General features: G+C 35.1%; 3 protein-coding genes across 7 annotated transcripts; all 3 read right to left on the bottom strand.

The window, feature by feature from the left end:
• Window positions 1-12,286: 12,286 nt before the first annotated feature.
• On the bottom strand, window positions 12,287-14,130 carry LOC125681456 (B-cell lymphoma/leukemia 10-like). Of its 2 annotated transcripts, none has more exons than XM_048921565.2 (3): window positions 13,991-14,130; window positions 13,337-13,616; window positions 12,287-12,917 (listed from the first exon to the last, which is right to left on the bottom strand). In XM_048921565.2, the coding sequence occupies exons 1-3, from the start codon at window positions 14,030-14,032 to the stop codon at window positions 12,727-12,729; spliced, it is 513 nt and encodes a 170-aa protein (XP_048777522.1). In that variant the 5' UTR covers window positions 14,033-14,130; the 3' UTR covers window positions 12,287-12,726. The 2 variants fall into 2 exon arrangements, with proteins under 2 accessions (XP_048777522.1, XP_048777521.1); XM_048921564.2 differs by having other exon boundaries at window positions 13,979-14,125.
• Window positions 14,131-28,864: 14,734 nt separating this feature from the next.
• On the bottom strand, window positions 28,865-51,913 carry LOC125681435 (pancreas/duodenum homeobox protein 1-like). Of its 4 annotated transcripts, none has more exons than XM_048921530.2 (3): window positions 50,608-51,913; window positions 49,694-50,185; window positions 28,865-29,847 (listed from the first exon to the last, which is right to left on the bottom strand). In XM_048921530.2, the coding sequence occupies exons 2-3, from the start codon at window positions 50,169-50,171 to the stop codon at window positions 29,429-29,431; spliced, it is 897 nt and encodes a 298-aa protein (XP_048777487.1). In that variant the 5' UTR covers window positions 50,172-50,185; window positions 50,608-51,913; the 3' UTR covers window positions 28,865-29,428. The 4 variants fall into 4 exon arrangements, with proteins under 4 accessions (XP_048777487.1, XP_048777486.1, XP_048777488.1 ...); XM_048921529.2 differs by having other exon boundaries at window positions 50,856-51,218; XM_048921531.2 differs by lacking the exon at window positions 50,608-51,913 and adding an exon at window positions 50,302-50,588.
• LOC125681436 (uncharacterized) lies at window positions 35,201-38,610 on the bottom strand. The gene has a single exon (XM_048921533.2). The coding sequence runs from the start codon at window positions 36,256-36,258 to the stop codon at window positions 35,383-35,385; it is 876 nt and encodes a 291-aa protein (XP_048777490.2). The 5' UTR covers window positions 36,259-38,610; the 3' UTR covers window positions 35,201-35,382.
• Window positions 51,914-72,089: the final 20,176 nt, after the last annotated feature.

Below are 72,089 nucleotides of genomic sequence, written 5' to 3'. Positions count from 1 at the left end.
ATTATTATGTGTTCAAGTATATTTCTGTTTTACATCAACCCCTTAAATGAAATTTGAAGATCATGTATATAAATCATGATAAATGATAAGTGTCAGGAAACACTTGCTTAAGTTTTATGAAATATTGATTATCCTTGTTAGGTGGTAATAAAATTTTGTCAGATTTTTATAACCCATTCCCGATTTCTTCTGTTGTAAATCTAATACGATGGAACACAAATCAAATTTGCCCTCAACTTCTTCAACATATTTTTACGCCTATTGTGCTGACAATTACATTCTAATGATAGTGTGTCATAGGACAGAAACTAAATGTACATTCAAGAAATAAATTTCATTTTTGAAAATACATACATGTACATGAGAATGAACTTCGACCCTTTACGTCCGCATACTTCACATTAGGGTGTGTCCCCATACCACGTTATGTTATACTAAATAATTTTTTTCAGTGTGCTTAACCAATGGAAATGCGCATTACAAATAAAATTAAATTATTTTCTAATAGATCACGGCCACGGATATGCCCTCATTTACACTATCACTATTTCTTCTGTGTTAGTTTACTTTTTTGCCTTATTCCATTTTTCCACAGATGATATACATGTAACTCCGTTTATTCAGAAAAAAAAAATGTGCTCATTCGCGGGTTCGAACTCGGGGCAGCGCTATTGCTCAGCGAACACGCTGTTTAACTCTATATATCTGCATCACTCAACATTGAAAGTGTATTCGGAGTGATCGCCCTTTGCTCCACGTAAATATCGATCTACGTACATGTATTTTGAAGAAATATAGACAGTCAACATAGTAATCTTTAATTTTACATTTTATGTATACTATGCCTAAATAGTCAGGGTTTTGACTCAAAATAGTGCACTCCCCTTCCGGGGAGCCTACGGCTTCGATCACCAGATTTCCGAAGTTCTTTCTCGGGGGTCAAATGTCCTCAAACCCATTCATTAAATTATTACTCAAGCGTCATCATGGGAAATCCCCATGACTACCCCTTGGACGTAATTGGTTAGATTAGCACGATAAGGTGGCCGCTATTGTACAGGTACAATATCTACACATTGGTATCAGGATAGTTTCTGTGGAAACGGGGGGGGGGGGGGGGGGGGGGGTATTCATATGCGGTCTTTCCTAAAGAAACTAGTATCAGGAGAACTCGTACCCAGTGGTGTGTCCATGATAAGGCTTTGCTGTTTCAGGGTAGTTTATTTCTTAGTAAAAATACAAACCTTGCAACTTGACTTTTAATAAATGTATTATGTAGGTTGTTTGTATTTAATATTAGATTTAAACAATATTCTATTACGTGGAAAACATATTTGGATTGGACAACAGGCATTGCCTATATTCAAGCCCTTTACAAACAAAGTACATAGTCAAGGTCATATAGATGATTACATGTCTGTATAATAGCTGATGAATAATAATAATGAAACTGTTTGGTAACAGCAATATAGGTTGTTTGTATTATGTGACATATCAAAACAATGGACGCATATTGTGAATAATCTTCACCGAATATATCAAGTCCCCATGCTGATGCTTCCATTTCTTCTCTGTCGCATATCACAATTATCACGTGTTCTACTGAGCATAATTAGAAATTTCTTCATTAGGAGAACCCATAGCTTATACTTCTTCCTGTGCTGTAGGAGGAATTGAGTGTATCTAAAGGAATTTCTAAAACACTTGAGTGTTGTTGTTCCGGCTTTTTGTCCCATCATATCTTTTTTAAATGGCATTATGACAATACTGCAATATCGGTTAAATCTGATCTGCTGAATCATATTATTCGCTAATTACAAATAATCGGCGCGTGTATGTTACCGTGTACATTGGTTGTTAATTGTTAAATAGACATTCTTGTATTTCAATACGAGAACATTGTGGAGAAATAAACACAGAACTAGGAGGCGAATATGAAGTAAAACTAGGCTAAATGGTATATATTTATTATCTAATACACGGTACATTTGTAATCTAATGCACGCGTACGGTATGATTATAATTTAATGCACGGTATATTTACAATCTAATGTACGGTATATTTATAATCTAGTGCACGGTATATTTACAATCTAATGCACGGTACATTTATAATCTAATACACGGTATATTTATAATCTAATGTACGGTATATTTTTAATCTAATACACGGTATATTCATAATCTAATGCACGGTATATTTATAATCTAATGCACGGTATATTTATAATCTAATGTACGGTATATATATAATCTAATGTACGGTATATTTATAATCTAATGCACGGTATATTTATAATCTAATGTACGGTATATATATAATCTAATGTACGGTATATTTATAATCTAATGCACGGTATATTTTTAATCTAATACACGATAAATCACGTATTTCTAAAGGTCAAGGGTAGATAGTTTTATATTCGTAGGTTTTAAATGTGTGAAATTTAAGAGAGAAAGGTTGGATGGACTGAGTTAAAACTACAAATAGTAGTACATGTATTCGTATAGTTAATATAAAAAATACTTCACTTTATTCATGAAATATTTACGACATGACAATATGGTTTCCAAAATTTTAGGGATTAAATGAGGATTCCCCAGCTCTGAAAACAATCCCTGTGTTAATGGAGAAAAACATTCCGGTGTATCTGAAAACAAAATATGGACTAGAAATCACCCCTAACACCAAATATTAATCTTAAGTTGAATTTTGATTGCAATTGAATGAATATTCATACTCGACACCGACTGTCTCGACAAAGTCATTCGTTCATTGCTTCCCTAAAAGGCTAGGAATCATTTATCGAAATATCACACTTCCTGTTATTTGCTTCTGGATGCATGTACATATCCAGACAGTAGGAAATATACCTGTTAAAAAAGGAAGTAAATATTCTATAATTCGTGTAAAAATATTTTATCATTCGTGTAAAAATTCTGTAATACGGGTAAAATAGCCTTTTAAAATCTTTGAAAATGTTTGTTATCGTTTGTTGAAACACATCTGTGACAATCGGATTTAATTTAGAGAACTTTACTTTCTATTCTATATCTTGCCACTTATAAATGCGTATCAGAACTGTTACAAATGTAATATCCAGTGAGGGAATTTTTTAAAAGGGGCTTATTTTGAGTTATTTTGGACCTTTAGAGTATAATGCAAGACATTGTTGTCATGCATTAGTCAACAAAAATAATTAAATCAACTCATGTAGGTTATTCGGGGGGTGGGGGTATTCCTCAACCCAAACACCTGTGATCGTTATCTCGGCTGAGATTCGGCTTGGCCGAATACATGTATTTGGACACGCCTTCACCGAATCTCGGAGCTCGCAGTCCTTCATAATTCATGACTGGAAGTTTGTCTGTCCTGTTCTTGACAGCGTAACTCCTCTGAAACCGACAGAATTTCGTGAATATCGGGAAGAAATTCCTTATATTCGTATTTTGTAATACGTTTAGTTTTTATCTTAGTGAAAGGTCGGAGTTTTTGTCGAGAAATAAAGAACACTGAAACGGACATAGGTTGATTTCTGTCTGACAAAACATGTTAACTTTAGGAGACAAATTCTTAAAGTTTGTGTTGAAACGTTCATCTTCTGGTTGAACCATGTGTAATTCATGCAGACAATGTTATATCAGTCAAATGGGGAATTTTTGGCAACAGCTACATGTACGCCCAGCCATATCTTCACTTTGAGAAGAACGTCAATTATGGTACAAATACAGGTATTTACAATATACATATAACGAGCAAGATATATGAAAGGTGAAGATAACGAACAGTGATCAATCGCATAACTCTTATAAGCAATACAAAATAGATGGTTGGGCAAACACGGACCTCTGGACACACCAGAGGTGGGATCATTTGCCTAGGAGGAGTAAGCATCCCCTGTCGACCGGTCACACCCGCCGTTAATCCGAGATTCCTCTGACTCTTACCCCCGCTTTTATATTTGACATGTGCGGGGGAGAGTCAGAGCGGACTCCATATTGAAAAGTGGGAATTCAGCGACACCAGCTGGTGTCGCTGCTTTACCTACCTCTTACAACTTTATTTCGCGGATCTATCTTCCAAGACGTGAGAATTCAGTTAACGGAAGAAAAATCTATAAATAGATCATGATTAATACGATGCTATCGCCGTTTAAACGGCCCTAACACCGACAAATGGAGCATCACTTGAATTAGGTCGCCGCCTCGCCATTTGATTTCTTTGCGCATGATGTCAGCACATGTAAACACAAAATTCCATCGTTTAAACGGCGATAGCATCGTATTAATCATGATGTATTTGTAGAATAATCTTCCGATAACTGAATCCTCGCGTCTTGGAAGATGGGTCCGCGAAATAAAGTTGTAAGAGGTAGGTAAAGCAGCGACACCAGCTGGTGTCGCTGAATTCCCACTTTTCAATATGGAGTCCGCTCTGACTCTCCCCCGCACATGTCAAATATAAAAGCGGGGGTAAGAGTCAGAGGAATCTCGGATTACCGCCGTGAGCCCCATATCCTGATCAGGTAAACGGAGTTATCCGTAGTCAAAATCAATGTGCCAAGAACGTCCTAACAATCGGTATGAAACACGTCAGACAGCATTTAACCCAATGATAGGTTGAATTGACGAACTAGATCGTTATAACGACCATAGAATTTGCGAAATGCTGAATTCAATCGAGACTGTTGAAACCCTTGTACCATTTACTTGTTTGTCAGTAGCTTGCCTCGATTTAAAAACCGACTACACGCAGAGCAAACTCTTGCATATCCAATCAGTTGAGAGATATAAACACCATATGCAGGTGATATTGGAATTTTGCTACATAAATATGGGAAATTGACGATGGAGAAGCTGAAATCATCCCGTTTGTCATTCAGTTGAGTTGTCAATTTGTCGTTAAAGTCTACTCTCAATAATAAAATATCTAAGTATGAAGCAGAAGTGGACGACTCTGTGGTGTCTTTTATTTCGAGCTCACAGGGATATATCGAATCGACATATGAATGAAAGTTATTACATGTATTGTTAATAGACAAAACGTCGTCGATATATCTAAATGTCCAATTCAAGACCACAGCAATATACCTCTCCCGGACTCAAGTCAAGTCGTCTGCTTAATATTCAGCATGTGGTCCTCTTGAAATTTTACTGGCATTGCTTTTTGCATTTGTTTTAAAATTTCAACATTCAAAACTTGGCAACGATCATCTGCAAACAAATATGTCTTTATCGGCACATTATTCATATCCTCGGCCTCGAGTTCTATCATACAATGTTCAGAACAACCTCAGTATTCTTCCCAATGAATCATATAAATATTTGTGCTTCTACCGCGTCTTCAACAATTAAAATATCGAAAAATCTGTAATCGGATATTTTTTGACGATCAGACAGATATCATTTTTTTTGAAAAACCAGGAAATACAATTTCAATTTCTTGTAAATAGGTGCAGCGAATCAGACGAACTCGATTACAAATTGGTATGCCTTAAATTATATACATGTATATCTTACACAATAATAAAGACTACCGTTAAATTGCGTCTAACATGGTGGGCAATAATTGATCATTTTTTAACTTTTTCCAAAGTTTTGTTTGATTATCTTTTTCTTGCACGTTGACATATTTATGTTGCATATTGACATAATTATCTTGCATGTCGACATAATCTATAGAAAAATAACTCGCAAATAGACAGAAATGTGCCACCAGAAAAGCATGATGGAAAAAGTTCGGAAAACTAAGTCGTGACAGAGGAACAGAAGACCAAACGGACTGACGAAAGGACGGATACTTCCGGTAAGATCCGCCGGTAAGGCACTAATGAGTGAACATAAATTGTAGACAACAGGCATATACATAGAAGAATAGTTAATGGTACGTTGTTTATCACCGTGCTTACCTATAGTGTGAATGATATTATACACTATGATATAGTGAATTGTATATGTATTACTAATTTCGTTTTGCAGACATTACATATTCTTAAGGTTATCTGACGATTTTTATCATGTAGGCTGTTCTTTGACTGACATCAAACTTGGTACAGTGGTACATCCTAAGGAGTAGATGACCCCTATTGATTTTACATGTATTATCATTCAACATGGTAATCTGTTCAAAGGGTCTTACTCTTTATATAGGTACGCAGAATCAGGGGGAGGCAACGGTTTTTTTTTTTTTTATTAACATTCATTTACCGTTATTTTTATAATACAAAACTCGTCATTTTCACATACAAAGTACATGTAAGATATATTGGGTGATCTCCTTATTTATAGTAGTGTCGAATGGTAAGAATGTAAGATTGAACTGATGTAGTGAGAAATGAACCCCCCAGTGCAATATTCTCATGGTTTATGGTATTTTGCTTCTAATTTTTGTATGCCAAGATCTCATCGCAATAGTTTTAGATTTTTATAATCTCATTCATGAAATTGTGGAATACTTTTAGTCACATTGTCAAAATTCACCCGCACTCTCGCTTTTTAAATGGAAGTTACTGGTAATCGAAAGGATAACATACTTCATTGGCCATTGCGACATTGGGCTACAATAACCCCCAAACATCTGTATTATCTAAAACGGTGAAATAACTTGACTTACTTGACTTATTCCTGTTTGCTCCCGGTGGAGCATAGGGCTGCAACAACACCACGCCAACGGACTCTGCTATGGGCTGCTCTCTTCAGCTGAGTCCACGCCATTCCGGCTTCCTTCATTTCGCTCTCGACGGATCTTCTCCAAGACTGTTTGGGCCGTCCTACTTTCCTTTTTCTTTGTGGGTTCCACTCTAGTGCTTGTCTTGTGACGTTGTCAGTTGGTTTGCGGAGCGTATGGCCTATCCAGCCCCATTTTCTTTTCTTGGTGTCCTGATCGATCGGATTTTGGCTGGTTCTTTTCCATAGGTCTACGTTCGAGATCTTCTCCGGCCACCTGATGTTGAAGATGTAGCGCAAGCACTTGTTGACGAATGTCTGTATCTTGTTGGTGATGGTGTTGGTTACTCGACATGTCTCGGATCCGTAGAGGAGGACTGCTTTGACATTGGTGTTAAAGATGCGGACCTTGCTGTGCTGGGATAGGGCTCTGGAGTTCCAGATGGGTCGTAGGGTGTTGAACGCTACCCTTGCTTTGTTGATCCGGCTCTTAAAGTCCTCGTCTGCGCCGCCATCAATGTTGACCACGCTTCCTAGACAGACGAAGCGGTTGGTTTCCACGAGGTCTTTTCCGTGTAGATGCAGTGGTTGGTTGAGTCGGTTGTTCATCCGCATCACCTCTGTTTTCTTGGTGTTGATCTTCAAGCCGGTCTTTTCTGCCTCCTCCGCTAGTCGGGTTAGCTTGAACTGGGTGTATTGTTGCTTGTGAGACAGAAGGCTGATGTCATCCGCAAAATCAAGGTCCTCTAGATGTTTGGTGAGGGTCCACTGGATGCCGGTGTTGCTGCCCTCAGTGGTTCTTCTCATGATCCAGTCTATGACGATCAGGAAAATTGTCGGCGACAGTATACAGCCTTGCCTCGCTCCTGTCTTCACTGCGAAGGGGTTGGTCAGCTTCCCGTTGTGGATGATCTGGCAGGTTGAGTCCTCGTACAGCCTCTTGGTGATGTTGAGGAGCTTCTGTGGAATTCCGTAGTGCTGCACCAGCCTCAAGATAGTCTCCCTGTCGACGCTGTAGAATGCTTTTTCGAAGTCGACAAAGGTCGAGTAGAAGGGAGACTGCCACTCTACGCATTGCTCAATAATGATATGCAGAGTGGTGGTATGGTCCGTGCATGATCGCTCCTGCCTGAAACCTGCCTGTTCTGCTCTCAGCTCCTTGTCTAATGCCTCTTTCATTCTCTCCAGGATGATTCTTGTGAGTACCTTGCTGGGAATGGACAGCAGCATGATTCCTCGCAAGTTGCTGCACTGGGAGAGGTCGCCTTTCTTCGGAAGCTTCACCAGGTACCCAAGCTTCAAGTCGGCAGGCACTTGCTCCTGTTCCCATATCTTCACTAGAAGAGGATGTAACAGCTCTGCTGCTGTTGCCGCTTCGACCTTTAGAGCTTCTGTCGTCAGGACCTGCTGCCTTACCGTTCTTCAAGGATTTGATGGCTTTGATGATCTCTGCCTTGGTTGGTGTATTGATGTTGATGCTGAGGGGCTCTTCTGCTGGTGTTATGTCGGGAACTACTTTCGGTAGTGGTCGGTTGAGGACTTCTTCAAAATGCTCCACCCATCTTCTCCTTTGCTCCTCGTCGCTTGCGATGAATTTCCCACTCTTGTCCTTGACTGGCTTACTCGGATTGAATCTCTTTCCTGACAGGGCCGTGGTGATCTCGTACACTCTTTTCATGTTGTTCTGTCTGGCTGCTGTTTCTGCCTCTTCTGTCAGGTTGTGCACAAATTGCCTTTTGTCATGCCTTGCGTTCTTAATTAATTAGAGAATGTCAATTAAACGTACATTGTATGTTTAAGCAACCGTAAAATATCTAATCTTTTACTTGCTTTGATTTATGTACATGTATATAGATACTAAGGAAATATGACTGGTCCAAGTACCATCTGACTTTGTTTATCCAGTGGCGAATCTCGAGAGGGGGTCCGGGTTTGCACCCCAATCTTTTTCGTTGAATATTTTAACAAAAATATGGTCATTTTGCGCTCTATGTAATGCTTCTGTATCTATCACAATAATTTAATTCTTATTGTATCCTTGTCTCTGATTGGTCAAATTCCAATTAAGGAACGCAGGTGTATAACCTGGTTTGGTATGGTGACACACCCCATTGACAACCGGAGCCGGAACTATTTTTTTTTTCTCTCTCTAAATTTACATCGCAGCACTGTTTTCAGCCTTCTGTGGAATAGAAAGTCAACATGTACAATAAGATACTTCGGTTTGATACAGATATTGTTTTCTTGTTGTCAAATTTAGCATCTACTTGTACGCAAATCACTGTTGTAAAACATCTTTCTCTCAATATCTGTATGTATGGTCGAATAATAGATTAAAACAAAGATATTATATTCGAATGAATGATTTGCCAAGTAAGCATTACCCTGTTCATTTTGAAATACATTTCTCACTGGGGAAGGGGGTGTTTTATTGCTTGATCAGTTTTTCAACAAAGCAAACAAAAATTCATACGTCACATTTTTATCACATGACGTCAGACACATTGACATGTGGATCGCAATTTGTCACTTGCTTACATATTTTCATGTAGTATACGTTTTCAGAGTTAAAGCCGCAAATTATTGCATTTTCTGATATTTGAAGATTTATTTTGGGTAGGCCTAAACAATACAATTTCCCGTATTTTCTCAATATGTCGGAGATGAGCGACTTCAAAGTCGATCTTTATCTCTAAAGGGCAGCGAAATATGCATTGCATGCATAGTCTACACATATTTTCTATCATGACAAACTTCTTCGATACAATATTTTGATAAATAGGCTAGGCTCCGTAGAACTAAGATTAAAGATGGCTGCCTTCACAGCTAGATGCTTTGTCGTTGTTGCTAAGTGAATCATTGCGCGGCTCAGTTGACTTGTATTTTTCCGAGTTTATGTACATTTTGATAAACGAAGATTAGGATCTTTGTTTCTTACATTAAATTATAAGGAATAACTTTAATTCTGGGTCTAGTTATACGAATATAACCTGATTTGGGTCAGTTTACTCTTTTTTATAATCCGCTTCGCGGATTATATTTAGCGTAAACTGACCCAAACCAGGTTATACTCGTATAACTTGCCCCAGAATTAAAGCCATTCCTTAAGTAACTGTGTAAATAATGAAATAATTATGTACTGACTGAAGTATATTCTACATATTGTACATTTGCATAAAATAAACAAGTGATTTTGATAAGAATTACTACATATATCAATACGACTCACGGACTTACACATGTTTTACCGTGGATTTCTTTAAGGGAACGCTAGATGTTACTTCAGTTACATTACATTGTACAGCAGTAATCTTCAAAGTCTGAGAAAAAGTTCTCCAACTCGTTCATTTTCAAAGAGATAAAGAAAGAGAGAAAAACATTCAGAATTTTATTGATGCATGTCTGTGACATTCATGAAAACCCTTTCAAGACAATATGCTGAATGTGCATGTAAATTAACTTTAAAAAACACAACCTATTGATAAAAATATAAATGTAAACTAGAAATATGTCTATAAGACATGATTGTCCCGCCCAATGTGACATTTGTAATGCAATATGAAAATAAGAGGTCCATGGGTTACATCGCTCACTTGAGTCCACCTTGGTCAATATGACCATATCTAAAAATCTTCCCTATATATTCACGTGTAAAATTTTGATCCCCTATTGTGGCCCCAACCTACCCCCAGGGGCCGTTAATTCAACAAACTTGAATCTGCAGTGTCAGGAAGCTTCCATGTAAATTTGAACTTTTCTGGTTCAGTGGTTCTTCAGAAGATTTTTAAATGACCCCACCCTATTTTTGTGATTATCTCCATTTTGAAGTGGGCATAACCCTTCATTTGAACAAACTTGAATCCCCCTCACCCAAGGATATAATTTGTCAAGTTTCATTGAAATTGGCCTGTTGGTTCTGGAGTAGATCTTTTAGAACTTGTCAGTGCATTTTCACTATTATCTTCCCTTGGAGAAGGGCATTGCCCCTCATTTGAACAATTAACTTGAATTCCCTTCAATAAGAAGATAAAAATGTGTAAAGTTTACTACAGCAATGAAAAGTTTTCATCAGAAAAACTCAATTGTGTCTTTGGCTCAAGTGAGCTGAAAACCCCAGGAATTTATTGGTACCTTCTCATGGCCCGATTTTCTGCCCCATTCACAATGGAAAATAGGGGTTTTTTTTCATTACGTGGAAAACATTTAAAATACTGAACTTTTTAAAAAGAAAATTATGCAGATTAAGGGTGACCCTAGGGGCAATTGAAGGGGAAATATCTTCCTCATGTGAACAAAACTTATAGCTTTTCAATGGAAAAAGAAAGTTGCTGCACATTTTTTCATTCACCTCTAAAAGAAAAATGCAGTGCTTTTACAATAGTAAATTCACTTTGTTGTGTTAGTATCGGGGGTTTAAACCTTTAGTGAACTTAAGTCTGGTGTGGTGCTAGCCTTTATACAGGTAAATCTGAGTTGTGTTCGAGTCATATCACAAATGTATACAAAATAAAGAAAGCATTTGAAACACTCTTCTCTATTGTTATTTACCCTAAAAGCTTTAATGCAGTTAAATCTCCTTTGTTTACAAGTCATCTCCAACATAAATAAAAAGAAAAATATTTCCAACACTCTCCCTTATCAATATAATGTATTATTTCTATGGCAAAATGAAGTGTTCTAATAAAACAATCTCACCTTTTTTCAAAATGTTTATTTGTATCTTTAAACTTTTTTCAAGTATATGTATCATCCATTCATTTCACTGTGAGTATCACCCATTCATTTCACTGTGAGTTTCACCCATTGATTTCACTGTGAGTTTCACCCATTCAATTCACTGCGAGTATCACCCATTCATTTCACTGTGAATATTATTCAAAGAGGGTGTTGCACGTCTCATGTTAATTTCCCTAAAGGTGTTGCATGAAAGATTGAAAAATTTAAGTTATTCAAATATATGATAAAACCAACTGGAACGTTTATGTTGATTCAATAATTTTTGGAAATAAGTTTAAAAGACATGTATTATCAAAATATTTCGAGTTTAAATCAAGCAATAAGCGATTTATATGATTTTTAGCGGTAAAATGGAGGGGTATTCCTGAATTTCAGAAAGGGGCAAACAAATTCTTCATTAATTACTTAGAAACTGAGCTAACCACCAAATAGGAAATAGTAAAGGTAAAGGTCACAATTGAATAGCTACCCCTAATATGTATCAGTGTAAGAGTTTTCATAAATTAAAATTGTCAATAGTTGCTTTGAAACTGAACTAAATACCGCATACGGAAAAGTGAGGTCAAGGTCAAAGGAAATGTCAACGTCAATAAATATAGATCCAGTTGAATAGACGATACCAATGTGTGGCTGCATACAAGGTTTGATGAAAATATCTTGAATAGTTTCTTTGAAACTGAGCTAAAAGCAAAATGTGACGGAAGGACAGACGGAAGACGGATATGACAAGCACTATCTGTCCCGGCCATATTCATGGGGGGCATAAAAATATGATATCACGGATGCTGTTATTGTTTGGAGTTTTCCTCTAGTGGCATTCTACGATTAGAGAAATGAGAACTTATCAATTGTCAAGACTCAAATAAGTACACAAACAAAGAAAGTACATACAGTATGCGTAATATATTATATTGCAAATACTTAATCAGTTACAGCATAGATACGAATTCTTATGCATGTTTGTAGGAAACGAAAATCTCCCCAAACCACATAAGAGAAAATCTTAAATCTACACAAAAATACCGAAAATTACAATATATCAACAAGGAATACAACATGTAAAATGTCGATTGTTAGACAGTAAATACACAGAGAAGTTTAACAACAGAATTTTGCTGATATAGCATTTTTTAAAGTATATGTCCATCTTGTTGACCATTACTACATTTATATTTTAGTGTAATATATCATACATTGTACGATACATCGGTTTAACAGTTACTCCGTGACCTATGACCATCATTACGTTATGTTGAAAGGAACAAACAGGTAAAAAAAAAAAAAAAACCCTCAAAACAAAAACTATCACATACAAAATTGAATCTAAGCCGTTGAATCTTCCCTGTAAGTTAATTTGTCTGACGTCAGTGAGGAATATTCGGACCCTCCATTTTCCATTGGTACTTTATTTAGACTCTGACACACCATTGACCCCACTGTTGGTATAGGTAAAACTTCTGAATCCACTCCTATATTTGCATTGGGGTCCGGCGGTGTACTACCTGTTAGTAGATCTACAAATACAATGGAAGTTTGAAATAAGGGAACTGCGCTGGACAATCTGTGATCACAACGAAATAAGAGGACTGCGTTGGACAATGTTTGACCACACAGTTGGTACTAGAAAACCGATTTTACTAGTTTGCAACAAACATGCATTCAATGTACATGTAGGATGAAAGCAATGTAAATTTCAAAAGAAATATAAGAGAAAAGATTCAGTGAATGTAAATATATCATAATGAAACGAACATTTTTTGTGGAAGTAATGACACAAAAATAACCAGAAATTGACAGTGGGGGTGGTGGTGCTTGGCAACTACGCATGAAATGCGCGTGCAAGTGACACTTTATACACTAATATATTTGTGTTTTGTCTCATTAGTGTTTGTGTACATGTAGGTCCAAGAAATGAATAAAAATAAAATCTTACTGTGTAGACGAATCTTCTTCTTTTCAAATTCTTTATTAAGTCTTGTCACTAAAAATGTTTGTGTTTTATTCTTTAGAAGAGCGTCCACTAGCGCTTTGTAACACATAGGGCCCTTCTGAAGTAAGATGTCCAAAAACTTTTCTGCTCTTTGCGTCCTTGAACTGTGGGATTTAATTATTTCCTCCTCATCAGCCGTCAACAAGTGCTTAGATCTCAGGTAGGCGAAGTGATTTTGAGGATCGAGATGTTTACATAGATAAAATCTTTGCTCTTCCAATATCTTAAAATGAAGAGAAAACCTTTAATTTCAGAGTATCAACTAAGTGTAAAGTAAATAAAAAAGAATAATCGTTTTGTAAAATGTTCAAATTTCTCTAATACAATGTAGCTATTTGGTTATATGTATGATTGAGAGAAAATGAAGATATTTTGACTGATGGCACGATGCCCATTTTAATATCGAAAAAGTTCACATAATACAAATCTTTAAGCCAAATCAAGGTGATATCATATCACTTATTTTTACCAGGGTAGAACGATTATCATACACGTGGTTTTCCAAAGTTGGTAAAGGTAAACTCAAGTTAACACCGCAAGACCTACGTGTAAATCAATCGAAAGTAACTGTGACATTTTACTTACGTTTAAACTGACCTCATATTGAATTTCTTCCTCTGATATATTGTTGTCATTCATTCTGATTTGTTTATATGAATCTCATTCTGAGAATATTTGATTACCAACACTTCCGTGTACACTGAATATTGAGGTCACCGTGATGTAAAATTAAAAACCCCTCAAAAAATCAAGTGAAGTATTTTAGATTCCGGATTTCAGTCAGTAAGGCTATGTAAATATAGCAATGGCATGCACAAATAAACGACCACCTTTATAATTCATTTAAAGACTATATATTATTTTTTTTTTTCAGTAAAATTGTATAAAATTATTCTTGTATTTTATGAAATCTGTCCAATGATTTTTTTAAACTGGCAGTACTAGCTAGTGTAACTATAAGCTGGTACACGTAATGACAATGCATTGTACATACAGCTATAAATACTCACCATTATCACATGTATCTATAGTCGATTGCAAATGTACTGCTGATTTTATCATGTACCATTTTTCCTTTTCAACATATTCTGAGTTGGGATATCTGATACGTCTCCACCTCCAGGGGTGTGACAACCGCTTTGAGACCCCTAAGCATCTAGGGCAAAAACCTGGTACCCAGGAAATTTAGCCCCAGGAGATTAGGAAGTAAATCTTTAACTGGTCTGATTTTATTTATAAGTTAATTCATTATGATGTCATAGTATATTACTAGTAAAATTGTAATATTACATAAATGCGGGGAAAGGTAAAAAGCAATACTTTGTAAAACTTAATTATGTAGCATTTAAGTAAGGTTTATATTTTTTAATAAATAGTTTTTCTTTGGTTTCAAGTTCTTTTTCTGTTGTGTCTTTGTAGAATTTATGAATTGGAAAAACGGTCAAACTTGCCATGAGTAAGTAAGAGGCGACTAAAGGAGGGCGGAGGTCCTTCGGATAAGACCATAAAGACCGAGGCCCCGTGTCACAGCAGATGTGGCACGATAAAGATCCCTCCCTGCTCAAAGGCTGTTAGCACCAAGCATAGGCCTAAATTGTGCCGCCCTTCACCTGCAAAGGTGACGTCTCCATATAAGTGAAAAATTCTCGAGCGGGACGTTAAACAATACATAACCAGCTTGATACCAATCTGCGTCGTGTCTCCAAGTGAATACAAGGTGAAAAAAGTACTATGAAAAAAGTACTAAAATTTTCGGGACAACCTGTCCCTTCCTCAGAAAAAACGAAATGGTTTACAGATATACAAAAAAACCAAAAACAAAACCAATGCCACTAAGCTACACTATAAATCTACAAACGTAATTACAATGCACATTACATGTTTATTGACTTCAATGGCTTGCTAATCGATGTTTTCTAGGGAACGAATTACGACTCGTCCAATGGGTTGATTCACAAGGTACCATGGGATAGTTTCGCACTATAGGCCCGGTATCAGGGGATAGTTTCGCACTATAGGCCCGGTACCAGGGGGATAGTTTCGCACTATAGGCCCGTTCAACTTTCTTAAAAAATGGAAATACCCCATATTTGAAGTGATATTACATATGTAAAACTGTATGCAATAATTTTAGGATACATGACAAGTGCAGCTGAGTGCTTAATGAAAACGTTACATGTAATATGCAACATGTAGGTGTTACCATGATTCCTAGCATATAGATGGGTGCAAATACGAAATTAAGACACGTGGTCAGTTGAAGAAATTCAGGTGAAAACATGCATGGTCTAGCAAAAGGTGTGCAGGTTTAGCTGAGAGGGAAGGTGGATGTCCCCATATGCAAGGTATATGAAAGGTAGATTTTTAAAAAGGACAGACAGGGTTCTTAATAATGTGCACAGTGTCTAAATCCGCTCACTCAGTACTATGATAGTGTATGGGTGGTGCGGATTAGCCCAAATGAGAGAAAATTAAAGCGTGGTGTATGTTCTATATCTTGTGATGTCTGTTCGATAATATAACCGGATACTTTCGTTACTTCCAACCAATGAAAATTGTCCTTACTGTAATAGAACGCTGTTGCGTCATATTAGCCACAATGTAATTCTTGCACATACATCACATGATATTGAAAATACATCACAAGATATTGAACATACATCACAAGATATTGAACAGACATCACAAGAATATCGCATACATGTATACCACAGGCACTTATATCGCTTGGGGCCTAATTACTATATATAAGAGTATATAGTAATTAGGCCCCAAGCGATATAAGTGCCTGTGATGTATACATCACAAAAAATAGAATATATATCACAAGATTATCGTCTTCATATACATTTAATTTAAACTATATTTTATTCACAAAGTGAATGGGATCGGACAGCAGGCATAGCCTATTTTAGCCTTCTCCCTACCTCATATACATTGATATTGAACATGCATCGCAAGATATTGAACATGCATCACAAGATTATCGAACATACATCACAAAATTATCGAACATACATCACAAGATATTGAACATACATCACAAGATGTTGAACATAAATCAAAAGATATTGATCATGCATCACAAGATTATCGAACATACATCACAAGATTATCGAACATACAGCACAAGATATTGAACATACATCAGAAGATATTGAACATACATCACAAGATATTGAGCATGCATCACAAGATACTGAACTTACATCACAAGATATTGAACATACATCACAAGATATTGAACATGCATCACAAGATATTGAACATACATCACAAGATATTGAACATACATCAAAAGATATTGAACATACATCGCAAGATATTGAACATACATCACAAGATATTGAACATACATCACAAGATATTGAACATGCATCACAAGATATTGAACATGCATCACAAGATATTGAACATGCATCACAAGATATTGAACATGCATCACAAGATATTGAACATACATCACAAGATATTGAACATACATCACAAGATATTGAACATGCATCACAAGATATTGAACATACATCACAAGATATTGAACATACATCAAAAGATATTGAACATACATCGCAAGATATTGAACATACATCACAAGATACTGAACCTACATCACAAAATATTGAACATACATCACAAGATATTGAACATACATCACAAGATATTGAGCATGCATCACAAGATATTGAACATACATCACAAGATATTGATCCTACATCACAAGATAATGAATATAGCAACGTTTTACACTCCATACCAGTGACAGGACTGCTAAAGAGTTCGATGTCGGAGCGGTATTTGCATAACAGAATCTGAGGTCTGAGCATGTTTTGAAACCTTTATTAGGTAAAGGATTATGCCATAGGGGTTCGTTGAAAACATCAGCCATTCGTTTATCGCCATACAGAATGTATAGATTTTCCCCCCAGAATACTGTTGAGGTTCTTGAGGATGGGATAGCAAGTACCCAATCATTTTGAGATTGTCTTCTCTACTGGAGGAGGGACTGTCGGTCCCAAGGACGGATCCAGGAATTGCAGTTAGGGGGCGCGCAACATTTTAAGGCAGGGGGTTTGGGGGGCCGCCTTGAGGCCCCCAGTGGGTCCAGGGCTATGCCCTGATGGGGGCCCAGGGGGTGAAGCCCCAGGAAGCTCCCGGATTTTGCAGATTTGATAGGGCTAGAAATATGTCTCTTCTGCAGTCATTATTACTACTTTCTGACATGTCTGATAAGGTGAAATTAATAAAAGTAATTCAATAAATAAAACAATTATTTATTTCTCTGAGAGTGGAATAAATTATTGCTTCTTCTTTCGTTTACATTCTTCTAAAAAGAGACCACGATTTACCTTAAATTTGAAAATTAGCTGCGCCCCCCTTAAATCCGCCACTGAGTCCTGTCGTGACATCTCATTAATTGCGGACTGTACCTTACAAGTATCATATCCTCTATTTATCAGTTGAGTTTTGAGGATTTGTCCTTGCTCTTGGAAAATAGCAGGAGTAAAACATATGCGGCGGGTTCGGGGGGTCAAACCCTTAGGCGAAGGAATAGTTACTACATCTTAGATTTGACACAAGAACATGGTGGGGTGTTGTTGTTGTTGTTTTTTTGTTTGTTTTTTTTTTTTGTTTTTTTTTAATTGGTCTTTGTTTTTGCTTGTCAAGAATTTTAGACAATTGCGTAGTCAACTTCTCGGGCCCACACACCAACCCACCTATCCCCTATGAAAAACGGTGTTACAAGCCTGAGATTATTATGAGTTCTAAAACTCGACGATATTGTGCTGTCAAGGGATGCCATGCTGATTCACGAAAAGGGGAAGATAAGTATATATAGCAGACGTTAAGGTCTTGACTTTTCCCAAAGCAGAAGAAAGATCCCTAGACCTTAGCTGAGTTTGCTACTTCAGAAAGATTACGACCCACCGGCACACCACAGGGTAACAATCAAAACCTAACATGGATAAGTATTTTCTTGCATTTCAATGTGAAAAATCCATAGCCAAGATACTGTAGAAAATATCATTTTGTGCAATGTGTAGTTATGTTTCCGGCATTTTGTAGACGGCCAACCTACAGAAGTTCACATAATCAAACCAGGTCCATCTTACGACATACACTACATGAAACTTAATCGAACCAGGTTTACCTTAGGACATGCACTAAAGGAAACACTTCGTATACCTTAAGAGAGTGAAAATCCATCTTAATAGTATAATATGTGTTTGTATTCTACCACTTAAAACATCTATCCCTTAAACAAATTTACATGACCATACGATTGATTGATTGATTGAATATTGTTTAACGTCCCTCTCGAGAATATTTCACTCATATGGAGACGTCACCATTGCCGGTGAAGGGCTGCAAAATTTGGGCCTATGCTTGGCGCTTATGACCTTTGAGTAGGGAGGGATCTTTATCGTGCCATACCTGCTGTGACATCGGTTTTTGCGGTCTCATCCGAAGGACCGCCCCATTTCGCCGCCTCTTACGACAAGCAAGGGGTGCTGAGGACCTATTCTAACCCGGATCCTCACGGGAGTCATGACCATACGAGAAAAAAAAAATCGGAAATTCTGAGGTTTAAATTTGAAAAGAACTGCAAAGGTAGTTATCAAGAAGACATTAAAAATATTCAATTGTTGACGGTCGACGACTGACACATACTAATTGCAATATGGCATCTACCATATGGCATATACAATATAACGCCACTTCCTTTGGTGTCCGAATTACACTCTTCCGCAACACATAGATGGGAAAAGAGTACCAATTCATTTCCCAAAGACCTAAATATTAATCTTTGCCCCTCTCACTATAATTAACTATATCCATTTTAGACAAATGACAGCAAACATTTCAAAGTTCAAGTGCTCATAAAAAAAACTACAAAAATTATATAGGGTTCCGTTGCTTTTATAGGTCGTATTTGTACTTTTTGTTTTACAACACATAATGATCTGCAGTGAATTACACCCTTCATTTCAAACACAGCCCTACCTTGGTAATTTCCTCAGTCATTTCTCGTTTTTGTTAAATAGTTATTTATCCAGGCAATTAATTTAAACTACTATAATATTTCTTTTAATTCCAAATAATTTCACTCTTGATTTTAGTCAATCACGCACCACCTAGACAATTATACCTCTGCTTAATCTTTGGTAAACTGCGTCCAGGTTATGCATCCAGGGGTTTCTAAACCGGAATTAACCGAAATTACAACACCCCACACTAGAAAGTAAATGGCATACTACCCATATATAGTTCTCTGCGTCTCCGTACACAGAGACGAACTCTGGTGGAAGTTCGAGTAAATTATAAAATCTTGCCGGAATACGTTAACTCGAAAGTGCAGAGTCTGGTCCCCATCCCGCCACTCTTTGATCACCCCAAAACGAGTGATCAAAGAGTGGCGGGGCGGGGACCAGACTAGAAAGTGCATCAAATGTCCAAATTAGAGTTATCCCTCTTCTTCTGGTATATCAACTAAGGCGTTTAAATTAAACACTAAAAATAATTCATTTTCAAAACAACTCAGTCCTATGCAAAAATTAGTATCACAGTTTTCTCCATGTTGTTCTTATCATCTGAATAAAAACACCGAAAGTACTGACTGTACGTTATGTAACGGTCTAGTGGTTTGATCGCTGGACCGTGAATTTATTTTATGAGATTTCTGTTGTTGTAAATATAATTTAACAGACTCAACAGAAACAGTTGTTAAATGTCGAGTATATCAGAATATGTCAGATGATCGTTCGCGATGGACTCCAAATAAATTACTGGCAAGTAATAAAGAGATGAATTAAAGTTTACAAGGTTTATTGAACGAAATAACAAATAGAGTCTAATGAATTATGGAACTGAACACAATCTAAAAAATATAGCACAAGGCTGCAGTCGTCTATAATCCTAATATAAATAAAATATCCCTATCAATGAATATTACGACTAGCTAAAAGTCACTTAAAATAACAATAAAATTTACTTACTAAAACCTAATCATTTCTAACTTAAAATGATACCTACGTCTATATAATAAAGTAAATATGTTGGAGTCCCCGTGGGGACGCGCACTCTCCCTATTATACCCTCGTCCAACGATTCCGTTCCAACGGGAACGGATTCCGTTGGAAATCCAACCAAAACTGTGACTGGAAAATAGTTCATACGTAACTAAAATTAATTTTTAACTATTAATAAATTAGAAAATAACACTAGTCTAATTCAATCTAACCTAAGTAATCAATTAATTACCTTCAAAGCAATATTTCTGGTATTAACGTCAAAATTTACTGGAGCAAGAATATTTCGTTGGCGGATCCTTAAAAAGATAGGTAAAACGTCACCGGATGTGACATATGTAACGTGCGAGGTACAACGTCAAGCAAAAGAGAAAGTAGAGATACACATGACGCGAAAAATGAGATCTGCGGCCCAATACACTATTTCACAATGATATACATGAATGAAGCAAGGTAATTCATTTGTAATAATACATGTGTAATATGGAATTCCAGTAGAAGCGATCGTATTTACGTTAGCTTGCAGTAATTTCTATAATGGACACACATTAGTTCCTACATACGATCTGTCAAACTGCATGATATTGATATGTACACACAAAAACGCATTATTATGAATAGAAACATTGTTGTCTCATCCTGTGAGAATCGGCCACCACTACCAATGCTGAAAGTTGACAAGTCCAGGGGTTCGGATTCATGGGGGGATGTCCTTCCTGGGTACATATCTATTTGTCGCTGCAGGTACTAAAAGGGGAACCCCTGGAGATGGTGGCTCTGATGTTTCATCATCCAGGAAGGCCAGGAGCTCTCCAGCGTTTATGTTAATCTCTAATTCAGGGTATGAAATTGGCGTTGAGGAAGTCCTGATGGCTGCAACTGTTCCCTCGGGTTTGGAGATCTTTTTCGCCCTTTCTCCCCACACCTTAACTGACTCTTCCTTCCCCAACCGCTCGTAATTCAACCCTCCCAATGGCATGATCGAGTGTTGGTTTCGGTGAAGGTAGTCAGTCTTCTTCACCTGTTCTCATTTCTTCATGAGTTCCGTCACTGCCTTCTTGTGTTTTCCATAACTTAGTCTCATCCTCCGTCTGAAAGTGGCATAAGGTACAATAGAAGGGAATGGAATCCAGGGCAACATGATATTTGAAGAAAAGGCTGATGATATGCCTCTTCTCCCCTTCATAGGCTTTCCCGTCCTCACACCCCAAGCAACGGTAGGCTCTTCCCCTTTTCAGTAGTTCTTGTAGATTTAGTGACATCTAAAATATAGAGAATGTTCCACTAAATATAAAACATGTCTCCGTCTTTAACTCTTGTATTAAGATACATCCCCATTTAATCGAAGTATAATTCAAAGTGTCACTAATTTAGAACAAGTATTCCTATGATAACTATGATGCAAGACGACTGCAAGCCCTTCTCACGACCCATTATATCTCATGGTTATAAGTAATTTAATCTCTGGAGTAGTTTCAATAAATTCGAAGTATTCTTTTGAAAAATGCCATGAGAAATAGAGTTATGTCGACATAGCAGTCAGACAACTGCAAGCTGTGTATGAGCATGGCGATTCATGACTAAATGACTGCTTCAAGAGATTACAGCCCAAAGGTTTCGGTAGCAATAAACAAAAGTCGTAATAAACAAGGGCCCCAATATGAATCATTCAATTTTCCTGCGTTACTTTGAAGTAGCCACACTTTGTCTCCAGGCTTGTATATATTCATTGAAGCTCTCAAATTATAGAAATGCCTTTGTCTTTCAGTTGAACATTGAAGGTGTTTCCTTGCAATACTGTGTGGTTCCTGTAGATGATCCCAGACTATCTCAGATGGCATACGAACTTCTCTACCTAACATCATAAGGTTAGGTGTAACACCTGTAGTATCATGAACACTAGACCGATAAGCGGCCCCAAGACATCCTAAGTATAAACCCCAGTCTGCATTTTCATCTTTGATATAACTCTTGATCATTTTCAGAAGTTCGATTGAATCTCTCAGTTTTCCCATTACACTGGGAATGTCTTGGTGTGGTTCTTTTCTTTTTAATTTATAGAAGTATTTCTGGACTTGTAAATAGTTTCTTGAACTCAACGAAAGCTTTTTCGCACTCATCAGTCCAGATGTATTGTCTTTATTTCTTTGTCAAGCCGACTATGGGTCTAACTAAATTTGCAAAACCCTTGATAAATTTTCTATAATAACTCCCTATTCCCAATAATTCTGTAACTTCTGTAACTGATGAGGGTCTTGACCACTAAAAAAAATCTACATTATCTGGATTTGGCAGTACACCTTCAGCAGATACAGCATGACCTAGAAATGTGACACTTGTCTGAAAAAGATTACACTTTTCTGGTTTTAGTTTCATTCCAGATTCAGATAGCTTCAATAAAACATCCTCGACTCTTTGCAAGTGCTCGTGAAAGGATGAACCAAAGACAACAATGTCATCTAGATAAATGATGCAGGTCTGCCAATTTAACCCTTGTAATACAAGTTCCATAAGCCTTTGGAATGTGGCACCACGCAGTACTTAAGCCCATAGGCATTGTAGTGAATTCATATTGGTAATAAAAGCTGTTTTGGGAATATCTTCCTCTTTTACAGGAATCTGGTGATAACCCACTGTAAGGTCAAATGTAGAAAAGTAAACAGATCCTCTAACTGAATCTATACAGTCCTGAACTCGAGGGAGAGGAAATGCATCCTGACGGGTTACAGTGTTGAGACGCCTGTGGTCAATACAACATCTAGTTTTTCCATTTTTCTTTTTAACAAGTACAATGGGACTGGCCCAAGGAGAGCTTGATTTTCTAATAATTCCTTGTTCTAGCATATTTTTAACAACTTTCTGTTCTTCCTCTGCAAATACCAAAGGGACTCTCCTAGGAGGCTGCCTGATAGGTTTGGTATCTCCAGTATATATTTCATGTTGTACAAGGCTAGTGACTCCTAGATCTGATTCATTTTTTGAAAATGTTGTTTGATATTTGCAGAGAAAATCCACAATGCTTTGATTCTCATCCAAAGTCTTGCCAACAGAAGACCTCTTATACAGATCTAATAGATGTTCAGGAACAACCTTGTCATTATCCAAGAATTGAGCTTTAGATTCCTTTTCCTGTAAAGAGTTGTTTCCCTTTTCAGAACTTTCACCTAGTTGGATCCTCCGAATGGAGTAATTATTTTGATCAGCAAAACTCTATGCTGACATAATTGTCGGAATATTTATTTTGTATTGCTTGTAGGAGTTATGAGATTGATCACTGTTCGTTATCTTCACCTTGTAAAGTCTACTAGTTCAGCATCTCCCAAGATTTCACCTTGTTTTATGCTAATTTCCGTTTTAAGAGGTTTCATAACCCTTATTTTCGTGGTAACTTTCTTTTCTAAGTCTACAAGACAAGAAGTCATCAATAGTGAAAGCCTGTTATTAAAATCCTCTGAGGGTTCAATACAAAATATCTGCTGGGGTAAAGTCTGGTCAATTTCAGACCTATCTATAAGTACATCCACTAAGGCCTCACTATATGGAGGAATAACAGTGGTGTCAACTGTTGATACTTTTCTTATTCCGTCAGTTATTTTACTGACTTTAATATCATGACCTCTAAATGTGATTAAGTTTTCATGTAATTTCATGTCAACTGGACCATTTTCTTTCTTTGTTAAAATGTCTAATCCTAACAGGGCTTCATCTTCTATCTCGGCCACAATTATTTCTTCCATAATTGTTGCCTGAACCAGCTGAATCTCAAAAATGGCCTTTCCCAACTCTTTTAAGGGTTCTTCATTAACACCTTTTAATGAACGAGATTGTTTTAAATTTGACCTTAATCTCTTTGGAATCCTATCAAAATTTTTCCTAGAAATAATAGATCTAGTTGCTCCCGTATCAGTTGTCCAGTCTACATTGACGCCCTGGACAGAACCACTGATATAAATCCCTGGAGTTCCATTTATCTGTCTTAAAGTATCACAGGAGGACGATTGACCAAGGTGTAAAGCATTTCCGTCTTCAATCCCAGAAGACTTTTTCCAAGTAGATTTACAAACTCCATCTGCTAATGTGTCAAGATTTGAAAGTGAGTCAGGAGAATTACCTGTATATTCTACCTGACGATCAGCATTAAAACAATTGGTTCCACCCCACAGTCTACCCGACTGTTTCCAAGCCTCTCAGAACCCGGTACCACCTCACAGTCTACCCGACTGTTTCCAAGCCTTTCAAAACTTGGAACCACCCCACAGTCTACCCGACTGTTTACAAGTCTCTCCAAAGAAGTACCACTCCAATCCGGCTCTACTCCGAGCACTAATTTTTGCCCACAGGCACTTCCAAGTTCCTCACTTTTAGATGAAGCAGGACCTGAAATATTGACACTTGACATTGAATAGCAGGGGGTTTCAGTAAAACATTTTAACTTAATCCCATTCCCTACACCAAGGTCTTTCTGTACCACACTGTCTTCTAGAAAACTACAAATTGATTTAGAATTTTTTTCATTTGAATTACCATCATCAAAAGTTGGGCCATTCTCAAAATTCATTTGGGTCACCTCTTGGCCGACAGAACTGACCCGTTCTAGTTAAACTGACATGGTTTAGATTAGTATGCTACTGGATTTAGAGGTTTATTGCCTCTTGCACCCTTCAGAGTCTTTTCGCTCCGACAGCTATTAGCATAATGCCCAGGCTCACCACACCTGTAACATTTAGAAGGACCTCTCTGTTTCTGTGTAACATGGTCATTAGACTGCAAAGAATCCTTAAGTTCCAGAAGAGCACTCTTTAAGTCTTCTTTTGTGACATATTGAGATGTACTAGGGTGGGGTTTTACATCTCCTGTTTCTTCCCTAAATTTGTTCCTAGCATTAGAATGAGGATTGTTTCTCGTAACTACATCATCAGTTCAGCTTGTTGAGGATCGACCCCTATCTACAACTTGTCTGGTGGGTTTCCTACGATTTACCCAATCACTGTTGTCGTTGGCTCGAGGATATCTAATAGCTTCCTCGTATTCTATTACATGCCTTGTTGCCTCCTCGATTGTTTTGGGAGTTCTATTTAACTCAACATGTAATCTGGCCTTCTCACTTGAGAGTCCGAGAAGAAATTTAGAGACAAGGTCCTCCTGTCTAGTATTACCATCTCTACTTGGGTAGGCCTTACTGTATAGGCTCTTTAACTCGGCTGCATATGTTTGGACCAGTTCTTTATTTTTCTGGTCTCTGCAGCGAAATTTTTTCTATATGACGCCAAATCGACACCCTATTTCTTTAATAAGCTTTTTGTAATTTGACAGTATTTCTGGTCCGAGTTCCTCATACACAAAATCACCTGCTGCACCTTGCAGTCGAGGGAGCAATTGACCTAATTTTTCCTTTTCAGACCAGCCATTGTAATTGGCCACTGCCTCAAATCGGTTTATATACGATTTCCACTTTTCATCAGATTCCCCCTTAAATGCAGGTAACTTTGCCGCAGAATTGTTTGTAGTTTTCTTTTATAACTTTGAGGTTGATACAGAACTTACATCGGGAGACTCTGACTCAGAGTTATCTGACAATTCAGATTCTTGAGCAGCAGTTTGCTCATGGATATGAGTTTTCCTTGAAGAGGAGGATGACAAACTTCGGAACGCCCTATCACTGTCCTTATGTGTAGATCTACTCTCATTTGGAATTATTATGGGAGAGTTCTCATGTACTGAGCTCTCTTTTATCTCCGTGATAACATTTCTGAACATAGAGCCGAGAGCATCCGTCATCTTTGTGAAATCTCCATTTAAAACTTGAGTGAACCCATGTAACATGTTCGTAGGGACATTTGTCTCACTCTCTTTGTCGGAGTTATCTCCCTCATAATGGGGAGAACACACTTATTGGGGCTGATTGTATTGAATCTAGCACTATTTGATCTAGACCTTGTATATGTCTTGTTTCTCTTAACAGAGGATGATGGCGAGACACCAGAAAATGCACCATGCATCATAATATGTGGGGAGAGAACACCTAGTGTGGCTCCTAAATGCTCCTTTGTATTGGTGATAGAATCTTTAGAAAAAATATTTTCATCATATGCTGCATTTATTTCATCCTCACTTGGACATGTTTCAGTACATGTATGAAAATGTGTTTCCTGAGAATTAGACTTCTGGGGTGTCTCATCCTGAGATAAAAAATCCTCAGTCTCAGCTATTTGAATTTCAGTTTCCCTCAATTCCTCTTCCTTTTGTGAGGCTTGTAGTCTTGTAAACATTTTGTAATGTAATCCCTATCAGATATGGACGAAAAAGAAGAAAAATTAAGATATATCCCCCCAGGCCATATTCTACATGTTCTAACGTATACCGGGTCAATCTCACTTACATTGGTTGCAGGTTGCATACATTCTCTGAACAACAAGTTCCTTTGCTGCAATGATGTAACCCTCCCCGATGTTTTTTTTTTTTAGAGAGCCACAACTCCTTAGGGTCTTTGTAATGGTGCATTTGTGGGAGTGATTCATTTCCGCTACATTTTCGATTATTCTGAACATTGCTTGCTTTCTTTACTTAAAGTTATATTCTACATTATGTATGTTTCTTAGTTAATGTATAAATTTACCACCTGCAACTTACGGTTTGTGAGACTCTATTCTACCATTTTTAACAATTTCGATATATTCCAGTTTCTCGATCCATATTGTACGCCATGCCTGATGTACTGAAGCTGAACTTCCTAATGTCAAATTATTTGCTTATGCCCATATAAGGTAATGTTTACATCAATGGACGAGTACCGAGGAGAAAGCGATTTCGTCGGTATAGGAAAGGTTTAAATGATATCAAGTTAAACAACAAAAGCAGCAGGTGTAATTTTTTTGTAGGAATGTCTTGAGTGCGTATTGAACAACTACAATTTTGCGCTGAGTTTTTTCCCTAGCGCTTGTAAACGAGATCTCGCGATAAGAAACATGGCGGAGCAGACGAAGAATTTCGTATATTGTACATGATATTTAATTTAAAACACCTTTATTAGACATGCCCAAGCGCATTTAGTTGGTACTCCTTTTACTGTAGACAACATTAGAAAAGAATACACGGAACTTATTACAGTTAATTCATAAAATAGTTTGCACCATTACGAAGATCCTATGGAATTGTAAACCGTCTTTCAAAAATGTCACAATAAAAAAACTCAGAAAGGGCTACATTATTGCAGATACAAGTTCCTACATGTACATATATATGCATGTTCGGTTACTAATCGCATTCAACTGTATAATATCTAATTTAATGAATGCAACAAATTTATATCTAAACTAAATTATGTTTGGATCAGAGGCAATTTGCGTAGAACATCCATAATTCATTAAAAGTCAACATTTTAATGACACCGTTTTCACTACATGTATCTTGTCTTTATATGTTCTGTCTAGGTCAAATATTACAAACAAATTATATGTGCGTTAGTGTCTGCTTTTTTAAAGTTCCATCGTTATGACAAAACCGTGTTTCTATGAATTGCAAAATGATCTGCCCATCCCTGTGAAATTACTTTATTGTGGCGGGTGCCCTATAGTAATTCCTCTGCCTGTTAGTCCGTCCATCAGCGCTTTCTATGGAATGTTATTACTTAAGGTAGATCGATCCTCGTGTGATGTCATAGGTTTTTGCAAAAATCTTTATTAAATTAAACTTTGCAAATATAGAAATATATCTTTTAGACGAATTTTATTCACTGGATGAAATATAAAGTCTGGTAAACTATTGATAGTGAAAAAGTTTGTATTTTCCGTAGATAAACAATTATTTATGATTTTAAAAATGTGGTCAAGGGCAATAACTCCTATGCTGGTATTTCCTTTACGGTATGTCTATCATGCAATGTTTTCCCTAATATCCACAATTAATTTATACATATTTACAAATAAGTTTTTCTAAACTGTTGACATTAAGAATTTGATAATTTTAACAAATTTTTATCTATTTCCATTATTCTGATTTACTAAAAGGTGCGATTTTCTGATGTTGACCTATACTTCTGTTTTTGTATGTCTGACATCCTAAAACAAATGTGTCAACATACACATTTTCTTTGGTTATTAATGAAATTAAATTATATTGATTGGAAATAAATGCAGTTTTTCCAAAAATTCAACCACCAATATTGATAGGTCACTTAAGGGTGGAACTACCTTAAGTTTCCTTGGGAAGATTTTCATAAATTCTATACATAATACTTGGATGATGTAGAGGAAGACCGCTTTCGATTTTCAGATTTATTGTGGTGCCCTTTCTGACTTTCAGATTTATTGCGGTGCCCTTTCTGACTTTCAATGTTACCTCAAACATCAGTATCTTATCATACCTTTATACTTGTAAATAATTTAAATTTGATATTAATAATGATAATTAACGGTGATAATGGCAATAAAAATGATACTAAAACGAGCGCTGCATTGGCGTGTTTATTCACATATACACGTGTACACGTATCAATGTAATTTAAAAGAATATTAACACCATTTTTAAGTACATGGACATAAAATTGTCGATGAACTGAAAAACATTTACACAGCGTGTCTATATTGGTAACTCATTTGTACATTTAATCGTTCACATTTCAGATGTACATGTATGATCGTGCACCGGTAGTACATATATTGATCGTTAATATACATGTAACCTTAAACTGCAAATATACTGTGCAATGCTTTGATAACAGCTCAAGGAGCTACATTTACACGACTCAAATACAAAATAAGTAACATACGATTTAATACACAATATTAATTTAAAACAGTAGAATGAGGGGACAGTTGTTGTTGTTATGAAAAAACAATATTGGTTTATGTCTGGGTATCAATTCGCATCTACTCTGTAAAATGACACTCAGTGGACTAAAATGAAGGAAAATCACCAACATGAAATTTAAATATAGAACACATATGTCTGTTTTCGTTAGCTTTCCAAGGGACTGTATTTGATACGCATAACCCTGTGTGTGTCATTATCACGTGGCTACTTCCTCCTTCGGCGATGAAAGAGTGTTTTTGTCCAAAGCATTTTTGTTCATTGGGGAAATTTCACCCGCTTCGTTTTCTTTTGGAGAAGAAACATCACTTCCGTTTGACACGGGAGATAAATCTGTCAAGACGGGAGATTCAGGTGGTGAAACAGCATTTTTAATGTTCGAAGAGTTTAGAGGGCGAGGCCTTCGTTTAGCCTCGTCCTTTTTCCATTTCATACGTCTATTCTGAAACCAAATTTTAATATGGCGTTCAGTAAGATTCAACATCGCTGCTAACTCTATTCTCCGTGGTCGGGAAATGTATTTGTTAAAATGAAATTCCTTTTCAAGCTCCAGCAACTGGCCACGTGTGTAAGCTGTGCGCGTCCGCTTGTTATCATCTTCCAATGGAAATTGAGCACCTACAATACATAATTATACATGCATACTAAATTATTTTCATGGTAAAATGAGCTGTCCTTATTGAAAATTTAGATAATGAATTTAAACAGTTAATTAAGTACAGGGTTGCTTAATTTGTCTGCATCCTTACATATACTATAAATGATAAGTATATAGGATTGCACAAGTTTACTATCAATCTGGCCTGGAGGTCATAAATTTTTAGAGCATGTTTTCATACTCAAACTCTAACTCTGTGCTCAAAAGTGAAGGCTATAAAATTTTCATAAAATTATTCTCATACTCAAATGGAATACATGTTCAAGATTTTTCGAGTATGCTTCGAAGTTTGCTCAGAGTTGTACTCAAAACAAACATGGCTGAGTATGAGTTTAAACTTGTACGGTAAAAGTTTTTTAAACTTCCAGGTCAGACAATATTTTGAAAACTGACAATTTTATAAAGCAAAGCGTGAGAAATTCATCAACTTTACAAATAATAATGGCAATATGATGATAATAATATCTTTTATGTGTACGTGTTTACACAATTGATATGAACTAATTTACAATCAATCTAACAAAAATATTTGGAAAACTGACAATCTTATAAAGCAGAATATAAGAGATTGATCTTTAGAATAATACGACACTTAAGAATGACGGAAACGGCATAACTCAGAAAAAACCCCAATCAGCAAATAAAATAGAATGGGGATCGTTTTAACATCTGATACAAGTATGCACAATTTTTTACGTAGACTCTATTTTGTGATATTAATGTTTCTTTCTTACAAAGGGTATACACTTCACTAGCACGCGTGCAAGTACATCCTTATTAAAATAGCCATAGTATTAGAGATATTGCAATAGTACCCCCCCCCCCCCTTTTGGGAATATCAACTTTGTAACATAGTCTCTTTATCAAAAAATATCAAACCAAAATAATTAACATTAATGAAAATAGTTAACATATTTGCTTATGTTGTCACGTCATAAGAGCCCACTTTCAACTTGTATAAAGCTGATTTGTACTTGTAAACCATGCTACCAGCATCCCATTTTTTGTTAATGAACGAGTTAGTGGATTATAATGAAAATAATTTTTTTTTTTAAATGTTAGATGTTAGCGTTGAGTTTTGTGGACGTAAAGACTTGCAACTGTAAAGAATAAAAACAAGCCAATACCAATTTAAACATCCTATTGATAAAGCGAACATTCTCACAATGTACATGTAATAAGAACTTCGCTAAGTGCATCAACCTTGCACATCGAACCTCAAGTACCACTGCGTGGACCCGGACTACCGCTTAGTTACTCTAGGGTTGATATCACCATAATAAAACAGGAGGTGTTAGACCAACTTCATATACAAGTTAACATTTAAAAGCCACCGGGTCCTGATAGATCAATATTGGGACCCTTATCTTATTATTTCGGGGAACCTAAAGGTCCACGCAGGAAATATATAATTGCGTGGACTCTGGGGTCGGCGCAGAAAATATATAAGCAATGGTTAAACAGGATGCTATGGAGAAAAATCATATTGCGTCTGCAGAAGTGTACGTTTTCACCGGAGCCAACGGAACGTCGCTTGACCTTTTCCATGGTGTCGAGAAAAACTTACCAATTTTTCAGAAAAGACCGAGCGATGTTCCGATTGCACCCGGCCTTGGCGATGAGACCTTTATTTCTAAACACAGGGGCTAAGCCCGTTTTGGGCCCGAACCCTGTGATACCATAAATTTATGAAAAAAATAAATCCTTGTATTCAGACGGTCCAAATTTTGGTTGTCAACATTAAATGAGTTATATTTTGAATTTTGAACATTAAAAAAATGAAAAATATTTCTTTCGAAAAACGTGAAGCAGTCCCTTTAAAATGGATTCATTGATAAAAAATTACTTCGCTTTCATACGTTCTCGAATAAAGCTAGAAACTACATGTAGAAGAAAAATACACAAACTTCATAAAATAGTTAATCAATTAACACCCCAATATTTACTAGTTCTACTACTTAACTATTATCCCATAAGAAATCAGGACCCTCTTTAGTTTAATGGTCGATTAGCTAAATCTACTTTTAATATGAACTACTATATTCCTTCAACTATAAAACTATAGAATGACTTATCTCAAAAAGTCTTTCAACATTATCAGCAGGAAGACAGCCATTGTGTTATAATTATGGAAATCGTAAAGCAAGTATACTTCACTGTCACCTGCGAAATAATTTAGTTGCTGATCTATTTAATCATTTTCTGAGAGAAAATCAAATGTGATGAAATATTTATGAAACTCTATTTCACTTCTTCATGAACTGTCCAAAATACAATTTACAAAGACAAAAGTTTAGTAATTTGTCCTTATCCTTGGAATTTATAATATTGAATGGAGATACATGTAACATTGTCTACAAAATTTCATTTTATTATCATAGAACCAATATTCATTTTTCTTTCTCTCTCTCCCCCCCCCCCCCTATTTTGTGTCTTCTGTTTATAATATTTACAATTAAACATTACAATGTAAACTATTTTACACAGTACATTTAATTATAAACTGCCATATCACATAAATTACCGTTATTGCAATGTTTATATTATTATATCCTTGGTGTATAATGTATATATTCTAATGTTTGTGTGATTTTGTATCTTTTACGGAGATGACTTATATAGGCAGTACCTGCTGTCTGATCTTTTATGATTTATCATAATAAAATACATGTACTGTTTAAATTAAATTATCAAGTACTAATAACATATTATCACTAAATACCTTTTCTACTGTTTATTCACAATTGAAACTTCAAAGTATACATGTAATTATCACCTGTACATTTAAAAGTTAATTCTTTGCAAAATATGGTGTAATTGATGCAAGACGACAGAATTTTTTTTATCATTATGATTTTAGGCCATGCCAATTTGTAATCTAGTTCGTCGGATTCGCCGCTTCTATTTGAAATAAATCCAAATTATGATATTATCAAAAAATAATTTACGCCCGCGTGTCCAAAATATCCGTAAAATATTTTTGACTTTTTACAACAAGCGCAAAAACGACCTTGATGTATGTGGCTGACAAATGACAGAAGCGCGGACTCTCGAAAAATTTCCTAACAGTGTAATACGGTGTTTTAAGTTATCCATGATGTCTATCTTAATATGTACGATACTTCATAACACTGGATTGGAAGTTGATCCTTATACTGCAATCGAACTGGAATCCTATGGAACTTTTGAAGCGTTATTAGATGCCACTATTTAGAGAACATCGACAGCGTAAGATTGATTGATTATATATTGTTAAAGTCTCTCTTGAAAATATTTCACTCACATGAAGACGTTACCATTGCCGGTGAAGGGCTGCAAAATTAGGCCTATGCTCAGCGCTTATGGCCATTGAGCAGGGAGGGATCTTTATCGTGCCACACCTGCTGTGACACGGGTCTAAGTTTTTGCGGTCTTGTCCGAAGGACCGCCCCATTTATTCGCCTCTTACGACAAGCAAGTGGTACTGAGGACTATTTTAAACCGGTCCCATAGTTCACGACACGCTTACTCCTCCTAGGCACCTGATCCCACTTCTGGTGTGTCCAGGGGTCCGTGTTTGCCCAACTATCTATTTTGTATTGCTTGTAGGAGTTATGAGATTGATCACTGTTCGTTATCTTCACCTTGCATTCACAAAAGGTTTGGTGATTATTGATTAAGTGTGTCCTATTAAAATTCAAGAAAATGCTAAAAGCGATGTAACGGAGATTTCAAAACTGGACATGTCCCTAGCAATATGCATATCTCTGAATCGAAAGTTTGTAGAAATGAAACTTAAATATAATTCTTCAAAAAGACCTTATCAGTTAATGTTGCAAAGTACATGTTTTAGGTATAAAGAAAATAAGTCTTTGAAACCTGAAATACTTCTTATTTACTGTACACTATATCAACAAAGTTGAAAAATATTAAGTTCATGTGGTAAACAAATGATATTTGATGATTTTAGATCTTTATTTCTAAGCGCTCGCTTTTTAAAATCACACTTAATTAATTAAAAATACTTATATTTCTTGTATTCGCTCGCCTCATAATATCTATCTCCAAAATTAAAAATAATATTTGTAAAATAATTTCGTCCTCTCGCCTCACTTTTTTTTGTTTGAAAATCCGAAGAACTATTTTACAAATTGGTGTGGCCTTATCTTAAATCTTATGGGTTTTTTTTTTTTTATTTATTTATTGGGTTGTTGTTTTTTAACTTTTACCTCATTCCTTCTTTCAAGTACAACTTGAATCTAGATTTTTATCATAACTTTGACCTTTTGACTTAAAATATAACAGTTAAATCAGACACTTCATTTTCATAGATGATAGAAATGAGATCAAATCATATTCTTGTTTAGAATAAATGCGCATTCATGAGGTCAGAGGAATGATTATCATTACAAACTGTAAAGATATCAAAGGCAAAAACACTGGAAATAAAAATATTTCAAAACAACACGTGGGAATTAATACATGAACCTATGTATATACAATGACGCTATGGACGTTATATACGCGTTACAAAATAACCGTACAATTACAATCACTAGATATTTGGTGTAGGTTCCGATATTTTTTCTTTAATGTCAGGTACCTGTGCTAACAACCTATATTCAAAGGCGTGATTGAATAAGGCAGGGGAAGAATAGACGGAAAGCAAGTATGTTTGCCCCCCCCCCCCCCCCCCCCCCCCAAGTTTTTGTAACAAGGGAATATAATTTGGTACATTGAATCTAGAAAAATTCTGACAAGCGGCTTGATTGTAGGATTTACAGTCACTCGCTGAATATGTGTGGTGTAATTACTGCAAGGCTAAAACTGCGAAAACCTTAGCTTATGCATCGCAGAGAATTTAAACACAATGACTTACTACTGTATTTCATAATCGTAATATTTCTCACTCCCCCCCCCCCTCTCTCTATCTCTCTCTCTCTCTCTGTGTGTCTTTTCTCAAGAAATATCATCCATGTTTTGATTCTCTTTACTCTATCTCAAACACTCAAGTTACATTGTAATTTACGCAAATAATAATTAGTACAGACATCCACCTCTGGATCACACACTCCTGTAAAATACTACATGATATTAGCATAGCCTAGCAGATGAATTTTAGGTTTAAAAACTAAAAAAACACATGTTTTTTTTTAATTATGGATCAGGAAAGAAAACTACACCCTCATTAATATACATAATAGACGAAAGGAAGGTTATGGTAACATTAGCCTCAATTCGTATGGGAAAATGAATGGGGGTGGGGTGTACTACACGGTCCAGTCAGTAGTTAGGAGCCCTTGAATACAACTAAATGTAACTAAAAGACAAAAGTAGATTAATCAAATTCATTTGAAAACCAACATATAATTGAATACAATATTTATGTGGATACGTCTACCAAAATGCACACTACTGCACTGTCACTAGTCTAGTAATACATGTATTGTATATAAAGGCACGTATATTGTTGGTTAGCAAATTTCGATCTGCCGTGGCTACATAATTTGATAATTCTAACTTGGTAGAAAAAACATGACAGATTTACAGCATGCACAAGATCCACAAGGCCTCTCAGATTCAGCATTGTCACTATTATAATCATTTCTGTTACTGTCAATTTCATCGTAATTATTGAAGACATGCTGATTCCGTTCTACCCAAATACAAAATTCATCAAATGTGAATTCATTCTTTATAAATGACTTCATAAAGTCTCGCGCACGCAAATCAAACTCGAATTTCCTCTGTTGTTCCCGTATGTCCCACTCAATGACGTCATCAGCTGATTCCGAATCTTCGTTGTCTGTTACAAATGATGATTCCGTCTGACTCTCAGAGTTTAGGATGCTCTCTGATGACAAAGAACATCTCTTTTTCTCGGTTTGTTGCAAGTCTGCATAATTCACTCTCTTGATTCGTCCTAAACTGGTTCGTGTCACCAGCCTCCCTTCCGATTCTGTACGTGAGAGGGCGGATATTTCAGCCACCTCGTCGTGAAAATTAGACAGAACACGCACTGGTTTATTAAATGATTTACGTCTGGTCTGTATACAACACAACATATCACGTTGTCCGTGTTGAAAGCTTTGATGAGAAAATTCGAATGTGTAAGAGTGTTTCTCAGGACGATCAATTATTTCCCAATTAAATCCATACTCCCTGAACAAACGCCTTAAGTTGGCAAAAGATGATATTCTCACAAAACCAGGATAGCATCTCATAACTTTCCTTTCGAACTCGTTTTCGTTCACAACAACGCCGTCACCGCAACCATTCCATGAAATCAGATATCCATCATTCGCTACATCGTACACCTTCTCTGGAAATCTCTCTTTGGGATCCATTCGTAGTCGAATGTGTAATTTCTCTGTATCAGTATTCTGAGTCATTATTAGGCCCCTAATCAAAGCCTTTCAAACCCGTGTATGACTGGTATGATTATCATTTGAAATGTACACATACATCATGCTCTGCGTCACAAATGTGACGTCATAATAAAAAGCGGCTCTGGGACTTTTAGTTCAATGATCGTGTAAGAAGAGGAGGAAATATTAGTGGGCTAGGTACCATAAGTAGCTAACAAGCATTTATTTGTGACAATCGTAGATTATTTAGTTTTGTTTTTACGACAAAGTGGCTAAAATATTCTGGTCTGAAGAGGAGACTAATAACTCCTGATACTCTGGTAGCTTGCGCAGTAACACACACCCCCCCTTCTCTACCTAAATCATATTTTATCAACGAATTCCAAAATTTCTAAGGATGTTTGTAACTCGACAGATCTCCCAAGAAAAGTTGATCTCTCTCCCAGTGAAAACACTAAAACTGAATGACGGGTATGAAAATCCGACGTACAAAAATCCATATTGTGTCACCCGTGGCAGACCGCCCTCTCAACCCGCTAAGATTACCGCCATATCCCTTACTTACTAAATCCAGGGATTAGAGTTGTGGTTTTGGCTGCAGATGCTTACTTCTGAACTAAAAGCACGCTGGTCTTTAATTTGAAAAGTAAAAGTGAAATTAATTTCTTTGGGAAAGGAAAGAAATGGAATGAAATAATCTTTTACAATGCAGCATGCTTACATCGAAATAGAAAAGGACTATTTAATGAAGTACAATTAAATAAAATTTTCGAGAAGAGAAATTAACATTTCAGTCTTTGTCTTTTTTTTTTAAGTGTGGGGTGGGATTTTGGGGGAGGGGGGGGGTCCACTGAAATTAAAAAGAAAGATGTTGTCTTGTTACGGGTGTAAGAAGGGTTCAATCGGGATTAATCTTTATATTTATCTAGAATTCATCGAACTGTCAAAACACCTTGAGATCGATAATCCCCAAACAGACGAGTAAAACCAGGTGTTCCTGGCCCCCAATACACACTTGGCCGTGCTTTAGCGGACCCCGGTACAGCGCCGCGCGCGGTGGGAACCGATTCCAACACAACATTGCAATTACGGCAACGTGTTTGAGGGAGAAGAGTGGGCTCAAGTAAACATGCCACCCGCCAACATTATTCAACAAGTTTTTTGTCAAGCATTTTTGAACAGATTGTGAGAATTAGCGCTTATAAAATCTTATGGGTGGCTCAAGTACTGTTAAATTCTCGTTGAAAATAATTTTTTGGTATTGATTTGGAATATCATGTCAAAATTTTGACGCGGTAAAGTCTCATTCAAATTCAATACGTGTATGAACGAATATGTAGGGCATCATGCTTCGGATGCATCGTTCATAGCAGTTTTTACATGTATGTACATTTACAAAGAAAAATTACATTCCAAAGACTGGCCCACAAGTCCTCGTCAAATATAACATGTAAGATGAATGCTGATTGGATTTCGTAAAAGAAATTACAGGTACAATTGCAATTTAGATATTGATTAAGCATTATGAGCGCGCTGCCTTTTCCTAATTGAATGCCGGTAATACTTGATGTATGTGATAATGATAATCTGCAATATAAGCAGGGACGGATCTCAAAATTTTCTTTAAAAATTCATACTTCGATTTCGACCTTTACATATCATAATTCGACCAGGCTTAGATATTGATAAAGGTCGATCTCCCTTAATTTACATGCACATATAATTATATAATGTAGTGTTGTACCCATGCATATCAAGTAGGTGATTGTAGACATTGTCAATCTCTCTCTCTCTCTCTCTCTCTCTCTCTCTCTATTTCAAGCCATACAACATACCAAAATGGATGAGGTGCAACCCATGTACCTATACATAATCCTTTTTTTTTCCTTCTTTTTTTTTCATTTCCAAATGTAAATGACCAATTCTTCGGTGTACTTATATACCTACACGTGTATATGAATAGATGGAAAGTAACCTTACTTCACAGGACGAGAAATAGTCACATTTCGTACGATGGATACTTGCTTCAAGATTATTTTCTAAAGAATTATTTAAGATGAGAATTTTAGTCGTAATCGGAGGAAGTCAGCGACAAAGGAATTTCCAAACAAGAAAAAAGAAAGATAAGAAATGAATGTCGGCAAATAAACGATTACGGTGAGGAAACAAAATTCCGATATAAAGGATTTCTTCTATGAATGCCACGCGGGAACCCCAACTTTTGCGCGTATTATGCAATCTACATTGTTCATATTTGTCTCAATTTTTAAAAAGTAGCAACACATCTCAGATAGAACTTTGCTCGGCAATGATTTCGTTTTATTTCTGTTAAGCTCACTTTCTAGAAACCAATTTAAGCGTTCTCAGGGGTCTTTAAGTAAACTGTACCTGGGGTTTAGGGCTTTCAGTCCCAATCCGTGCAGATTTGAAAGATTGTAACACCACCCATATTTAAAATCGTTGCCTAACATTTGATGTATATGAACCACAACATGCTTATTTTTGAGTTTGAAGAAAGTAAAACAGCTTAACACTATGGTGCGGAGAGGGTTTTTATTATTATTATTATTTGTATACAAATTCCCCATTCTGGACCCTCTGATCACATGCGTTTTGCCTCAAAATACACGAAAATACCCGAAATGTACCAATTACCCCATGTTAAAGGTAAACATGACCACGTCAGTGTTTGCGGACAGAAAGAAGTCAAATACTTCCTGAGTCTGTAAACTTCGATGCATGGATATTCACTTTAAATTTTTTTTATAGATCAGTAAATGTACGCTAATTTCAACTAACATATATCCAACAATTTTAACAACTTTACAAGCTTTGATTTTTACACACACACCCCCCCCCCCCCCCCCCCCATTCCACCGCGCCGGAATTCAAAGATGTTTAAACCTCTCTCTGCCTGCCCCGCTAATTGTCTGTCCTAACTTATAGGTCATAACTTTTGAACTACATCTACTTCAAAATTCTTTATTATTCGCTGAGGGAAAGTTCAAGACTAAACAATTCAAGATAAAAGTGAAGGTCATATGTCAATATTACAAGAGGTTGGTACATTTGTAATTCAAATTTGTACACGCACATACACATGTGTCTTTTAACACGTGTAATTGCAATGGACGTGCACAGTTCCTTTCATTCTTGGTTCAAATTTTCATTACAAGTAACGTATTTAAAAAAAAAAAAAACATGTAGCAAACCTTTGAAATTTCACTACAATGGGTCCACAGGAGAAAGCTCCTAAGCTTTTGAGATCAACCGCGCAAGATGCTATAACCGTGTAGGTCAATACTTATTTTACTGGCCTAAATATATGCCGTAATGTTTGTTTCTTAACCCTATCCTATTCAATTTTCCAATAATGTAAATGTGTGTATATATATATATATATATATATGAAATTTAGAAAGGATTTTGAACGCTCGTTATTTATTTTCAATCTTTTAGTACTTCACTTTTTAATATCAATATTTGTTAGGTGACATAAGTGTGCATAAATGTTATAGGTTTATGTTGCTTATGTTGTGTTGACATCAACAGTCGAAGTAACGAGCACTTTTAACCCTATTTTTCTTTTTGCTTTTATAATTCCCTTTCAGTGTAGAATTAAAAACATACTTCCAACAAAAATTGACAATGTAACAAAATTCAGGTTCGTTCCAACCTCTACAAAATTGTAAAATTGAAACACAAAATCTTAGATAACAAAATGAAACCTACTTTTTCACGCGTCAGTGCTTCATGAAAAGTATGCTGGCGTGAAGCGTTACTGTTCATACCCTCATGTATTTTCAAAAATTAAATTTATTTTGATATTTTCATTTTACTTTTATTTCTGTCGCAAAATTCCCAACCGTTAAAATAGTCGTACTATATTGACCAAGATTCATACGCACTTTGTTCAAATTCATGAGGAAATGGCAATCATTTCAACTGGTAAAGATATCGAAGTTAGATGTGAAAACATTGAAAATGTAAATGTTTACGTGTAAACTCCATCAAAAACATATCAACAATAAAACTTGAAATAAAATACAAAAATGTACAGACGTGTACTAATATTTTACTCGACATACACGACAGTATATGTATATCGAATTTTAGGTGATTCCCCTGAAACTTACACACCTAGTACAGTTGTACAGGTTTGAAATCTCAGATTATCCATTCTCCATAATAAAACTCGGCCACAGTAGCAGTATACGATGTTTTGTTTTATAAACATATAAGATTCTGGTTTTCGCGACGACTTAATTTTTCACGATAAATTTTGAGAGGCAAAACTGAAAATTTACATGTTTTCCCTAATCAATGCACAAAAGCAGGTTTCATTTGACTTTTGCAATTAAAAAATTATGCAGTATAACCGCAAATCAACATTAGCAGCTTCCGAGAACCCCCTACCATACCCACGGGAACACCAAAGTGATAAAGTGTTTATATATATATATATATATATATATATAATACATGTATATAATTCTCTGAAAACATTAATTTATGAAAATTTGTCAATTCGGTGTGTTAGGTCAATTGAAACTTTGATGATCTAAACAGTTCTTTTATTTTTATTTTATACTCGTTTAGTAATTTTCAGAATAAACACCTAAGTGAAATCCCATTTAGCTCATTACAAAGTTTTAAGTTACTGCCATGGTTTTTGGGGTTGTTTTTTTATAACAACTTTTGTGTAGAGACAAAGTGCAAGACACCTTTAAGACTAATGGAAATGACTGACAACTAGAAGGGTACAGTTACTAAGTATGCAGTCTTGTTGAAATCACACAAACAAACGTGTGACGCACACTCCTTACCACGATATGTTGTATTTCTTGACCATTAAATCGATTAAAGATATTTTTCTAATGTCCACGAAAGCGTTAATGAGGTGACGACGGTAGTATTTCAACAAACGTCTCTGTAAACAACGGGCTTAAAGTTGTCAGTGGTACGAAATACTGTATTTCACTTTGACACCTTTTCTATGTTTCCTAATTTTGACAACTTTCATCTTTCTTTTATAATTCAAATACGAAGGCTTTGTTTAAAGGATTTTGCATTATTCTCAGATTGAAGAAAACTGAAATTCACCACAGTTTAAGGTTATATAATTGTTCACTATCGCGTATCAAACCCAATAGTTAGCTACACAAACTGTATACAGTAAACCTGCTACGGAGTAACGCAGCGCCTTTCCTATGAATCAGTGACACCGAACCTGCCAGAAGTAAGGATGTTTGATGTTGGCTGCAAGGATTACCAATGTTTATGTATTTCAATCAACTTTCACCTCTAATATTGCAATTTAAAAGCATTTTATTTCATTTTGATATCTAGACAAATAACACGGGTTACAACCCCTTTATAGGGGATTTATAGCTCTTTTAAATATTAGATTTACGGTTTGTATATCATCGTTGCATGTTTACAGAATGCTTCTGCCAGTAAGCATGGGTATTCTTTACAAGATTCATTCTTTTCGTGTGCATGGAGAGAAGCTTGGTGTATCTCTTAGCAAGTGTGGCACGAAAACAGAGACGGAAGGAAATCTCACGAGATTTCAGATCTCTTAGAGCCAGTTGTCTGCACCTATCTTAAGCTAGATGCAGAATTCAGTGAAGTTACCCCGGTAACAAATCAAACGAGCAAAGAAAGATAGGGGAGAGAGAAGACACCGCGAAATTTTCTGGTTTTATAAGGCAATAATTTTGATACATCGGACTTTTTGACGAAATTAGTACATATATGCAATTCATATACTTGGACTTTGTATCATTCATGAGGATTCTTTGGCAGTTTCAATATTACTAGGATCAATATTTGGTGCAGTCCACATGGAATTTAAAGTATAATTTCATCAAGAAAACAATCGATTATATTGATATAGTGTTTTTGATAGAAGATAACGCGTTGCATGTTTTCTTGTTAATCACAAATTATTCAGACAACTAAGTTTTATATACTGTACACGTAATTCAGGAATTAATCAACAATTTCATTACATACCCCCATTTTTCTTTTGGAAGGAATGTCATTAGACATTTTGAGATACTTGAAAAATTTTAATCTTTATAAAACACGATTTTATAATGATGACATTTGTACATATGGGAAGGTCGATAAAAGAAACAGAATTTACAATTTTCACCATAAGCTACTTCCTCCACTGAACAAATCTAGCCTGGTATAACACGAGCGTGCACAGATAGAAACATTGATTCCGAGAGGGGTACAAACAATACCTTGACAAAACTAAAACTTGTACATAAAATGTATACACGCCTATTAAAACATAGACAGATAAAAGAGATCCACTAGACTCTTACTTTGAAGCTCCAACAAACAAGAGCGTATCCCAAACCAGGACTGAAGCCTGTTTAGATCAGTAACGTTAACGTGTCAGGGAGACGAGCAATTCGTGTAGATATTGTTCATATATTAGTAGGAAAAAAATCAAACAATTCAATTACACTTCGTATTTATTTTCTTTGTGGTTTTTCTTTTCTTTTTTTCATTTTCTTTGTTTTCGAAAATGCAAAACTAACTTGATTTAACATGTTTCAGTATTGGTGCAACCCATTCTCTGCCACAAGCAGCACTTTTTCTGGTGGCCTAAACCTATATGTACAATCTGTTCAACATTCCTATTCCATTCTCTCTTATGACTTCAAAAGGATTCTTTCATGTCTTTATCATGTATTTGATTATTATCTGTTATAACAGACAAACATTCCACTACAACAGTCCATAACTGTTAACAAATACCTGAAAGCCGGCAAAACCAAAATACATAACACGGCTTGAGGTCTCTGATAAAAAGTGACCGCTGCTACAACGGTAGTCTCCCACTTCTGGAGCTCACATATGATAAAGCTAAAGGCCTTTACATTACGTAAAGGCATCACAGAGCATATACGCCCTGATAAAGACCACCGTCAGGAATGAAAGCAAAACAAGCTTTAATATCTATCTATATTTATCATCTACTTTTACAGGAAAAAAATTGTCAACAACGTACTTAAGCTATTTCCTCTCGTGGTTTTGTGATGAAATTCATAATCAGCTTCGTTTTGTCTCATTTTCACAAACAAATAAGGTATATGTAATTTTCTAGTGAGTTTGATGTCATGTAGAATTAAAAAATATGGTCATCGTCAATCAAGTTGCTTTCAATAAAACGCATTGTACATTGTTCAACATTCTGCAACCTGATGTATTTAAGTCCATGGGAAATTCTTTTTTGATTTGAAATAAAATCATTAACATTTCAGATAAATTCACATTTAAATCATGACAATTCGTCGCCAGTAATCTAAAGTTAGATTTGATAGGAAATATGTCAAAGAAGAGTTACCAAACATGTTGATATAAGGGTATCTCTTCCTGTTCCTTAAAGTGAATTTGTAAATGGCATATACATGTACATTACCAATGTGAAGATTTGACCCCAAAAAAATTAAAACACAACCATTGTATTCTGAATAAGTAATAATTATTAGCTGAACAAAAGCGAAAGAGTCGCAGAAAATTAATTACAAGTGTTTAATCTCCAGTCTCCCCTACCTCCAATGTGTGTGAAGTAATGACGTAATCAAGCGTTTGTAATTCTATTTCTGTACGTGTGTCCATGTAGGAAAATTCCTTATTTGGTAAAACAGTCTTCAAAGATGAAATATACAGACATAATTGACAACAGAGGTAAGACTAAAGGTTATGGTAACCAATAACAAGCGACCTATGTTCCTTTGGAAAATAAAAGAAAAAGCAAACCAAACAAAAGTAATTTAAGATGGATGAAGGTAAATACGCAGTCCGACATCATGGAGAGTTTTAAGAGCAATTTTTCAACACTGTGCCAGGTGAAAGTAATTCTGAAACATTGAGCAGGGTAAAAGAAAATTTCAGACACTTACAATTGTATAAGGTGATTGGAAGTTTCAGACATTTGTCAGCGCGAGGAGGACTTTAGGCGCTGCGCAGGAAAGACTGTATGTGTTCCTTACATTCCCAAGTAGACATACTGAGTATTGTATGTAAGATATACATACCGGGTGTTTATGTCCCGTCATCCGAAGATTTTACCGACCCATTCAATTCAAGAATTGTAAAACATTGAACATATCCTGTCTGGCATTTACATTATTGTATAAAGGCAAGAAACATATTGTATTTTTCTGTTGGTAGCCGTTTATTTGAAACCAGTCAAGATAGAATTGTTAAATGAATTGAACGATGAAACGACAATATATAGAATATATGTATTGCGATACTATAATACGGCTTATAAAAAAAATAAATAGATAAACCATGTCTATTAAAATGTTTTTGTTAAACTACAAGTAGTATATATAATCATTTCACGATGTTTGTTTCCTGTTGGCTGTGTTTTACCACGGACCTTAAACTGAAATTCTTCATACACATCATACAGATTAGCGGCACAATGCACAGTGAAGGTAGAAAGGTAGATAATAAACTTATAATTACATGTAAATGATATTGCAATCTAGTATATATATTATTTTAAATAATTAGGAATAAATCTTAATTGATATACCGCCATCAAAGGAGACTTGTTTCGGTTTATCGAACACTCTCTATACTGTTGTTACTCTTAGATATACATTTTACGTGTAGTCTTCAGTTCGCTTTTTGGTCCTAATCAACCCCTCTTCAATACAGTACATCGACAAAATTGTTATTCGTCCGGTAGATTTTCATATCTAAACGCATATTGTAACTTATATTAATGGCATCCTGGGACATAACGATCTAGGACTTTTTTTTCCCATTCTGATATATAGCTCTCGAAGCCATGTAATATGCATGTACATGTGTGCATAACATTCTATACAAAATGCACTTAAAATTATTTGCATCACTTTTTCTACTATTTAGAATATTTGTTTTCACTTTATTTGGTTCTAAAATGCAAACAATTCAACATGCATATGTATTTTCTTCACTTCATTTAATGTTTCTGGAAAATCCTTGTTAGTATTAGAATAAGGTACATTTGATATATTGATACATGTAAATGAAATAAAATACGTATGTATATTAATAAATTTATCTTCTTTTTTTTATCTAAATAACTTGGAATTTGACTTCAAGGAAATAATACATGGTTCAATGAAATATATGTTTTGCAGCTAAAATCAAAATTGGCGGTCAATGTGCTTTCCGTTGAGTTAGAGGTAATTACATACTTGAACTGTAAATGCAACTTGTAGAGTTTGCAAAGTAAAATAGATACAAGACAACTAATGAAATAATAGATTTAATGTCCTGTAAAAGAGGTTTGATATTACCAGTAACCTTTTTGTACTTTCATGCATACCATAATATATTTACTTCCATGTAGTATACAATTGATTTAATCTATAGTTCCATCAGATACATTTTGTATGTATATATATGAATAAATATTAAATTAATTAAAATAATATCTTCTCTAACCGTTCCAGTGTCACGGTTAGAGAAGATCTGATTTTAATTAGATTGCATTGGTATATCAATATAGCCACATAATTCAATTATCTATGATAGTAATATACATCCAAATGACTGTACATGCACAGACATCGTTTAACGTGTTAAATGTCTAAAGTGACATATAGGTCCGTTGGGCCGGGTGTAAAATTATATTAACATGTATCTTACTGAAATACAAAAGTTTTATTACACATGTCACTATAAAAGATTTACTTACTTATATATCTACTTATTTTTGTTTCCACATCCATTCTTACATTGGTGTAGGGAGAGTGCTAAATAAGCTCCTGCCGCCCAATCCCATTCATTTGTGAATAGAATATTGTTTAGATAAAAACATTTTTCACTTATATGATAATGGCGAATTTCTAGGTTTTGCATTTTATCAGAATATATACATTTTGTACCAAAATTTTTAGAAGCCATGTCTGAAGTGTACCAAACGTCCAAAGTGTGACTTTTATTATCTTATATTATAATGATACCTGCAGCACATAAAGCTGCCAGGTTATAATGATATATGTTATTAAAGTTTGAATTTTTCATATAGATTTTATAGAGAGCCATAAGAGAAATCCCGACACTGCTTTCACTTGTGACGAAATAACAAAAGCAGAACTCATCTGTTTACAAATAATAATGGCTGCCACCAAAAATGGAAACGAATGCCAGTCATAACTTTTAGAATTAGATATTCATAAAGTTCAAAATATATGTAATAAAAACGGTTATTGACAGAATATCAGGAAATAATACCCACCTTCGATCTTTGCGCGGAAGTAAACCCGGAAGCTTAGTCCATTTTACCGCACGAAGACCCCGAATGGGCATATTTCCCAACATTCAATCAATTGTTGAATTTATTAATTGTTGATATTTGTGCGTTTAGCTCATGTCATTTTCATTAACACATATTTGTATATCTTGAAATAATTTTGTTTCCCCACATTACATTGATATAGCGTAAATTCAAATATTTCTCTGTATAACCTCCAAAATGAAATAGAATATTTTTTTCCACAATTTCTATAATTTTTGATAAAATGATTTTGAATCTTCTTAGATACATACAGTATTTCCTACTGATTACTTTCAAAATACTGATAGTATTTCATAGGTGTTTACTTCATTAAATAGAAATATTCTGATCATTATAATCTATGACTCTTCCGAAACACAGAATGTTTAATTTGATCATTTTTAAGCACCTGTTACAAATTTAGGATATTGTTTAAAGTTCTAATGCCTTATCTATGGATATGAAAATTTGTAAAACATACTACATGTAGTTAAGACTACTACCGGAAACGAGGAAGTTTCTATTTGAAAACTGAAATGTTTATGCCATATTTCAATAATTTATGAATATCGTTAATTTGGCATAAAATATTACAAATAATTGACAAATAAAATATTTTATTCGTTTGGGTGGACATAAATTTTTTATCAGCAACACATGAAGATGATGTATCAATTGATGTATCTCTACATTTAAATATAGTTTCCTTAATTCTAAACATCTGTGCTGATTTGATAGATTCAAGCAGCTTATCTAAATATTCAAACCAGGAAACGCCACTTAATTGTCGATATCGTTTTCAAATCCATTGCCAACATAAATTGTGCATATATGCATGTACATGTATGCTTCAAGTAACGTATTTCAGAACTGTATATTTTGGGATTTGGGGGGGGGGGGGGGGGGTCCAGATCAATTTCATCCTTTGATCATTGTTTACTTTGTTTATTTATTAATTTTTTTTTAAAGATTTGAAGTAGAAACATAAATCACACAGGGGTATACAAATACGATCTGATCATATCATTTTATGCCACTGTACAATTTTTTGGGGGGGTTGGGGTGGGGGGGGGGGGGGGGTATTGGACTGTCTTGTTTAGGGGATGTAGATGTTATGCAAAGTGAGTCCCGAAAATCATTTTTCTGAATATTTGAAACTTGCATCAAGCGAATTCTTTTTTTTTTTTTATATATATATAAAGCTCTAGTTATTAAGCAGCTGTTTACCATGGATTTGCTCAGTCGCCAAAGCTCCTCAAAGCTAATCATTCAGTAATCATACTAATGATTTCAAATGCTGGTACACTTGCTATCTCTCTTCAGATAATTAATTAAATTCTTGCAAGCCCTAGTAATTCAGAAATGTTGGTATGAAAATTGACATACAGGTAATTTCTTTATGTAAATACAAGAATAATAAATGTTTTGTTTCGCCCCGCGCTTGTGATTGACATTCGACGTTACAAAAGGACGGCCATTCTTGGATGCCAGATTCCGGCTTCTTAGAATGATCTACACAATATTTCCCCGTCCTTATTGCCAATATTCCATTTATCGCCCGTATTTCTGATGACAGACCGCCACGACACAGAATACGACTAGATGTAATAAATTTCATTCCGATTAATGAAATCGACAGGCTCATTCGTTGCTTATCTAGTCTAAGGAAAAGTCGCTAGGAAACACAAACTCATGTAAAGAACCAGCGATTGGGTCCCTATTGTTTTCACGGACAGTCGCACAAAAAGTAAAATCGAGACGGCTGATAAATGAGGTCTGGTGGATGGTCGGTTGAAGTCTCGCCTTATGCAGCAAATCAAGCAACATAAACGTTGACCTTAAAGGTGCTGTACTTTGCAAAATAGCATTTTGGAATACCAGAATGATTTAATAAGTTATGGGTATACATGTTGTGCATTTGTAAAGTTTCAGTAATGATTTTAAGCATACAAATTGAGTTATCAAATGTGTGTCTCGTGTAAAAAGGTTTTTGCGAACATTAGCAGTTGTTACCAACGTCATTTCTTTCTTGTACACTGTCATTCACAGTATGGAATCATTATTACACAGTCATTATTACACTAATGAAAAAATTGCAATATAAAACTTTCGAAAATATGAAAGTGCTATCGTATTCACTAGGCATGATTAAAACACTTATTACAGAAGATATCATAAATTCAATATATTGACTACGACTGTTTGTCAATTATTATTAAAGTATTTAAAGAGGGTGAAAGGATATTTAATAATGTATTCTAGATGATATCATTAAAAAAACTGTTTGTGGTTGTCAGTTAAACAACGAAATAACGGGCTTTAGACATCATACTTAGTTTAAAAAATACCACGAAATTTTGTAATTTTTAGGATGACAGACGAAAGGATAATTATCCACTAATTTACATACCAACGACATTGCATTCATTGGCAAAACAAAAAACAACAACAAAAAAAACACGAAATTATATGCCCGCAAAAATTAATCCACAGTATTATATCGAATCTATTTTGTAAGTAACAGAACTACATCTGCATGCGCTGTGGATGAGCAAGTACAATATTTAGTATTTGTGATATACAAGTACAATAATTAGTATTTGTGATATACAAGTTCCAAAGAGATCAAATAAGATTTAGTAAATACTAATCAATCCAAGCTGTATACAATCCAATATGGTTTGATTCTTACAAATCTTTGGAATCATTTTTATAAGTATAACTACATAAAAAGAATTAAGTGATATCAATTTCAGGGAAATCAAAATAGACCTATCGGAGAACAATTTTTAATGGTGTTAAATTCCGATTTCAACCTGCGTAGAAACTCTCAAAAAGATAAACACTGTAAAAGAAATTTGCCCCATTATTCTATATTGATAGAAAAATTAGGGTAGTTTATAATAATTAAATGCTCACTATCGAAGATTAAGTCACAGTAATAATTAATTATCTGCCGTGCGTTTGGAAACATTGCGCCGTCGGGGTGTGAATAGAGATCCAGCGTGACAAAACAAATTGTGCCTTGGTGTTTACATCAAGAGTTCTTCAAAGACCTCAGCCATCTTGACCGCCATCGTTAAATCGTTATTAGTAATTTATCACAGTACCTACTTTTAAATGACTCTCTGAAGTTTGCGGTTTAAAACCTACCTGGCCATTGCGCCTTCCATTGGTGAGCATGTGATTTAGTTGTTTTCATCCAGGGAAATTGTAAATGTTGATTTGAATTCCCACCAGATTGGTTTCCGTTTCCACTACCACTTGTTGTTGTAGAGGGGGGCATCGTTTGAGAGTGAGCCGGGGGAGGTTGAGACACCGTTGGTATGATTCCAGGGGTCATTTGCATGGGATTTTGCATGTGAGCAGGTGTGGTATTAGCAATGGGAGAATGTCCAGTCCCTTGTGTAGTCTGGAGATTCTGTTGTGGTGCCATTTGGTGATTAACAGTATTGGACGATTCATTTTGTTCAACCACTTGCATTGGGTGTCCACCATATCCTAGGTTTGAATTCCTCTGATATATACATGCTGGAGGTGGTTGGGATGTCCCATACGGTCCAGGAACAGATACCGATATGCCATAATTATCCCGCTGGTACATCGACTGGGAATAATATGCACCATCCATCTTCACTTAATTGCCTGCAAATAATCAAATAATAGTTTTCAAGTATTGTATATTCCTAAACGGGTAATTTATCAATGTCACACTTGCATCAGAGACATCTAGACCACGTGACACGTTGCTTTCGCCTTACCTTTTTTATCTACCAACTCTTCCAAGTCTCTCTCTGTTTGGAAACACCAGATATTTATCAAAAATGATTTGTACATAGAACAGTTTTACCACTAGAAATGAGGGCTTGGATGACAGATATAGTTTAAGATTAGGTTGTCGTTGCGATATCGACAAATCATGTGTTAAGATGGGCGCAAGAGTCAGAGAGCGCCAGGTTTTACCTGCGGTCCCCTGTCATTAGCCTTCTCGACTTCCCTTGTCACTAACACCTCTTCATCTAATCTCCAGATATGATATAAGAAATCCTTAAAGGATCAGTCTTTACCTTTTTATAGTCCCATGCAGATGTCAGAATAAAATGTCTTTATGCCACTGTGTGGTATATTTTCACGTTTGGAGAAAATAGAAAAATATCAGTGCATTGCTGTCTTGGAATTTAAATTTGTCAGGAATGGATTTACATCGCAGATCTTTCAATACACACAGGGATTCTAAAAACACGATAGAAGAAGAAGGAACAGGTACTTAAGTGGCGATTTTAAAGTTTTAAATGCACGAACTGGAGAAACTCACCTGCGCTGACTATTATCAGAAGAAATTCCATCTTCACGCTGTTTTGTGAGCTACCTCTGGTGACCTGCAGAATCGCGACAGAGGACACGCTTTAATAAGAAAGCCAATGTAGAATAGTGAGAGATATAACACGATAATAATCCGGGATGTGGACTACAGTCATCTGGAATTCACTTTACATTCTTTCTACACATCATCCCACCAGACCAATGATATTACTATGTAAGAAATACAAGATATTTGAAAAAATAACAAGTACAATGTCTTACTCGAACATTTCCCACAGATGAAATAATTCCTACTACTATTGGTTTTTCTACTATTTAAATTTTGTAAACATTGTGTCAAGTTCTTATCTGACGACAAGTTTTGTGAGCCTAGATATATGAGAATTTGTCCAGGGCCTGGTGAATGCCACTTTAATCAATACAGGAGGCCACCATTGTAACCTAATGTCGAAATGAAAGAACTGAACGATAACATTGGTCGAAAATCTTCAGGAGTGTCGTTTCAAACTTGCTTTGCATTCAGATTTAGAATGTTTCTTGTCAAATCTCTGATTGTTTTATCAGTGAAAGTAAATCTTGTCATTACTTTAATTTTTTCTAAAAATGATCACTGGTTTTATATCTTAATATATGTAAGGTAATCAAGAAAATATTATAATGATATATACGTAGCATAATTAGAATATTTTTACTGCTTTTTCTATTTATTCTATCAAAAATGAGTTTTAATTCTTGCATGATAATCAGTGACAGAGTATATATAGCATCAAAATGGATATAAAATCATTTTGACAAATATTACCAAAAAGAGAAAGAAGGAATAATAGTATCTATTGCGACTTTTTTGAAAGCTTCGAAACATTTATTTTGTGAATGTATTCACTTTTATTGAATATATTCTTTTAGTTTAAAATGTGTACCGTAATCCTGTACATATGTATATATATATTTTATAAAGTATTCGAAGCCGACAGCGGTCGTATTGTTCAATGAATAAAAATCTTCTAGATCCGTTGTCAAATACTAAATATTTTGTTGACTCGATTAAATTTTTCCTTTAACCTGTTACATGCATGTGTACAATCCACCGATCAACAACAGCTGAACTAAGTCACCAGAAGATTTATGATGCATGCAGTATATGTTTGACTGTTTATTCAGAAAGCATGGAATTATGCAATATAGTCATATCAAAGTGTGCACTTAAATTTCCAGTATATCGTCACAAAAATACTATGACATTTGTAACATGGACTTACCGTCAACATCAGATTTGCTCCCGATCCATCTGTTTCCTTTTCTTAATTCATCGTATAAAAAAAAAGAAGTGAATATTCTAAAATTGTATCATATAGCCTCATTGGTGTGAAGTTCTTGGATTTAGATTTTTTTTTCTCCTCTGCCACAGTTCTCAGGTACATGTAAACTGTGGGAAGACATCTTCGATTTTCCTTTTTATTTGGCGCTAATGAACATGCATAAAGTTGTGAAAATATATGAAATAGAATCTTTGTCAAGGTTTTCGAATATCTTCACACTACATTTACATGGCTAAGTACTAAAATAGACATGTTGTAGGTGTATGCCATTTAATCAATCCATTATGCAATGCTTTTGGAATAAACGTTACCGCAAGGATTTTCTTTGTCATAAAATTATCAATTCCATGAATTCGATTGATAACTGCGATGAAAACCGACTTCATATCGTTAACGACTGCAAAGTCCACGGACTTGTTCATTTTTAAAGAAATCAAAAGTAAATAAAACAATGTCCTAATAAACTCCTGGGGAGAACCACAGAGTTCCAAAACGGTAAGATATTTCTTCAAAAGACGATTGCTGTCTACAATAACTCTATGATATCATCCCGATGAAAAATAGAGTCACAAGATATGTTGCATGTAAGATACGATCTTTTCACATACATGTATCAACATTAACAATATCAACCGGTAACTACATGTAGCTATGTACCAAAATACCCCCATTAAATGCGTGAGTGTTAACTCTGTAATTGTTCGTTGAAATCGTAACTTGCATGTACACGAGAGAGAGAGAGAGAGAGAGAGAGAGAGAGAGAGAGAGAGAGAATTGAGGAGAACACGGACCCCCTGGAAACAGGAAAGGTACCTAGGAGGAGTAAGCATCCCCTGACGACCGGTCACACTCACGGCGAGCCTTCTGTTTTGATAAAGTGTAATCCGTAGTCAAAATCAAAAACCGGCCTAACAATGTCTTTAAAGGAAAATAAAATGATTTGAAAATAAACATATATTTTTCTTACCAGTGTAATTTTTTAAACGAAATTAAAAACAGTTAGATATTTGTTATTTCTTTAAACCGTTTTCTATATAAATTCATACATTTTGTCTTGGCGTAAAGAAGAAAAAAAAGATTTCAATCATTACAATGAAAAAGAAAAAATTGAAAATACATGCACAATTGTAGTTCACTCCTACCGTGTTTTCTTATGAAAAAAGTCAATGTTTGTTTTTACTTAATACGAAGCGCACATTAAGTACGAAACTGAAGGACCTATGGAATATTAACAATGCTTAAATTGTAATTTGTGCTGTGTATGTTTAGTGTCCTTAAGCTTGTGAAATCCTGCTGGCGACATAATGATCTTCTTGGACAGTTTCATTGACTAGGCAGAGACTATAGGGATCTAGTGGTTGATTTTCATTATAAAACATTCCTATAAATTATATTAACGTTAGAAACGTACTTTTTTTTTTCAACCTGGTGATCGACGTATGTTTTACACTACCGGTTTATGTGTTGTGGTGTCAAAATCGCCGAGATAAACGATATGAGTCATTCATAACGTGGATTCCATATAATGAAATGGTCACCCACATAACCAATTATCTTATCGTCACAAGCAGAGAAAGTACTAAATACATCCCGTGAAAAAATCTTAGCTGTAAAATAATTCTATAGATTTTAACAAGATTATGATGGACTAACGAAGGATATACATGTATAGAGAAAATTATTTTTAGCAATATTTTACTATTGCATTACAATTGCTAATTATTTCCAATGTTGCTTGTAAATATAGATGCAATGGTTATTCAGATCTTAGATTTGAGATTATGTATTGTGCAAATATATCATCAGAATATAATATTGAACAAAATGATCATTGTGAGGATATTTAGAACGTTTATTAGTAAATACACGTATATGTAGCTAATGAATGATTGTAATTATTAATTTTCACAGAAAACTTGGAGTAACATATACGTGCAACAGAGTGTGTAGCAAAATCGAAACGACGAGAAGAGCATTTGCTCCTCGATCGATACCTGTAGTGGTAACCAATCAGACTCTGAATAGACGCCAGTGTGATGACCAATCAATAGGTCTGTCAGTCTGGTGTCAGATTTTACACGAGGCCCAAAGGTGTTTGGTCCTTCAGACTTTCGCGTCGTCTCTCTCAAAACTGGAGAACATCTATGGTGTTGATTATGGATCAGAGACGATTTAATTAAAGATTCTGAAATCCATGTAAGAACAATTTTGTGACTAGTTCTGGCCTACCTTTTGTTATTTTTGACTGGGACTGAATTTAATTTGGTAATTTTGTTTTGTTCACTCTATGCCCTCGTGATCCAAGTCACACATTAGGATTGTTAAAAACATAATTTTCGGTTTTAAATATATACATGTACATCTATGTAGTATCTTGCGATGGCCAACATCAACAGTCACGTTTTACTGTAGATCATTTTGCCATATGCACAGGGTTTTAATTCAACTCAACTGCAGTGCATGTAGTTTTTTTTAATATGCATACATTGTTTTCATCAGAGAAAATCATTTCTGTTGGGAAACATAAAACCATAGCTCGAGGATATAACAAAATCAAATTATTTCATATCCCAAGATTTATATAGTTTTCACTGACTTAAGAACATGGGATACCCTAAAAAATGTCATATAGACTTCTGTAAAACTATTTGTAAAGGTTTTGATATTGCTAAAACCCATATTTACCATAACTTTTCCGATGAAACCATCTTTATTTTTGCATTATTCACCAGTCTCTCCTTGAAAATCCATTGAAAAAACATTACACAAATATTTATTGGTGCATTTCGCGTATTAATGATTAATATTGTTGTTTGATCAAATAATAGAAAATCCCGTGTAAACACAGCAAAATCCCACTTCACTTGACTCTGACGTGTCCAAAATCTTAGTTATCCTATGACCAATGGCGAATGATTTGTAAATAGGCAACATAGGGGGTAACATGCATACGGTCATGTGCCACTATTACAATGAGGGTATGACAAATTGTTTTATTTCATGCATTGCCTGTGAAATATACCGATATATAGGGATTGTGATGGAGTAAAATACATACTGAATTAATGGCGAATGATATGTCTTGAAATTTATGAGTCTATATGACTGTACATGAAAAGCATGGCCACAAATACAATATATAGGTGTACCCTCTGATGACGGATATTTATTATAATTCACTTTTCCGAATTCATATTCTATGAAGTAGTAAAATTTCACAAGTCATCACTGCCATATCTAGAAGTCAGTACATGAATACAATATAAAGGTAGATATATCGCTCAGTGCGGAATTCTCTACATCACCACAGACATTGTACAGAAACCCAAGAAGTGATAGGACATGATTGCGATATTATCTTTAACGACTACCCGGAAGTCTAAAGTAACTGAATGGATCCCTGCCATTAGATGAAGTAAGAACACTAAACAAAGTCCTGGACAGATAATTCTACAATGCGAACAATACTCTACCAAATTTCCTACAAAACAATTTCTATAATATGGTCTATTATATGGGTCACATCACTAAGCCCCGTGGTTGGTGTGATGCTGCGTTATATATCTTTCATCCTGTTGATTATTTATGTTGCACTAGAAACTGGTGATTCGCGAGAAGGCAAGACCCGGGTATATTCAATTTGGCCTCGCTGCTGCCTCATCCTATTACGTTATATTACTTAATAAAATATGCTTAAATTACAAAATACAACTCAATACACAATTTCCGGGATAGCAGCTGTTCTGTGATGAAGGTTCGTTCAATATTTCATTGAAAGCTTAGGTGGGTACATGTACAGGGTGTATAAGTCACAGGTACTTGTGGACAGGACTTCCAATACCTCCCTCTGTATTTTTAAATGTCCAATTCCTGAAGCATTTCGGGCGTGTTTTTGATAAAATACGTAACTTCAGCTTGTTTTTATTTCAATTGAATACACAAATCTCGCATAGAAACCGTTTGTAATTACATCCCGTCTTTTCTATGGTGTTAATTCAGCATCCTTGCAGAAGTTGCTGAAACTTCAAAACACTGCCAAGTTCACGGAAATATGAGTATATTACACCAATTCTCATATCACTTCACTGGTTTGACATGTCGGACGAAATATAATTAAATTTCGGTTTTATACTTTCAAGGCTGCTAACATCCAGGAACTGGTTCCAGTCTAACGGCCTCAGCAAACGCTTCGGTCTGCTGATTCTTTATCCCTTCTAAAGTCACGTGCTCGTACTAAACTGTATGGTTCGATGAGTCCTCATTAGCCTTACGGAACTGGATAATTGTGCTGATTATATAAGGTGCTATATAAATATACAATAATAATAATAAAATTTAAAAATGTTATATCATTGATCATAATAGATGAACATCTATTATATGATCAAGTGATATGTTTGTTTGTTGTTGTTGGGGTTTTTTTTTTTTTTTTTTTTTTTTTTTTTAGATAAAGTGGAAAATATGGTTACCAGACGATTTGTCTTAATATGAAGGTGATTCATGATGAATGATGGAAGAGTTTGTAAACAGAAATATGTATTTTAAAAAATCTTTAAAAAACAACAAGGGTACACGTACGATTTATAAAAACAATAGGCAAGTAGTGTTTGTGGTGTAGATCTAAGCTTCTTCATACATGTACCATGACAAGATGACAGAGGAGCAGTGTTTATCTACATCATGACTTCTTAGATAATTGGTATTTCATAATGTAAGTGGAAAATACAAAAATGCAACTAATCAGGACCGAAATGTTCCCCATGTAGATCTATCTATCTATCTATCTATCTATCTATCTATCTACAGTTGTATCTATCTATCTACAAGTACTCGTATAATAAATAACGCTTGCGTATAATATAAAATGGTTTATTCTATGCGTTTAGAGTTTGTCCTTCTTGGACTATTTCCCTTTACCATTGTTCAAATATGGAAATCATTACTAAATATGGATATAAACCCAAGTCAGGTGATTTTCAGCTGTCACATTTAAAGCTCTATGGTCCGAATTACAATATTTTTTTCCATCTCGTAAAAACGCTATTAAATCATCGCACGTATGTAGTTATGAGACTGTACGACATATAATAAATTATTTCACCTGTTTTAAACCAAATAATTTGATTTTAAATCGATGTTTACAAATAACCGCTTCACTCTGCCACTTCTAGTGACAGTCACGTGACCAGTTCAAACTTTCGGATCATCGGTGGTCTTATCTGTGTAAAGCTGTGTATTTTGTTATAACAGTACCGTACCATAAGTTTAATAGAAATAAAAATATCAAATACTTCTTAGTAATTCGTTGTTTTACGCACTTTCAGCCTTAAAACTAGACAGTTGCTTATGAGTTAATACATCATGTTGGGATTCCCCTGACGCGCGTGGGTCTATTTATAGACGTCTATTATGAGAGGATTTATATATGTACCCACTATATTTACTTTCTAAACAATATTCGCACTGTTTTCTTTTACATGCAGATGTTTTCAAGCATGTAATTAAGGGAAAGTTAATAACTTTATAAAGTAATTAATCTGTTTTAAAGTAATTATGTACAAAAATAATACATGAACATCGGGTCATACAGCGTTAAAGGATTTACAGCTCAATGATATCTATATTTTTGCGTACTTTTTACATCTAAAAAAAAATACAGAAAAAATATAAATGTAATTTTTACTGCAATGTTTACAACCTTCATCTCCCGTTTAACAAATCAAAGACGGCATCTTATCATATAAGTACAAACATATTGTACATACATACATACAAACCTACATACATAGGTACATACATATATCCATACACATATACATATAAGTACAGACCCGGGTTCTATTCTCGTTCCACGTCAAACCTTGGAATTGACTGTTCCTTTGCCAAGCGCCCAGTAAAACACAATAAAGAACCCTCACTGCTGCGGCCTTAAACGCCATGCATAGGTCAAAGTTTGTGGCTCTTCACCTGAAGCTGGTGACGACTCTACACGAGTGGGGCGTAAACCAACATACAAACAAACCTGGGCAGTTTTATACAACTTTCTATATCTTTTATGATGGTGTTGTCCTCGCTTGGTATTATTTTTATTTTAAAAAAAAATGATTCTTCAGTGAAGAAGATGCTCATTTCAAATGTCCATATAATTGGCTGAAATAGACAATCGTTTCATGTGAGTTTTGTAACGTATACGTATGCAACTCATGTTAATTTTTGTCAAAAGATGTTAATCTATTTGTATCGATATAAGTCATGGGTATTGGTTATCTTAGAATAAAGATTATGAAATAATTATAATATTATTATGTACTTTTCTTCAATTTTGTTAGAGGGCGCGAGGACATTTTACTACACCTTGTATATCCTCAGTTACAGAACTCCAGTCCGACAGAACATGTTGTTAGTTCAAATGAAGTAGAAAAATCATAGTGCAAATAGTTGAATGAGCAAGTGACAATACATGTATGTTAATTTTCTGATAACATCAAATCAGGTTTGTAACCATGCCTCACCGTTACAATAGTATAAGTTTTTCAAGGTATGGTATGGTTTCTTTATCATATTTGAATTAATTTATTTTTAATGGTCTCCATAAGCTTCAAGGTATTCGATAAAATTTAATAATTACAAATTTTGTGTCTGACATCTCTCCTTCACAATTCCTTAGATTAAGGGACTAGCGTAGAGAATTGAAAGTGAATAAGAAATTGATTGAGTTGTAAAAATATCACGAAGATTTATCTAAGGATAAAGAGCGAGACTTAGTCATATTTACAGTTTAAGATGCTAATCCAACAGTTTGTATAGTCTAACGTATAAATGGTAAACACACAAATCCTTGGGGATTTGTCTACCCCGATACCTTAACGGCCAAAAGAAAGTGAATTAGCACTAATTACATAATTTGTCTTCTTAAGCACGGCACTGCAGACGGCGATCGCTTTTCCCGCCAAAATATCTCTTAAAATGTTTAGATTTGATGTTTCCCTAATATATAGGTGATTGTGGTAGTATTAGCTTTGAAGGGGTGTAAACAAGCCAATGATTTTCAAACAATTTAATGTAGATGTCCATACTTGAAAGGACATCTTAAGACTGCGATGCATTTGTTTTCCGTACACAGACTTCACAGTCTCTTGACGCATCTTCCGTCTGCCATATTTAGATCAACCTAACTGCAAGTGTGTTGTTCTTCAATATTATTCACCATAGGGAGAAAGATGAATATTTGATACTAAGGTATGTCAATTCTTTATGTTTCGGCAAAGTTTGAAAAAAGTAGTTTATCATTTTGTCTCAGCATATAAAACTTCCCGTCCACATTCCGTCAAAATTAGGTTAGAAAGTCAAAGATTGTTGTTACATGTACGCGTGTACACAGGTTTACTGATTTCGTCCTATTACTTCAAAATCTAAAAAACGAAAACAGTCAGACTTATAAATCTAATTTCATTCTAGATTATACGAAAAAAGTGGTTACATCGGTGAGACAATTTTGTTTGACCATTCTTTTATCTGATAAATTTAGCGAATGAAATCGTTGACGATATTTCACTCTGCTCTCTCGTTATATTGAGTAATTTTATTGAACTGGCAGGATGATATTTCGATGAATTGAAGCTATTAGTTTAAAAATTGGACAATGTTCCCACCTCATCAAATTTTTCACTTTTACACTAGCTAAAGTGTAATACCTTGCTCACATCTTCATTGTTTAAAACTTTGAAAATAGTCACACGATTGGAAAAGATGGAATTAATGAAATAAAGGATTGATTTGTTATGGACCTTGCTGAAAGAGAAAAAAAAAAAGGAATATTGATCGAAATTGATCCGTTTAACTTTTACATACGACTAAATTTTAAATATACTATTAGTTAAATGCTGTTTGTGTCAGTTTATCAAGTAAAATCAACAAACAATGCTATTTATCACAAAACATGTCAAAAATTAAAACCAACAGTCTCTTGAAAACAATGGATACATAAAATCACTAAAAATGATTGAAAGAATTCAGATACATCGCGGGCTACTATTGTTAAGACTCTAACTCATTCTAAACTTAAAAATCACATACGTAGACTTCAATTAAGATGCCTTGAGAATCTTTTACCTATATGAGGAATAAAATAAGATATAATACACAATAGATTAGTGAATATAGACAAACAACGAAATGAAATTAACCAGACTTACAGGTACAGTATGATGAAACGGAATAAAGGGAGTCGTTTGTCCTTCTGCTGCATTGTTTTGTTCACTGTTCAATGAAAGGTGAAGATAACGAACAGTGATCAATCTCATAACTCTTATAAGCAATACAAAATAGATAGTTGGACAAATACAGACCCCTGGATATACCAAAGGTGGTATCAGGTGCCTAGAAGGAGTAAGAATCCCCTGTCGACCGGTCACACCAGCCGTGAGCCCTATATCCTGATCAGGTAAACGGAGTTATCCGTAGTTAAAATCAGTGTACCAAGAACGGTCTAACAATCGGTATGAAATACGTCAGACAGCATTTAACCCGATGATAGGTTGTATTGGCAAACTAGATCGTTATAACGACCATAGAATTTGCGAGATGCTTACTTTAATCGAGACTGTTGATACTAAAAGAGTACTGATTAGGGATATAGTCCGGTGGTGAACTGTCAATTATGATCTATTGGGTGTGACCAGTAAACAGAGGATGCTTACTCCTCCTAGGCACGTGATCTTAATTCTGGTGTGTTCAAGGTCCTTGTTTGGCCTACTCTCATTTTGTATTCTTTATATGATTTGCAAGATTAATCGCTGTTCATTATCTTCTTTTCATACTTATAAATACATAACTGAAATATGAAAATGACGTCCACACCGGGAAAAGAGTGACTGGGTTTTCCCAATATATAGAATAGTTTGCACTTTAATTTCATCCTCTATACAGCTGTATAGAATATATATTACTGAAATGTTTAGATGCTTATGGTTGTTTTAAATTCACCCATTTGTGACACTTTTGGTTGCAAACCAATTGACTGGCTCATGATTTTTATCTTCAGCATATCCTAACTGCTAAAATAAGCTCTCTTCTCCCCGTGTCCCGTAACACCATCGACAGCCAACTATCTTCATTTCAAATTGAGTTGCAAGAAGGGAAATACATCACTTGTAAGTCTATGTTTTTTTTCCCCAATACATCACGTCTTTACATTCAGCTCTATTCTGTAGTCTCCACATCCCTGTTGCCTCTTACTACCGTTTTTCTAGATCTGTTTCTTTCTAGACCTCTTTCTAAATCTCTTTCGAGGTCTCCTTCTAAATCTCTTTCTAGGTCTCTTTCTAAATCGTTTTCTAGATCTTTTTCTAGGTCTATTTCTAGATCTCTTTCTGGGCCCATCTCTTTCTAGGCCTCTTTCTAAATCTCTTTTTAGATCTCTTTCTAGACCTCTTTTAGGTCTCTTTCTAGGCCTCTTTCTAGATCTCTTTCTAGGTGTATTGATGTGCGATCACTAGTACTCCAATTGCATCTTTTATTTTTTAAACGAAAGTTGATTACACTTTATTACTTGTGTGATTTACGAAAGTTTAAAGCAACATAGTAATTCTTAAAAGAGTAAGAGTCGTATTAACAGTGAAGATGTATTATCTTGAGTGCTATACCAATCACTTGGAAGGGAACATAGGTAAAATATTATGTTTATTGCTATACATCAAAGGCCAATCCCTTTCTATTTTTGTGAATTTATATTGTTGTAACACACAATTTCAGTATTTTAGAAAATTGTATTATTTTAAAATAAAATGCTTTGTAAGTAAAAACAGTGTGATGTTTTGATATTGCTTGGTTATTGCAGATCAAATGCCTGTGTATGATACATTGTAATGCTTCATTTGGTCCCCTAAAATTACTTTCAATTTTTCGAGGCAAAGTTTATCTTATTTTGCAGAAGATTGTATACACCTTTAATTAAAGGGACTGATTCACGATTTTCCCAAAAATCTTCTTTTTCACTTTTAATGATCAAAATCTATTGTTTAATGTGTTTAAAAGAGTTCACATAAAAATTAAGGTTTTACATTATCACAGAAGCTCATTTTAGAGAGTTTAGTATTTGTTTTGTAAACAGAGATTGCGGTATGTTATTGTTTACGAAATTTTCAAAAGAAATGGATATCGATCTGAATTTATTACATCTTTCACATTTCAAGCATTTTTGGGGTAAATGTGTCATCTAAAAGTTAAAATTTGTGACTATGCAAAATTAAGATGCTTTGTATTACAAAATCAATATTTCACCTGTTTGTTTGTATAAATACAAAGACTCGAGTCTTTGTTTACATAACACAGATTTAAGGCTAAATTATTGCTTTTATTCTTGCATTCAGAAGGTCAAAATTTTGGCTGTCCATATTAAATGAGTTATATTTTTAATGTTTACCATCAGAAATGAAAAAATATTTTTATCGAAAATTGTGAACCAATCCCTTTAATTCCTAATACAATCTACCATTAGAAAATACTGACAACCCTAAATTCATAAATATGCAAAAGTGAAGTTACATGTAACGAATGATAATCAATCTCACAAATCCTTTAAAGAATACAAAATTAAGAGTAGGGCAAACAATGACCCCTATGCACATTGGAAGGGTGATCAGGTGTCTAAAGGAGTAAGCGTCCCCTGTTGCTCGGTCGTAAGCCCTATATCTTGAACAGGTAAACGGAGCAATCTGTAGTCAAAATCAGCATGAAAAGAACGGCTATAACAATTGGTATGAAACACCTCAGACAGCATTCGACCTACATGTAGTGACAGTTTGTATTTGTAAATTAACTTTTTATGAAAAGTGTATATTTATGTACTATTTTTAGAGCGTTGTGGAACATAGTTGACAGGTATATTGTTATATTGTGTATATACATGTACATTTTTAAAAGATAGATTAATAGGAGAATAATAAATCCTATACCTAAAATGAATGTAGACGATGATTTGCTTCATTATGAACATCAGATTACAAGAATTGGCGCGAATTGTCGTAAACAATCGCACAAGAATTGCCGTTTGAAAAAAGAAATCGTATGTTCAAAATCTCAAAGGTTTCATATAAATTTCCCATACTAAGGGGGTAAAATTAGAACTTATTACATACATGTACATTTCTGCATTCAGTTAATATTGTTGAGCCTAGTGGTTACGACGCTCGCTTCACCACAAGGAAACCCGGCTTTGATTCTCGATCCCGACGACGCTAGTTAAGGTAATCAACATAGGTGGTGACTGATCCTTCGCCAAGCGTCCGGTATCAGAAGTAATGACCACGGGTCTTTAGGATATGATCTTATAATCGGAGGTCCCGTGTCACTATGAAACAGCGGTAAGCACCATGCGTGGGTTAAATTTTGTGGTACTTTACTAGTGAGGTCTCTAAATGGGCAACAACAAAAAAATCGAATAGGATGTGAAACAACACACAAGCAGAGGAAAATTTGAAGTATGAAGGTGATATAAAATCATGTTATGAGAGATACATATGTATACCATGGTTTGGGGTTGTAAGTTAATACGTTTGTTCTCTGTTTGTAAATCTTTAGTAAACTATACCCCAATCTATAGTATATCCCCGATTACCATTACTGCATTCCTTAAATATCGTTTTGAACCCTCGATCACATTCACGGGTAAATAAAATTATTTTCAAATTAGCAAAATTCCTTATTAAAATTAACCTTGATGAATTTCTTTACATAGACACCTGTAGATAAAATGCATAATATATATATTTTAGCTATTTCACATAACACGAGATATAAGTATTTTCTAGAACACCTACATAATTGTAATACACTGCAGAGCATATACAAGAAGTACATGATAACAATTACTGTGACCTCGATAATAATACCGGTACCCCCCCCCCCCCCCCCCCCCCCCCCAAATGCATTGGTGTTCGTGCTTTGGAATCATATGGAATTTCTGTAAGATTGTTTACTAATTTGTGTTAACCATACTCAATTATTAAATGAACATATTAGATAGAACTACATGTAAATAGGAAACTGAATGCTAAAGATTGATGCAAGTTTCTCAAATTGTGTACATTGCGTATTGATTAGATCTTGTATAAAGTCATTCATTTGCTGTGATTATAATGTTTGCTGATTAAGAAATGTTTTACACCTTCTATTACAACTCCATAACGCGACACCGCACGTGATAAAGACATCTTTAGAAGCGATACTAGTAATACACATAAGATGACCGTCCATTTTTAATATTTACACGTGTTGACGTCTAAAAGCGTTATTTGTAATCCTAGGTGGTGGTCATTTATAAAAGTGACGCATGAGCTTTTAAAAACAACTTTTTCATCTTTATCTTTGGAAAGGGTGTACCCTAAATGCTTGTTTAATCAAATTCCTTGCTATCCCGTCAGGATGGAAAGTTGACATTTGGGGTTATCTCAATTTGTTCAAACCACGTCGCATAGCGTGTACCCCGTTGAGCGCGCACTTGCTTTTTCTTTAATTGTAGGTCTCTGCTGAGGATGTCACATCTTCAGTTTAACGCAGATTAGCAGTACACAAATTGACTTAGAGATTAACTTAATCCTTAGGACAATGTACTGTGTTAAAGTCAGAGAGCTGTCTGAATACCAGTCTCTTAACTTAAGTAATGCTATTTCATTTTATTTGTTAAAAATAAATTAGGACTAGGCAAATCCTTTTTAATATCAATCATATTTTGTCTGAATGGTACCGCACATTTTGTCAGCTTTGACATGGTATTAAAAATACAAATAAAATATTTCTTTCTGATATAATAAGAATAAATTGTATCAGATTCCTAAACCCTTACATTTGGTTGTGATTTATGTTTCAAAATCTATCCGTAATTTCGGGTAGGTATGACTAAGAATATTACTTGAACAGGGGATCAGGGCCGCATGCCGTTTGCAGGGTTGCGCCGCGAGACAGTCGGAATTATCTCAGCGTTTGATCCCTTCAGATCAACCCTTTTGTCGGGGAAGCTTCGGGAAGAAATAGATCGAAGGAACTCTTTTATTAAAAACGATCAGATAGATTGACATGGGATATGCCAGTCTATTTATCTTGCACCTGCTAATATTTCACGTCTTTATAGCAGGGATTTATATCAAAATATTTTCCATCTAATATTTACTTTTGTTAGGTTTTTATTTGTTGTCGTTAATCTCTTAAACTTAAGATATGTCCTACATGAATCTTGACGATTCTTTTGTCATGTATATGGGAAACTTGGATTTCTTGCTTAAAAGAGTTCCTTGAAAATGATCATTTCTGCAACGTAATGGAAATCTGGGGGGAAAATATCAATATTTCTTATTATGATAATGATTATCTTATTAATAAATATAATAAAGAATATTGTGCATATAAAATTGTATTTAGTTCTCAAGTTCAACAAGCTTGCCAATGAGCCTCTGCCTACTTTTCATTCAGTAGGCAAATCGCAACACATGTGAATTAAAAGTGCCATTGATTTCATTTATAAATGACGATACATGTATATACAAAACGTCCGAGAACTCTTTAGGGGTACGGGGGACTAGTGAACACTTTATTTGGCAATGTATCATGCCGTCTGACCGTGTTTTGCCGAGTTATGTTGCTGACAAATAGGCAGCAATTTAATTCTTTAAAGGTTTGTAGATCCAGATGACAGATGACATCAAATTTTCAGCTGTATCCTGCAATATACAATTCAGTTTGTATTGATACATCTCATTTTGCAAGTACAATTTCGGAATAGGGTATGTAAAGCAAAATTTCAAGCGGGTGAAGTAAAAAAGGCACCTATTTGTAGGGGGGGTGCGTGTGTACGTGTTTGTGTGTGTGAACAACAATCAAAGCGTAACAAGAAATCAGCTTGACGCAAGCGTCAAAGATACCATGCCTCATAAGATGAAAAAGTCATTCTAATTTTTTGATGTTAGATTGGACCACATTGACCATGTGTATTTTGTACATCCCTTCAGGACGAAGAGCTGATTTTGAAATCATGTTTTAATCATATATTCATATAGTAAGCAAAATTAGTTAGAAGAAAAACTTTTTATGTAGAAGCTAGGATAATGATTTTAAAAGGCATACATATCTGGGCTCAACTCCCCTTATCACCTCAAGACCTTTCGAATATAAAGTGGCTGTGTGAATCCACAAAATAGTCTTTAATCCAAAAAACACTGCGCATCCTCTTTTGCATTTTATTAATGAATAAATAGATATAAAGTAATAAATTTAACCCGAAACAAACGCTATAGAAATTGACAACCGTAACGTGTATTACAGGGGCGGATCCAGGATATTTTTAAAGAGGGTTCAACCATCAATTTTGGTGTTCAAAGGGGGTCCATCCTCAAAATGTGTTATTTTTACCTTTTAAGAACAATGTTCTGACGAAACGGGGGGGGGGGGGGGTGTGGATCCACCCCCGGAACCCGCCTCTGAATCCGCGACTGTATTACATTTTTATATTAATATGCTTGATTTATTTCTAGAGATTATACAACTCGAAGGCTGATAATAACTTCAATCTCCAATTAAGAACGTATTACATTGATTTTGGAAATATTTTCAAAGATACATTCACATCAATCCCATAGGAACGAAAATATTAATTCCGCAGAAACGCATGTACAGTTTGAAAAGACCGCACTCCTTCGTGACCTGTCTATAATATCGAACTAAAATGCGTTCCTAACCGAACGAGTTAAAATATATATGTAAACAGTTTATAAAGAAATACATGTATTTATATTCACCAAAGTTTTTTCTAATTAACTTAAGAAACATTAATCCTTTGCTAGTTCAATGTTTATAATTCCCCTTACAGGTACTGGTGCTTACAGTATAAGGAGTTATTCGGAGCATCATATATTTATTTATTTATTTAACAAAATATACACAAATAAATGTACGAGTTTTTTTACTTGTGGGATGGTATATAAACAATGGAAGATGGGGGGGGGGGGGGGGGGGGGGGGGGGAGGTAATTTCTGCGGTATCAACTTTTCAAAATTGCATTATATTCTTCCATAGATAACCCTATAATAATAGCAACCTAAACAAGTATTCTTTAAATAATGTATTCTAATGAGTTATATGACTTTCATAGTAATATTGCCTCAGAAATACAGTATATATATCAAGGGCAAATACAGCGACCGCTGACCTGGATTACGAGGATGTTTTGGTTTATTTATACAAGAAATGTAAATATTGCTAGAGAGGTTATTCATATTTCTACATAATTATATGAAACCACAGGTAAATGTCTACCGTACAATATTTATATTTGCCAATGTGGTTCCTTATACAATACTAACGAAATGGGCATCAGTTTTTGAGGACATTAAGTTGGTCACGTGATCAGACTTACAATCACCGCTTCAAATGTCAGGTATTTTTACCTGGCTTTTTTGCATACGCAATGACATTATAACAGAAACAAATTTTTTATAAACACACATCAGAATATTCATATTGAGTTTATTTTGTAAACAGACGAGAATTTTATCAACTAATATAACAGAAACATTAAATAACCGTCTGAAACTAGGCTCCAAACTACAATTTCTGCAACATAGCGAATTCATACGATGATTTTGTTATCGGAAGTGAAGAAATGGGGGCAGAATTACAGGCTTATTTGCATTATGTTAATAATAACCTATCATTCCCAGGCCATACCCACCACGGCCATGAAAGAGGCTGGTTTCGAGGCTCGAAAAATTATGTTTCTGTCAGGTCACCGCTTCGAGTCTTCATTAAAATCCTACAACAGAAATCTCTCAAGTGAACAAAATCTCTCTGTTACTTCGTGTTTATTTTTGTCTTACACATCCTGGAGGTAAAATATGCAACCTACCTGCACTTCGTCTAAATCTATCCTACAACCACGAGTCATGCATCGTTGTTCCATTCCAAAACTTGCAAAAACCTGATCAAGATCTTAACGTAAACTTGATACATCTATCCTATCCGTCTATCCATCCGTCTATCCATCCATCTATCCTCCGTCAATTCTCTCGGATCCTCTGAATTTCTGTCTGTGTTCAACAATTTAACCCTCGTCACGGTTTCTCCATCGCTGAGCGACCAAATCACATCCCGTGTGTGGTTTACTCCGTTCTTCTTGTCTTCAACTGAGTTGACTTGACGCTCTAAATTACCTTTATTTTACACCTGTTTCGTCTTTTTTATTCCTTCTGAATAGAATATTTGTATTTTGTATTCTCTTGGATATTGTTCCCAATTACTTATTATTTAACGATTGTGTATGGAAGCTCGATAAGAACACTAATCAAAATAGAAATATAAGAAACAAGATATCATTTTTAGAGTTTTCATGTCATGTTCCAAAGCAAAAACAAAGAATGCTATTTTATTCATTAATTTTTTTTCCAATCATTCAGAGGAATATAAAAGACAGATACGATATAAAATGATAAAACATACATAAATCCATGAAACGCATCGATGTATGTTTATACTACACCAATTATGACTCTAGTTACTATCAATTTTCTTAGCATATCGTGAAATCAATAGTTTCGGTTGGATTGATCGATTGATTGTATCTTGTTTAACGTCCCTCTCGAGAATTTTTCACTCATATGGATTATGGAGACGTCACCAAGACCGATGAAGGGCTTCAAGTTTAGGCCTATGCTCGGCACTTACGACCATTGAGCAGTGAGGGTTCTTTAGCGTGCCATACCTACTGTGACACGGTACATCCATTTTTAAGGTCATCTCTGAGGACCCGTGACATTCACACCTAATGCCGAGCGTTTGGTGATGGAACTACCTGTTTTAACGACTTTGGTCTGTCGCGGCCGAGATTCGAACCCCGACCTTCCGCATGCGGTGCGAACACTCTACCTCTAGATCGCCGCGGCGGTTTCGGTTGGAATCTAAATTGTAGTAAAATAGTTTTTGTGGTAGAGGCATATCCTCGATCACAAACAATTAACAGCAGTAAAGAACGAAAACTCGTTAGCCAGGAAATTAAAGCTCCATGAACATCCTCTATGTTTATAATCAAGAAACTTCCATCCATAAAAACGAAGTGATTGTTGCCATTTATCAGTACACTTACAGTGAAACCAAATTCTGTTTAACGAACAGCTATCTTCACGTGGGAAAGATAATCATCAAGGAAATGATTGTACATATGTCATGTTGTGATGCGGTTCCTCAATATCATTCAAGGACAAAATAGAATAGAACTTACATAAATATACCGTACTCACACAGATAGCGTCAGCGTGAATGTTTTATCGTGACCTGCAGTAAAATAATGGAGAAGGGTCGGTAAATAAGGTCAATTGCAAGATACAGTAATTGACGCCTATCTAAACACATGAATGTTTGTCCACTGAAGTTAATTTTTCTTTAAGCAGGAAAAAGGATGGGAAAATGTAAGGTTAGACTCAAAGACTTCTACCAGTCAATACATGTACCTTGTAAAAATCAAAAGATGAAAATATTTATGGAGCACATATTCTAAAGCCTTCCATTGATAAATATCAAACTGTAGATTGCGTTTACAGATGGCTAATTATACAAATGTAATTCAAATCTTTCACCGGGGTAGTTGTTGTGAAGGCCTATTGAATAGTCCACATTTCACACAGGTAAAAACGCGCATATCGTACAGTCAGTAATAACACTGTATTCTTATAGGCGATGTTAATATATTATTGAAAGAAACCATTTATTCTTGGATAATCTGTGCGTTTGAGATATGTGTAACTCTTTCTAACAATTTATGAATTGTTAGTACAAGGGCAAGATTTATTTTCTTCTACATTTCACATTACTTTGACGGATAAGATTTTAATTTTGTATTCAATAAAATCAAACTGAAAGTGATTATACATATCGTGCATACTGTACATGCAAGATAAACACAGATGTAATCAAAAACTAGACAAAAATTAACTATAATTGTTATCTTAAGATACATACATGTGCAACATCATATGTGTTTCATATGCAAGTCATTTCATATCCCATGATTCCTAAAAAGAACATTAAATGAAGTATATATCCTTTGTAACAAGTTGACATTAGACAGATAACAAACACTTGAAGGACATGGACACGATTTGAGCTGAAAATTTTCAAATTTTATTTTTCCATTCTTATTGTTTACACTGCTTAACTAAAGTATTTCTAATGGTCAACCAAAATCTGAATATCAGTTGTTGGGTTACAAGTTAGATACAGCACTCACAATTCTTTGTTATGTAAACAAGGCTCGTGTCATGTGTTTAATTGTTTACATATAGATTGCTTGATAGAAAATAGCATGTTTAAAACAAAATGAGACGTGTTAAACACTAGAAACTATTGAATTGTGTTCAGAATTAAGATATAGATTGAAAAATCTGCTTTAAACAAACTTTTACTAGTATATCTAACCTATGTAAACATAAACATGGCACAATCCTTGTTTACATAGCAAAGAATTGTGAGCTCTGTAGCTCCCATGCACCTCGACAACTATAAATATTGACCGGTCCGTCAATATTTATTGGGGGGGGGGGGGGGGGGGACCGGTGCATTCCATATTTCTATTCTTAAAAAACCCTATGTCCTATCTTCTAAAAATACATAAAAGTTGCTGACCTATATCAGATGTGTAATTAAAAAGTGTTTGTCCTATCTAATAAATATATATATATACAAATGTATGTATGATTAAGCACCATTTTTACTCATTTGTAAAATCTCTGGAGTTCTTCATAATTGTCTCTCCAGTTGTATCAGCTGAGGGATTCAAGCTCCTGAGAAGCTTTTGTTTACTTTGTCATGTTTGTTAGGTAATTTGTCTAGTGAAGTTACACATCTCATTATTCTCATCTAATTTTTTTCTTTTTGTTAAATTGTTGTTTAAATTGCTACATTTTGCATTGTTTTTAATTGCTGTTTTACTGAATTGTTGCCTCATGTACTTACAAGTATTTTTCACACATCAGTATTCTCTATGAAAGGTGAAGATAACGAATAGTGATCAATCTCATAACTCCTATAAGCAATAAAAAATAGAGAGTTGGGCAAACACGGACCCCTGGATATACCAGAGGTGGGATCAGATGCCTAGGAGGAGTAAGCATCCCCAGTCGACCGGTCACACCCTCTGTGAGCCCTATATCTTGATCAGGTAAACGGAGTTATCCGTAGTCAAAATCAGTGTGCCAAGAACGGCCTAACACTCGGTATGAAACAATTCAGACAGCATTTGACCCAATGATAGGTTGTAATGGCAATCTATAAAACATAAAGATGTGTTTACACTAGAGTTAAATTCTGGTCTGACTGTATCTTTCAAGTTATGACCAACATGATATACCATTTTTATTTTCTGTGATTGAAATCCATACTCCATGCAAAACTTACATGTAATTTTTGCAATTTTATTCACAGCTGAATACTTCTTTTGTGATTTTTAATTATATGTTGTAATATTAAAAAATTTCAAGGGCCCAGTATTTTATTGCAAATGGTCTCTAGTATATTCAACTTGGACATGAAATAAAGCATGTACATAATTTAGTATTATTGTTTAAAAGATAGTTCAATTGAAAGTTTGAAATACTTTATAATATTGTTTGTTACTTGATACATTTGCAAAAAGTATAGCTGTCCTATCAATGTTGAAAATAAAAAAAGTTTGAGTCCAATCAGTAAGCAAGTCAAAATAAATGTATGTCCTATTGCATTTTGCACTGGTCCCAACCCCCTAATAAATATTGACCGGTCCCTTTAAACATTCAGATTTTTGCTGATCATTACAGATACCTTAGTTAAGAATTCTAAACGTTAAAAATGGAAAAATGAAGAAACAAGAGGCCCACAGGCCTTATCGGTCA

This window comes from Ostrea edulis, chromosome 2 (genome assembly GCF_947568905.1).
Source record: "Ostrea edulis chromosome 2, xbOstEdul1.1, whole genome shotgun sequence".
Lineage (NCBI taxonomy): Eukaryota > Metazoa > Mollusca > Bivalvia > Ostreida > Ostreidae > Ostrea > Ostrea edulis.
The sequence above is the reverse complement of the archived record's forward strand: the minus strand, read 5'-3'. Positions and strand labels throughout refer to the sequence as shown.

Coding starts and splice junctions, on each gene's coding strand:
- LOC125681456 (XM_048921564.2), bottom strand. CDS start 14,032: ATGAATGACAACAATATATCAGAGGAAGAAATTCAATATGAGGTCAGT. Junction 13,617..13,978: donor AATATGAGGTCAGTTTAAAC/GTAAGTAAAATG, acceptor CTTCATTTTAAG/ATATTGGAAGAGCAAAGATT. Junction 12,918..13,336: donor GAAGAAGATTCGTCTACACA/GTAAGATTTTAT, acceptor TTGTATTTGTAG/ATCTACTAACAGGTAGTACA.
- LOC125681436 (XM_048921533.2), bottom strand. CDS start 36,258: ATGACTCAGAATACTGATACAGAGAAATTACACATTCGACTACGAATG.
- LOC125681435 (XM_048921530.2), bottom strand. CDS start 50,171: ATGGATGGTGCATATTATTCCCAGTCGATGTACCAGCGGGATAATTAT. Junction 29,848..49,693: donor ATGGAAGGCGCAATGGCCAG/GTAGGTTTTAAA, acceptor TATGTATTGTAG/GTGCTCAATTTCCATTGGAA.